The sequence below is a fragment of the Pteronotus mesoamericanus genome, unplaced genomic scaffold (genome assembly GCF_021234165.1).
Source record: "Pteronotus mesoamericanus isolate MK-2021 breed Mesoamerican mustached bat unplaced genomic scaffold, CSHL_Meso_final scaffold_550, whole genome shotgun sequence".
Taxonomy (NCBI): domain Eukaryota; kingdom Metazoa; phylum Chordata; class Mammalia; order Chiroptera; family Mormoopidae; genus Pteronotus; species Pteronotus mesoamericanus.
Window position 1 is genome coordinate 1,241,065 of NW_026555322.1, and position 60,948 is coordinate 1,302,012.

The 60,948-nt window shown below is 41.9% G+C and overlaps 2 protein-coding genes and 1 pseudogene across 2 annotated transcripts; 1 reads left to right on the top strand and 2 right to left on the bottom strand.

The window, feature by feature from the left end:
- The first annotated feature begins 11,226 nt into the window (after window positions 1–11,226).
- LOC129061218 (keratin, type I cytoskeletal 18-like) lies at window positions 11,227–12,445 on the top strand (annotated as a pseudogene).
- An 8,981-nt stretch (window positions 12,446–21,426) lies between these two features.
- ARMCX5 (armadillo repeat containing X-linked 5) lies at window positions 21,427–23,607 on the bottom strand. The gene has a single exon (XM_054561884.1). The coding sequence runs from the start codon at window positions 23,233–23,235 to the stop codon at window positions 21,751–21,753; it is 1,485 nt and encodes a 494-aa protein (XP_054417859.1). The 5' UTR covers window positions 23,236–23,607; the 3' UTR covers window positions 21,427–21,750.
- An 8,701-nt stretch (window positions 23,608–32,308) lies between these two features.
- LOC129061202 (nuclear RNA export factor 2-like) lies at window positions 32,309–59,917 on the bottom strand. The gene is made up of 21 exons (XM_054561854.1): window positions 59,818–59,917; window positions 44,350–44,410; window positions 41,740–41,833; window positions 41,046–41,129; window positions 40,830–40,934; window positions 40,636–40,716; window positions 40,452–40,521; window positions 40,233–40,321; window positions 40,007–40,114; window positions 39,738–39,847; window positions 37,810–37,846; window positions 37,231–37,299; window positions 37,092–37,147; window positions 36,836–36,943; window positions 36,657–36,715; window positions 36,450–36,565; window positions 36,319–36,361; window positions 35,599–35,671; window positions 34,932–35,105; window positions 32,488–32,548; window positions 32,309–32,353 (listed from the first exon to the last, which is right to left on the bottom strand). Exons 1-21 carry the CDS (start codon window positions 59,915–59,917, stop codon window positions 32,309–32,311), a joined length of 1,743 nt encoding a protein of 580 aa, XP_054417829.1.
- Between the last annotated feature and the right edge of the window lie 1,031 nt (window positions 59,918–60,948).

Genomic DNA, 60,948 nt, shown 5'->3' on the forward strand with positions numbered 1-60,948 from the left:
TCCCCGATCTTAGTGGGAAAGCTTTCAGTTTTTGCCCGTTGAGTATGATATTGGCTGTAGGTTTTTCATATATGGCCTTTATTACGTTGAGGAATGCCCCATTTATTCCTATTTTGCTGAGTGTTTTGATCATAAATGGGTGCTGTCCCTTATCGAATGCTTTTTCTGCATCTATCGAGATGATCATGTGGTTTTTGTCTTTTCTTTTATTTATGTGATGTATCACGTTTACTGATTTGCATATATTGAACCATCCCTGCATCACTGGGATGAATCCCACTTGATCGTGGTGGATAATCTTTTTAATGTATTGCTGGATGCGGTTTGCCAATATTTTGTTGAGGATTTTAGCATCTATGTTCATCAGCGAAATTGGCCTGTAGTTTTCTTTCTTTGTAGGGTCTTTATCTGGTTTTGGGATCAGGGTGATGCTGGCCTCATAGAAGGACTCTGGGAGTCTTCCGTCCTCTTGGATTTTTTGGAATAGTCTGAGAAGGACAGGGGTTAGCTCTTCCTTAAATGTTTTGTAAAATTCTCCTGGGAAACCGTCTGGCCCTGGGCTTTTGTGTGCTGGGAGTTTCTTGATGACTGCTTCAATTTCCCCAGCTGTTATCGGTCTGTTCAAGCTTTCTGTTTCTTCCTCCTTCAGTGTTGGAAGATTATACTTTTCTAAAAATTTGTCCATTTCATCAAGATTTTCAAATTTCTTGGCATATAATTGTCCATAATAGTTTCTGACGATCATTTGTATTTATGTGGTATCAGTTGTTATTTCTCCTCTTTCATTTCTGATATTATTAATTTGGGTCCTCTCCCTTTTTGTCTTGATGAGTCTGCTTAATGGCTGGTCAATTTTATTAATCTTTTCAAAGAACCAGCTTCTGGATTGGTTGATCCTCTGAATTGTTCCTTTTGTCTCTATGTCATTCAGTTCTGCTCTAATCTGGACTATTTCCTTCTTTCTACTTGCTCTGGGATTTATTTGTTGTTGTTTCTCCAGTTCTTGAAGTTGTAGTGTTAGGTCTTTTATTTGCAATGTTTCTATCTTTTTAAGGTAAGCCTGTATTGCTATGAACTTCCCTCTCAGGACCGCCTTGGGTGTGTCCCATAGGTTTTGGACAGTTGTCTGTTCATTTTCATCTGTTTCCAGAAATTTTTTGATTTCTTCTCTTATCTCATTATTGACCGATTCATTGTTTAATAGTGTACTGTTCAGTGTCCATGAGTTTGCAAGTTTTTGAAGTTTCTCTTTGAGGTTGATTTCGAGTTTCAAGGCCTTGTGGTCCGAGAAAAAGTTTGGTATTATTTCAATTTTCCTGAATTTGCTGAGGCTTGCTTTGTGTCCTATCATGTGGTCTATCTTTGAAAAACTGCCATGAGCATTTGAAAAGAATGTGTATTTTTCTTCTTTGGGATGTAAGTTTCTATATATGTCAGTTAAGTCTCTTTGATTCAGTGTTTCATTCAGCGCCACGATATGTTTATTAATGTTTTGTTTGGAAGATCTGTCCATTTTTGACAGTGGGGTGTTGAAATCCCCTACTATCAGTGTGTTGCTGTCTATATCATTTTTGAAGTCATCCAACAATTTCCTTATAAACTTGGGGGCTCCTATATTGGGAGCATATAAGTTTACAATGTTTATGTCTTCTTGATAGATTCTTCCTTTAAGTATGATAAAGTGCCCCTCTGGGTCTCTCTTTATGGCCTTTGCTTTGAAATCTACTTTTGTCTGATACAAGTATGGCAACCCCAGCCTTTTTCTCATGTCCATTTGCTTGGAATATTATTTTCCATCCCTTTACTTTCAATCTGTGTAGGTCTTTTGCTCTGAGGTGGGTCTCTTGTAGGCAGCATATGTGTGGGTCATGTTTTCTTATCCATTCAGCTACCCTGTGTCTTTTGATTGGGGCATTTAGTGCATTCACATTGAGAGATATTACTGATAGAAACTTACTCATCTTTTCTCTTTGTACTTGTGTTCCTCTCTGTCTCATTCTTTTCTTTCATCTGCTTAAACCAGTCCCCTTAGCATATCTTGGAGTGCTGGTTTGGTAGAGATGTATTCTTTTAGCTTTCTTTTGTCTGGGAAACTCCGTATTTCCCCTTCCATTTTAATGGAGAGCCTAGCTGGGTAGAGCAGCCTTGGCTGTAGGCCCTTGCTTTTCATGGCTTGGAATATTTGTTGCCATTCCCTTTTGGCTTGTAGTGTTTCTGTTGAGAAGTCAGCTCCTAGGCGTATCGGGGCCCCCTTGTATGTTACTTTCTCCTTCTCCCTTGCTGCCTTGAGAATTCTCTCTTTGTGTTTGACATTTGCCATTTTAATGATGATGTGTCTTGGAGTGGACCTCCTTGGGTCCCTCTTGAGTGCGGTCCTCTGTGCCTCCTGGATCCATGAGAGCCTTTCTCTCCTCACTTTAGGGAAATTTTCCATCAAGATCGTGGTGCATAATCTTTTTAATGTATTGCTGCATGCGGTTTGCCAATATTTTGTTGAGGATTTTACCGTCTATGTTCATCAGCAAAATTGGCCTGTAGTTTTCTTTCTTTGTAGGGTCTTTATCTGGTTTTGGGACCAGGGTGATGCTGGCCTCATAGAGTCTGGGAGTCTTCCCTCCTCTCGGATTTTTTGGAATAGTCTGAGAAGGACAGGGGTTAGATCTTCCTTAAATGTTTTGTAAAATTCTCCTGCGAAACAATTCGTCCCAGGGCTTTGGTGTGCCGGGAATTTCTTGATTACTGCTTCATTTTCCTCAGCTGTTATCGTCTGCTCAAGCTTTCTGTTTCTTCCTTCTTCATTGTTGGATTATTATACTTTTCTACAAATTTGTCCATTTCATCAAGGTTTTCAAATTTCTTGGCATATAATTGTTCATAGTAGTTTCTTACAATCCTTTGTACTTCGGTGGAATCAGTTGTTATTTCTCCTCATTCATTTGTGATATTATTTATTTTTGTCCTCTCCCTTTGTTTCTTGATGAGGCTGCTTAAGGGCTTGTTTATTTATCTTTTCAAAGAACCAGTTCCTGGATTGGTTGATCATTTGAATTGTTCTTTTCATCTCTATGTTATAAAGTTCTGCTCTTATCTTGATTATTTCCTTCCTTCTACTTGCTCTGGGGTTTATTTCTTGTTTCTGCAGTTCTTAGTAGTGTTAGGTCTTTTATTTGAAATGTTTCTATCTTTTTTAGGTAAGCCTGTATTGCTATGAAGTTCCCTCTCAGGACTGCCTTTGCTGTGTCCCATAGGTTTTGGACTGTTGTATGTTCATTTTCATTTGTTTCCAGACATTTTTTGATTTCTTCTCTGATCTTATTTTTGACATTCATTGTTTAACAGTCTACTGTTCAGTCTCCATGAGTTTGCAAGTTTTTGAAGTTTCTCTTTGAGGTTGATTTCCAGCTTCAAGCCCTTCTGGTCTGAGACAAACCTTGGTATTATTTAAATTTTCCTGAATTTGCTGAGGCCTGCTTTGTGTTCTATCATGTGGTTTATCTGTGAGAAGGTTCCATGTGCATTTGAAAAGTATGTGTTTTGCCTCTTTGGGATGTAAGGTTCTATACATGTCAGTTAAGTCCATTTGATTCAGTGCATGATTCAGCTCCACAATATTCTTGTTGATGTTTTGTTTGGAAGATCTGTCCAATTTTTACAATGGGGTGTTAAAATCTCCTACTATCAGTGTGTTGCTGTCTATATCTTTTTTGAAGTCGTCCAAGATTTTCCTTATATGTTTGGGTGCTCCCATGTTGGGTGCCTATAAGTTTACAACTTTATGTCTTATTGATAGATTCTTCCCTTAAGTATTATAAAGTGTCCCTCTGGGTCTCTTTTTATGGCCTTTGTTTTGAAATCTATTTTTGTCTTATATAAGTATTGGTACCCCTCCTTTCTTCTCTTGCCCACTTGCTTGGAATTTTTTTTTCCATCCCTTTGCTTTCAATCTGTGTATGTCTTTTGCTCTGAGGTGGGTCTCTTGTAGGCAGCATATGTGTGGGTCATGTTTTCTTATCTATTCAGGTATCCTGTGTCTTTTGATTGGGGCATTAATCTATGTACATTGAGAATTCATACTGATAGAAAGCTATTCTTTTCTTCTCTTTGTACCTGTGTTTTTCTTCTTCTCACTCTTTTTCTTGTTAAGCCAGTCCCTTTAGCATATCTTGTAGTGGTGGTTTGGTGGAGACGTATTCTTTTAGCCTTTCTTTGTCTGGGAAACTCCTTATTTCACCTTCCTTTTTCATTGAGAGCCTTGCTGGGTAGAGCAGCCTTGGTTGTAGGCCCTCGTTTTTCATTACTTGGAATATTTGTTGCCATTGCTTTCTGGCTTGTAGTGTTTCTGTTGAGAAGTCAGCACCGAGCCGTATCGGGGCTCCCTTGTATGTTACCCCGTTTCTCCCTTGATGCCTTTAGGATTCTCTCTTTGTCTTTGATAGCTGCCATTTTAATGATGATGTGTCTTGGAGTGGATCTCCTTGGATCCCTCTTGAATGTGGCCCTCTGTGCTTCCTGAATCCATGAGACCTTTTCTCTCCTCAAATTCAGGAAATTTGCCATCATTAACTTTTCAAAGAGGTTCTCTATCACTTGCTCCTCTTCTTCTCCTTCTGGTATCCCTATTACGCGGATATTATTGCGTTTCATGTTGTCCTGCATTTCCCTCAATGCCTCTTCATTCTTTTGAGTCTTTTTTCCATTTCTTGTTCTTTCTGGGAGCTTTTTTCTACCTTATCCTTCATCTCACTGATTCGATCCTTTACTTTATCTAGGCTGCTTTGTATTCCTTCTACTGTTATCTTCAATTCAGAAATGGTATTGTTCATATTCTCTTGTGTCTTCTTGATAGTTTCTACGTCTTTTCCAGGTTGATATAGTTTGCTGTAAGATCCTGGTAGTTTCTCTGCAGTTTCTCATAGTTATCTTTGAGCTGGGTGAGCTCTTTGAGCTTCCTTAAAGCCACTGTTTTGAATTCAATATCTGATAGTTCCCTTGCCTCTATTGCATTAGCTCTCTCTGTGGGGAGTCCCCCTTTGTCCTAATTTGGGGGGAACTTCTTTTTCTTCCCATTTTTGTAAGAGCCTATTATTTTGTATTTGTTTATTTATTTATTTTTTGCTTCTGCTTCAATTGATCCATCTAGATTTCCTGACTTTGTGGATTAAACTTCTATGGTAGTAGGTAGGTCTTTTATTTATTTATTTATTTATTTATTTATTTATTTATTTATCTTTACTTTTCTTTCTGGGTCTGCTTCTGATGATGTCAGTTGTTGACCCCGTGTGACCTTGGGTCATTTTTTTGAGCCTTCCAGGAGTCTACTGTCTGTGTGTGACTCCTGTGATTGTCAATCTGGTCACTCTGTCCTCATCTGTCAGACTTAGGTACCACAGGGTAGCGCAGTGCCTCCTGATGGTGGGACTATAGTATCCTTATAGGCTGTTGTCATTCAGGGGAGTAGTCCACCTGAGACAGTTGGTGATTGTGGACTGGGGAAGAGTCAGAACTGGGAATTTGCTGAGGGTCCCCAATGCCTCTGTCTCCAGTCTCTCCTCAAGGGTTTTTGGTCAGCTCTGTGACCCTTTCGGCCAGGGATCCACTATTTCTGCAGACCGTGTTGTAATCGCACACCTTCTGGCTCCTGGCTGGCTTCTGCCTCTTTGGGGGCGTGGCCTGCCTGTATAAATGGGGACTATGGAATCAGGACTATGGAATGGGGAGGGACTCTGCTCCGGGGATCTCAGATAATCCTCCAGTTCTTTACCCAACCCACCATCTCCAGTCTCTCCTCAAGAGTCTCTATGCAGCTGTGTATACCCTTTGGCCAGGGGTTCTCTATTTCTTCCAGCCAGTCTGCACTCAGCTCCTAGCCCACACATGCACAAGCTGTGTGTGGAGCGTGCAAAAGGCAGGTTAATTGATTCTCTTATTCCTGGGCGAGGTGGTAGCTGCAGAATGGGAGGTGAGTCATGACCAGGGCTCCGCTGGCCACCATCTCTGTTCTCTTCACAAAGTTTTCCTCGCCAATTTTTCCTCAGGCACCAGCCCACTCTCCGCCGCTTCTATACAGAGATCAAGGCGGCTGCCACTGCAAGTTTTTGCGTTGGCCCTTTAAATGTCTCTTTGCATCTCCAGCCACTTGCCTCTGGTAGAGAGCTCCCCTAAGCTTTTCGGGGTTGTGTTTTGTCTATGCGTTTTCCTGGTTTCAGCTGCTATAGTCTAGGGGTCCCTGTTTATGGTTCAGACCCTGTTCTTCTCAGGGGATCCAACTGGCCCTTTCAATGTCCCTCTGGTGCTGGTGCCCATGGGTGCCCATCCCACCCTCTCCAGCCTCTACCGCACTTCTCACCCATTAGGATGTGTGAAAGTTGACTCCACTGTCTGTCCACAGCTCCAAGGCTCCTTTCCCTCTATCGTTCCATTGTTTTCCAGGTGATTTCTCCACTATTTAGTCGCAATTCCAGTTTGGTGTTGAGAGGAGGTCTTCATGACTCCCATTTACTCCTCCACCATCTTTTTCTCCCCGCCAAATTTTTCGAGTTCTTTATACATATTTGAGATCAAACCCTCTTCTGAGGTATCATTGGCAAATATATTTCCCCCTAGGGTTGGTTCCTTTTTCATTTTGCTGATGTTTTCTTTAGCCGTACAGAAGCTTTTTATTTTCATGAGGCTTCATTTATTTATTCTTTCCTTTATGTCCCTTGCACTATAGGACATATTGGTGGAAATATTGCTATGTGGAATATCTGAGATTTTTCTGCTTATGTTCTTCTCTAAGTGTTTTATGGTGTCACAACTTACATTGAAGTCTTTTATCCATCTTGAGTTTATTTTTGTGTGTGGTGTAAGTTGGTGGGCGAGTTTCATTTTCTATCCTCTAGAATTTGAGAAATAAATATTTATTGTTTAAGCCAACTCCCATCCCCCGGGAAAACTAAAATATGTGTAGCAAAAACTGATAGAACTGTGTAAAAAATAGATGAATCCACTGTGATAATTAAACTTCCACATCATTCTAACACTAACTGACAGATGCAGCCGGCAGAAAATCAGTAAGGACATATTTGAACAGAACAGCACAATCATTCACATAGATCTAATTGACATCTATAGACTATGTCATCCAAAAACAGTGGAATATAAATTCTCAAACTCATATGGAACACATCAAGATGAACCATATTGTGTGCAGTAAAACCTTAACAAATTAAACAGAATAGAAATCATGCAATGTATGCTCTTGAGCTGCAATGGAATAAAACTAGAAATTAATAAGAGAAAAATACCTGAAAGCTCTTAAAATATTTGGAAATTAAACAACACATTTCTACATTAGACATGGATTAAATAACTCAAGTTAAATTTAGAGTGATATTTTAAAATCAATCAAAATAAAAACACAACTATCAAATTTTTGAAGATACAAGAAAAGCTATGATTAGTGGGATATTTATACATTTGAATATATTAGTAAAAATCAAAGTGCTAACTTTTATAAGCTAAGCTTTCACCTTAGAAAAGTAGAAAATCCAAATTGAGTAGATAAAAGAAATAATAAAAATGAGTAGAATTCATCAAAATTAAACATAGAAAAATCAATAGAGAAGTCAACTAAAATAAAATTTGGTTCTTTGGAAAGATTAGTAAAATTGATAAGCTTCTACCCTGGCTAACCAAGAAAAAAGAGAGAAGACATATTATGAATATCAGAAATGATCCAGTCAAGATGGAGGTGTAGGTAAACATGCCTCCTCTTATCAAATAACTACAACAAAAATTACAACTGTACTACAAAACAAATATCACTGAGAATTGTCAGAAAATTGAACTGTATGGAAGTTCGACAACCAAAGATTTAAAGAAGGATATGAGGGGTGGAGATGTAGAAATGCGTGGAGAGGCAGGAAGAGGTGGGGAGGCACAGAGAAGCACAGAGATGCAGAGTGGCACAGAGAGGTATGGAGGTGCAGATGAAGCAGTCCCAAATTCATGTGTGGTGGATAAATATCAGGAGGGATACTTTGGGAATGAGGGACCCCAACCCCACACCAGACTACCCAGCCCAAGGTTCTAGCACCAGGAAGATAAGTCCCTATAACTTCTGGCTGTAAAAACCAGTGGGGCTTGGGGCAGTGGAAGAAACTGTGGAATTCTTAAGAGACTCCTCTTAAGGGGCCTGCAATGGACTTATGACTTATGCAGACCGAACCCCTCTGGGATTCAGTACCAGGGCAACAGCTTAAAGGGCACCAGTGGTATATGGGAAGAAACTGAAGTGACTGGCAACAGGGCAATTGCCGGGAGACAGATTCTTCCCTGGCAAAACTCCAGAGGCCAGGCCATTGCACTGTCCCCTGTCCAAGCACTCCCACACACAGAACCACAGAGCAGTGACATGGGTTGCCCTGCCCTAGTGATCACCTAAGGCTTGGTCCCAATACAACTTACAGGTGCACTTTTCTACAATAGGCCATGCTACTAAGACAAGTAGTCAAAGCAACTCTACCTAATACACAGAGACAAACACGGGGAGGCTGCCAAAATCAATAGACAAAGAAATATGGCCCAAATGAAAGAACAAGACAAAGCTCCAGAAAAAGAACTAAACAAAATGGAGATAAGCAACCTATCAGATGCAGAGTTCAAAACACTGGTTACCAGGATGTTCAAGGAACTTGTTGGGTACTTCAGTAGCATAAAAAAGACCCAGGAAGAAATCAAGGTTACATTAAGTGAAATAAAGAAAAATCTACAAAGAACCAACAGTGGATGGGATGAAGCCAAGAATCAAATAAATAATTTGGAATATAAGAAAAAAGCATTCAATCAGAACAGCAAGGCAAAAAAAAAAAATAATAAGGAACTAAAAAAACTGAAGATAGGCTAAGGAGCTTCTGGACATCTTCAAACATACCAACATCCAAACCATAGGGGTGCCAGAGGAGAAGAGGAAGAAATTCAAAAATTTATTTGAAAAAACAATGAAAGAAAACTTTCCTAATGTGGTGAAGGAAATAGACATATAAGTACAGGAAGCGCAGAGAATCCCAAACAAGATGGACCCAAAGAAGACCACACCAAGACACATCATAATTAAAATGCCAAAGGTTAAAAATAAAAGGAATCTTAAAAGCAGCAAAAGAAAAGCAGATAGTTACCTACAGAGGAATCTACATAAGACTGTCAGCTGATTTCTCAAAAGAAACTTTATAAGTTAGAAGGGACTGGCAAGAAGTATTCCAAGCGATGAAAAGCAAGGACCTACAAGCTAGATTACTCTATCCAGCAAAGCTATCATTTAGAATCACAGGTCAGATAAAGTGCTTCCCAGACAAGGTAAAGTTAAAGGAGTTCATCATCACCAAGCCATTATTACATGAAATATTAAAGGGACTTATTTAAGAAAAAGAAGATCAAAACTCCCCCAATTGGCAATAAATTCACAATTATCAACAATTCAATCTAAAAAACAAACTAAGCAAACAAGCAGAACAGGAAAAGAATCATAGGTATGGAGATCATTTGGAGGGTTATCAGTTTGGAGGTGGAAGGAGGAGAATGGGGGAAAAGGTACTGAGATTAAAAAGTGCTATAAATTGGTAGCTACAAATTGGTAGCTACAAAATAGACGAAGGGATGTTAAGAACATTACAGGAAATAGAATAGCCAAAGAAATTATATGCATGACCCACGGACATGAACTAAGGGAGGGACTGCTGGAGGGAATGGGGGTATCAGGCAGAGAGGGGCAAAGGGGGAAAAATTGGAAAAACTGTAATAGTATGATCAATAAAATATATTTTAAAAAGAAGAAATGAAAAAAGGTACTGGCATGATTGAACACATGGACATTAAACAAATATCATTAGCAACTCTATGCACATAAATTTGACAACCAAGTTCAATGTATTAAAATTCACACGAAGCAAATAGATAATTTAGACAGACTTATATTTATTAAATAAATTGAATCAATAATTGATAAATTTCCAAAATAGAGAGTGCAAGACTCACATATTTTCACTGATGGATTATATAAAATATTTCAGTAAGAAATTATACCAATTCTCCACAAATAAAAGCAGAGAGAATGCTTCCTAACTCATTCTATGATGTAAGCATTATTCTAACACCAAAATCGGATAAAGACATTGAGGTAAAAGTACTGGTAAATATATAACATGAGGTAAGATGTAAAAATCTTCAACAAAATATTAGCAGATTAACTTTAACAATATATAGAATATTTATCATAACCAAGTAGCACTTATCCCAGGTATACAAGGCTCATTCAGCATTTGGAAATCTATTAATGTAATAAATCACATCAACAACGTGAAGAAAAAAATGAAATGATCACATTAACACATGCAGTAAAAGCATTTGACAAAATCTAACACCGATTCATGTTAAAATTAAAAAAAAAAACCTCTCAGCAAATTAGAGTGAGGGTAACTTCCTCAACTTAATAAATAAACTGTAAAAAAAAATTTCAGCCTTCAGTATACTTCATGGTAAAAAAATAGACACTTTCACCCTAATATCAAAGGAAGAATAGCCCCTCTCAACTCTACTAATCTACATCATATTCGAAGTCCCAACTAATGGAATAAGACAGGAAAATAAAAGGTACACAGGTTAGAAAAGGAGAAATAAAGCTATTTTTGTTCTCAGATGATTGTCTATGTAAAAGTCTCAAAAAAATCAACCAAAAAACTCATGAAAATAAGCAATTATAACAAAGTTTAGTACATTTTCGATATTAACCCCTTTTCAGTTAAATGGTGAGCAAATATTTTCTCCCATTCTGTAAAATGCCTTTTCATTTGGTTGACTGATTTTTTTTGCTGTGAAGCTTTTTACCTTGATGTAGTCTTCCTAGTTTACTTTTACTTTTGTTCCTTCTGATTTTGGTGTCATATCCAAAAAAAATGTTGCCAAGACCACTGTTAAGAAGCTTTTTAGTATACAGATTGTTCACATCGTAGGTTAAATTTATTATTTCTTTCTTGTTTTTTCTGCTAGAATGAAATTAAAGATCAATAACAGAAGGAAGATTGGAAACTTCACAAATATGTGAAAATTAAATAGTACACTCTTCAACCAACAGGTCAAAGAAGTAATCACAAAGGAAGTTATAAAATAACTTGAGACAAATGAAAGTTAAAACAAAGTAACTGCTGCTTAAACCTGAGTCTCAGCTTCTTGCCTTCCTTCCTGAACAACATGAGCTTCAGCATCCATTCCAGCTTTTCCACAAACTATCATGCCTTGGGATCCATGCAGTTGCCCAGCCACCTGGTCCTACTCCACCAACATGTGGGTGGCTCAGGGTCTGGGGGCCTGGCTGTGGTGATAGCCAGGGGTCTGGTGGGCAGAGGGGGCATCCAGAGTGAGAAGGAGACTCTGAAATGCCTGAATGACTGTCTGGCTCTCTACCTGAAGAAGATGAGAAGCATGGAGGCTGATAATCAGAAACTGAAGAGCAAAATTCGGGAACACTTGGAGAAGAAAGGACTCCAGGTAAGAGACTGGGGACATTATTTCAAGACCATTGAGGACCTGAGGGCTCAGATCTTTGCAAGTTCTGTGGACAATGCCCACATTGTCCTGAAGATTGGCAATGCCTGTCTTGCTGCTGATGACTACAGAGTATGAGATGGAGCTCACCATGCGCCAGTCTGCGAAGAGTGACATCAATGAGCTCTGAAAGGTCATTGATGACACAAATATCTCTTGGCTGCAGCTGGAGACAGAGATCGAGGCTCTCAAGAAGGACCTGCTCTTCATAAAGAAGAACAACAAGGACGAAATAAATGGTCTACAAAACCAGACTGTTAACTATGGGTTGACCATGGAGGTGGATGCTCCCAAATCTCAGGACCCCAGCAAGATCATGGCAGACATCCGGGCTCCATATGACAAGCTGACTTGGAAGAAACAAGAGGAGCTTGATAAGTAATTGTCCCAGCAGGTTTAGGAGAGCACCACAGTGGTCACCTCGCAGACCTCTGAGATAGGAACTGCTGAGATGACACTCACAGAGCTGAGACAAGCAGTCCAATCCTAGGCGATAGACCTGGGCTTGATGAGAGATCTGAAGGCTAGCTTGCAGAATAGCCTGAGGGAGGTGGAGATGCACTATGCCATGCAGATGAAACAGCTTAAGGGGGTCCTCCTGCAGTTGGAGTCTCAGATGGTCCAGACCTGGGCAGAGGGGCAGCACCAGGATGAAGAGTAGGAAACCCTGCTGAACATCAAGGCCAAGGTGGAGGCTGACATAGCCGCCTACTGCCACCTGCTGATAAAAGGGGAGGACTTCAATCTTGGTGACACCCTGGACAACAGTCACTCCGAACAATCCATCCAAAAGACCACCACCTGCAGCATAGTGGACAGAAATGTGGTGTCTGAGGTCAATGACACTAAAGTTCTGAGGCATTAGATGTAGTAGAAGTGGGGCACCCTTTGCCGGGGCAGGAGGCCAATAAAAACTACAGAGATCATTGAACATTAAAAAAATCAAAACAAAATGTACCAATACATATAAGATGCAGCAAAAGCAGTGCTATAGTTCTAATCGTGTACATAAAAAAATAAATAAATAAATAAAGACCTCAAACCAACAACTAAACTATGAACCTCAAGGAATTAGAAAGAAAATAGCAAACTAACCCAGAGCCAGTAGATGGAAGAAAATAATAAATATTAGAGTGGAGATACATAAAGAATAGAAGAACAAGAGAGCAACAAAACCAAAACTTAGTTTTTCAAAAGATCAACAAATTTGACAAAACTGTAGCTAAATTAACTCAAAAATACTCAAATTACTAAAATCATAAACAAAAATGGAAACCTTACCAATTTCACAGAAATAAAAAAGCATCATAATGGAATACTATGGACAACTGTACACTAACAAATTAGATAACCTAAGCAGTGATTTTCAACCTTTAAAAAAATCTTATGGCACACAAAAACTAATTACTAAAATTCTGCAGTACACCAAAATTATATTATATTTTTTGCCAATCTGACTAAAAATACGTATAATTTTGATTCATTCACAATGATGGCTATTGTGTTGGCTGCTGTCATTTTTTTTTTGACAGTCTAAGGGAAAAGAAGTCAGTGCCTCTGACTAAATAGTCAGCCATCACGTTTTAAAAATTCTTGCAGCACACATGATATGGCACACTGGTTAAAAATAGCTGACTTAGAGGAAATGTACACACTCATACAAATACAAAACCAACGATCATTGAATCGTGAAGAAATAGAAAATATGAATAGACCTATATTTGGTAAAGAGAAAAAGCTTGGACAACTTGACTTCATAACTGAATTATACCAAACAAGAAAAGAAGAATTACAGCAAGGATTCTCAAAATCTTCCTCAAAAATGGAGGAGAGGGAACACTTTCTCAAATTCCAATAAGCCAGCATTACCCTGGTACCAAAGTCAAAGACACCACAAGAAAATAAAATTACAATCAAGTATCTTTTATGAGCATTAATGCAAAGTTCACAAAACACATTTCTAAGAAGACAAATACAGCATCACATTTAAGGAATTATGCACCATAATCAATTGGCACTTACTTCAGAAATTAAAGAATGGTTCAACATACAAAAATCAATCACCATAACACATCACAGTAAGAAGCACAAGATGGTAGAGGAGTGAAGAGAAGCCACACTAACCTCCTCCCAGGACCAATATGGAATTACAACTGAATTGTGGAGAAATCACACAGAACAAACAACTGAACAATAATGGGAAAGAAGACTTATAACCTCAGACAGACAGAAGAATCAGCATCAGCACAACCTGACTGGTAAGGAGTCAGAATTAAATGACACAGAGACTAAAAGAACAATTCAAAGGATTGAAAATCCAGGAGCTGGTTCTTTGAAAAGATAAAGAAAATCGAAAAGCCTCTAACCAGACTCATCAAGAAAAAAAGACAGAGGACCCAAATAAACAAAATCAGGAATGAAAGGGAGAGATTACAACTGATACCAGAGAAATACAAAAGATTGTAAGAAATTGCTACGAACAACTATATGCCAAGAAATTCGAAAACCTGGGTGAAATGCACAAATTTCTAGAAAAATAAAACCTTGCAACACTGAATGAAGAAGAAGCAGAAACCCTGAAAAGCCTGATAACAGAGGGTGAAATTGAAGCAGTAATCAAAAAACTCCAGGCACACAAAAGCCCCAGACCAGATGGTTTCATAGAAGAAATTTACAAAACATTGAAGGAAGAGCTAAACACTACCCTTCTCAGACTATTCCAAAAAATCCAAGAAGAGAGGGCTCCCAAAATCTTTTTATGAAGCCAGCATCATCCTTATCCCAAAGCCAGATAAAAACACAAGAAAGAAAAGTATAGTCCAATATTGCTAATGAACCATAAACACTAAAATCCTCAATAAAATATTGGCAAACAGCACTCAGCAATACCTTAAAAAGATAATACACCATAATCAAGTGGGATTCATCCCAGGAATGCAAGGATGGTACAATATGCGCAAATCAATAAATGTAATAAATCACATAAACAAAAGGTAAGACAAAAAACACATGATCACATTAATAGATGCAGAAAAGCACTTGATAAGGTACAGCATCAATTTTTATCATCAATTTATGATAAAAACACTCAGTAAAGTCAGAGTAGAGGGAGTGTATCTCAACATAATAAAGGCCATATATGAGAAACCTACAGCCAACATCATACTCAATGGGTAAATCTAAAAGCTTTCCCACTAAGATCAGGAAGAAGACAAGGATGCCCACTTTCACCATTTCTATTCAACATAGTATTGGAACTCCTAGCCACAGAGATCAGACAAGAAAAAGAAATAAAAGGCATCCAAATTGGAAAGGAGGAAGTAAAAACTGTCACTGTTTGCAGATGATATCATAGTGTGCATGGAAAATGCCGTAGACACCACCAAAAAAACTACTTGACCTAATAAGTGAATTTGGCAAAATGGTGGGATACAAAGTAATAATTCAGAAATTGAAGGCATTTTTATATACCAACAATGAAATATCAGAATCAGAAATCAGGAAAAAAAATCCCATTTGATATAGCAAAAAGAAAAATAAAGTACCTAAGAATAAACCTATCCAAGATGGTGAAAGACCTGTACTCAGAAAACTGATGAAAAAAATTAAGGAAGACACAAATAAATGGAAGCATATACCGTGTTTATGGATTGGAAGAATTAACGTCATCAAAATGTCCATACTACCCAAGGCAATTTATAGATTCAACACAATCCCTACTAAAATACCAATAATGTGTTTCATAGATATAGGACAAACATTTTCAAAATTTATATGGAACCACAAATGACCCGAATAGCTGCAGCAATCTTGAGAAAGAACAAAGTCGGAGGGATCACAATACCCAATATCAAACTATACTACAAGGCTACTGTAATGAAAACAGCCTGGAACTGGTGTAAGAGCAGACACATAGATCAATGGAACAGAATAGAAAGCCCAGAAATAAACCCATGTCTCTATGGCCAATTAATATTTGACAAAGGGTGCAGAAGCATAAAATGGAGTAAAAATAGCCTCTTTAACAAATGCTGTTGGGAGATCTGGATAGCTACATGCAAAAATAATGAAAGTCGACCACCACCTTACACCATAGACAAAAATAAATTCAAGATGCATAAAATACTTAAATATAATTCATGACACTGTAAAAATCCTAGAGGAGAGCATAGGCATGAAAATATCAGATATTCCATGCCGGAATATTTTCACCAATATGTCCCCTAGAGCAAGGGACATAAAGGAACGGATAAAGAAATAAGATTTCATCAAACTAAAAAACTTCTGCATGGTTAAAGAAAACATCAGCAAAATGAAAATGGAATGAACTGTATGGGAAAATACATTTGCCAATGATATCTCTGTTAAAGGTTTGATCTCCAAAATATATAAAGACCTCACACAACTCCACTCCAGGAAGACAAACAACCCAATTAAAAAATGGACAAAGGACCTGAACAGACACTTCTCTAAGGAGGACCCATACACAGGGCCCAGAGACATATGAAAGGATGCTCATCATCACTAGCCATCAGAGAGATGCAAACTAAAACCACAAAGAGGTACCACTTCATACCGGTCAGAATGGTCATCGTAAACAAATCAGCAAACAAGTGCTGGGTAGGTTGTAGAGAAAAGGGAACCCTAGTACACTGTTGGTGAGAATGCAGACTGGTGCAGCCACTGCGGAAAACAGTATGGAATTTCCTCAGAAAACTAAAAATAAAACTCCCTTTTGACCTAGAAATTCCACTGCTGGGATTATACCCTAAGGATCCTGAAACACCAATTCAAAAGAACCTGTGCACCCCAATGTTCATAGCAGTGTTATTTACAATAGCCAAGTGTTGGAAGCAACCTCAGAGCCCATCAGTAAATGAGTGGATTAAAAGACTGTGGTACATATACGCAATGGAATACTACTCAGCAGAAAGAAAGAGTGAGCTCATATCCTTCCCAACAGCATGGATGGATCTGGAGAGCATTATGCTAAGTCAAACAAGCCATGTGGTGAAAAACAAATACCACATGATTTCAACTATTAGTAGAACTTAATCAACAGAACAAATAAGCAAGCAAAATATAACCATAGACATTGAAATAAAGAAGAGACTGACCGTGACCAGAGGAGGCGGGGAAGGGATTAAGGGGGGTGGGGTGGGGAGAGAAAGGGTAATCAAGAAACATGTATAAAGAAAACATAGGCAAAGCCAAAAAGGGGTACGATTCATGGTGGGAGGTAGAGGTGGGAGGAACGGGGGGAGTCATGGGGGAAAAATGGAGAAAGCTGTATGTGAACATCAATAAAAAAAATTGGCAAATAACTTGAACATTACTCCAGAGAAGATATGCAAATAGCCAAAGTAGCATTTGAGAAAATGCTCAGTACCACAGTCATTGGGAAATAAAATCAAACCACAATGAGATACTGCTTCACACCTACTAGGATAGCTTTTTTTTTTTTTAGGACAGTTATTAAAAATGGAAAATAAGTGTTGGCAAGGATGTGGATTAATTGGAACCCTTGTACTTGTATGTTGCTGGTGTGAATCTAAAATGGTGCAGTTGCTATGGAAAGCAATTTGGCAATTTTTCTAAAAGATAAACATAGAATTACCATATGGCTCAGCAGTTCTACTTCTAGGTATATTCAAAAGAACTGAAATCAGGGACTCGAACAGATACTTGTACATCAATGTTCACTGCAGCGTTATTCATAGTAGCAAAATAGTGGGAACAACTCAAGTGTCCATTAACAAATGAATGGGTAAACAAAATGTGGTGAACATACAGGAATATTATTACTAAGCCATAAAAAAGGAATAACATTCTGATACATGTTACAATATGAATAAGCTTTGAAAATATGCTGAGTGATAGAAACCAGACACAAAAAGACAAATATTGTTTGATTCTATTAAAAGTAGAGTGGTGATTACCAGGGGGTGGAGAGAGGGGGAAATGTGGTTACTGCCTAATGGTTACATAGCTTCTCTTTCAGGTGATTTAAAGTTTTAGAAATATATTGTAGTGATGGTGTCAATAAATTGTACACTTAAAATCATTAAAATAAAACTTTCCACGTTATATATTTTACCACAATAAAAAAATTTAAAAACATGTTGAAAGTGATGGACAATGAATGCCTAGTTGGATAAAGAAAGAGGTGAGGCAAAAGGTGGCTAACACAAAGGGGAAAGTAAGGGATAGGTATATTTAACAACACACAAATTCAAGTTTGGAATGGACAATATACTTTCCTAGGAGCTGTGTAGGGGTACTGAGTTACAAAGTGGTCACATATGCTAGCTCCAGATTCAGAATGTAAAGGTTTGAATCTCAGCTTTACTATTAACCAACTCAATGAGCTTGGTCAAGTTATTTAACCAGTCAGCATCTCAGCTTTCTCACATATAAAATGTGGGTAACAGTACCTACTCCACAAGAATGATTTAAGAATTAAATTAATTAATGCAAGTAAAGCCCATAGAACAGTATTTGGAACATAGTAAGCACTTCAATAAATGTATAAATGTTAGTAATGATTATTACTGTACATAATAAAAAATTTAGGCTTTGGCATCACTTTCAAACCCAAGCTTCCTCCTCTATGCTGTCCCTAAACACAATTTTTAACCCAAGAGGTGAGGTGGGGGCTGGATGGGGAGCAAATGGAGGACATCTGTAATAGTGTCAACAATAAAAAGACTTCAGGCATGGTATAAAGACACAAAAGCTAAAATAGAGGAAAAAAACAAAAGAAACAAAGGAACAAAAACCCCCCAAAACTCTGGAAATGCAGAAGGAGCTATTAATTACAACATAGGGCCAGGAAGATAAGGGTGTCAGAGAAGATTTCAAAAAGGACCTGACTTTTTAGCTGAGCTTAAAATAATGAATTAGTTTTCCCATTGGCAAGAAAAGGGTTGTTAAGGCATTGCAGCATGAGTAAACAGCATGAGAAAATGCACAAAAGTCAGAAAAGTTTAGCGTGTCTGGAATATATGAGGTCTGTCTGGAAAAAGTCTAACCATTGTTACTATAGCAAGAATGGTTTGCGCAACACTGATGCAACCTGGCAGCAAAGGACAGTGCACTGGAATGTACATGGGTGAACAATGATGACTTCACTGTACTAGTCAGTGGGGGCTGTAGATGCTGTTGAGTGAGCATGTGTACTGTGTGGTCATCACATTCAAAATGACTGAGTGAGTAGAGCAATGAATCTGCATCAAATTTTGCATTAAGCTTGAACATTTCTCCATGGAAATTTTTCAGATGATTCAGAAGCTGCAGCTATGGGCAAGTGGTGATTGGCAGCTTCATCACCACAAAGCACCTGCTCATGCATCACATCTCATGCAGTTTTTTGGCAAAACATCAAATCACCCAAGTGACTCAGGCCCCCTACAGCCCAGATTTGGTGCCCTGTGACTTCTGGCTTTTCCCAAAACTAAAATCACTTTTGAAAGGGAAGTGATTTCAGACCATCAATGAGATTCAGGAAAATATGACAGGGCAACTGACGGTGATTGGGAGAACTGTGTGAGGTTCCAAGGTGCCTGCTTTGAAGGGGACTGAGGCATCATTGTCCTGTGTACAACGGTTCTTGTATCTTGTATCTTCTTCAATAAATGTCTCTATTTTTCATATTGCATGGCTGGATACCTTCTGGACAGAACTTGTAGGTCACTTAGTGAGATATAATGGGGAAAAATGGAAAGCTGCTGAAGGATAGAGTTTTGAAAGTCTTGTTAGGGAATTTGGTGATATTTTATAGATGAATTTCCACTGAAAGTCTCTCTTTTAATATTGAGTGCATAGGAAAAGGTGAGTGGGTGCTTATAGCCCAGTTGTGCTGGAGGATTACTTGCAAGATGAGAAATCCACACTGATTTTTACACCCAAGTAGCAACATTTTAAGACACGTAATGTCTTGATTAGCCCTGATACTACATGGGCTTTCCTGAATTATTTTACCAGGAAAGGAGATGAAACAGAGATAAAGTTTTGACTTCAAGCACACTCCAGGAATAATTTGGTAAATAGCTGTGTCTCTCACAATTCCCACCCAAAAAGAGACCATCAGTTTTTTGCTTTGATACAAGTATCATCATACCCCACACTCACCCTTCTCTTTAGCTGATGAAAAATTCTATAGCCATGAACTGATTAAGTGTGTGCTCCACAGGGTATTTGAGACACAGAATATTCCAAAGGGTATAGTCTAGTTGTATTGTGAAGATTACCAACGCTGAAAGCAGTACCTATAGCAAATTTCAGGTTATGGGAGTTCTTTGTATTAAAAAGCAAGTTGTAAAGAACTTCGAAAATCATCTAAGTTGGAACTGCACATTGCAAAAAGCCTATTTGCCTTTTTTTTCACCCTTAATGCCTAAGTGTGGCTGGTTGGCCTTCATTTTAACTCCTAGATATATAAAATATAAGTACAGATTTGACCTTAGTAGAAATTAAACTTGGGATAACCCTGACTGGTGTGACTCAGTGGACTGGGCATTGTCCTGCAAACTGAAAAGCTGTCAGTTCTATTCCTGGGTCAGGACACAAGCTTGGGTTATACACCGGGTCCCCGTTGGGGGCATGTGAGAGAGAGGCAACAGATTGATGTTATTCTAACACATAAATGTTTCTCTCCATCTCTTTCTCCTTCCCTTCCCCTCTCTCTAAAAGTAAATAAATAAAATCTTTGAAAGAAATTAAACCAGGGATAGCTACTAAAACTAGGGGTGCATGATACCTTGTTGAGATTTTTTAGTTTATGCCTTCCCTCCAAAACATAGACCAAGTTAACAGAGAGAGGAAGTTCAATAGAAAGACCAATATCTGTACAGTGATCCTAATATCTGTATCTCCCAAATTCTGGGCAGGACAGAAAAGAAGATAAGAGCAAGGGACGCAAAGGTTAAGAAGAGGCAAAGGTGACCCCAGATCCCAATCCATACTCTGGCATTCTATGCCACAATCCTCAAACCAGAACCTAACTTTAGTTAACTCTGAACAGGAGGAGCTGAGTTAGTAAAGACAACATGGCTTCAGCTCTGTAAACTGTACAAATAAACAGGATAGTGGGATTAGGGGAATTAATTTCTTCCTAACCACGCATTCCTAAAGGACTTTGGTGTCCCAGGACTATCTCCCAGAGCTGAGCTCTGACCAAAAGGGATCAATAAAAACAGGGGCTACCACCAAGTGTAAGTGCAAATCACCAAGTCCAAAGGATAGGCTAGCAAACAACAGCAAGAGTAAGAGTAAACAGTCACCAAGGCAGGACAAATGAGAAATCCATGAAGCAGTTTTTGTAGTTGGTGCCCAGAAATACCCTCCTCTGAGGCCCAGGACTATAGGGGTGGGGAGTCTCAGACGAAGCAGTAAACCTGGTATCTCTAGATGTATTACATGGAATTTGAGGGCAGAGTGGAGCTGTTTTTTCACAACCACACTTCCATGGTTTTGCTGAATGGAGGTGAGAAGGAAGAATCCTTCTGGGGGTTAAAAAGTTTAAGACATCCTGATGAGACATCCTATATGGAAGGCTGAGCACAAGTTATGGGACTCAGATAGAAATAAAACCATTTGTGTTCTCTTTCTCCTAAGCCTGTGTCTTCACTCCTTTCTCCAGGTCTGTCTAGATGTCAGCCAGTAGCACAGTCATATCTTCTTGTGTAACAGAGTGATTCTATTCTTTGAAATGAAACTAAAGAGTCTGTCAGTGTGAACTTGTTTTGTTTGTATCCCCCTACACACATAGAGAGTGTTGTTTATTATCTTTGTACTGGTTGTGCTTTATCCCTCTGACTAGACTTCTACTGAAGAGCTAGAACAATGTTTTCACCAGTTTCAGCATGCAACTTTATTATGAAAAAGAAGTCTCAAGTGAATACACTTATGTCAATATAAAAAGCACAGAAGTATAACTTACTCAGGATGAACAGTTTCATTATCAGGTCATGTTACAAAAGTATTGAAAATATCTCAATTTATATAGCACAACAAAAATTAATAAATATTCAAACTCTCAAGACCATTTGGTATCCATAAAATTGCCTCCTTCAGTCAACACAGATAACATAAATATTGAACTTATAATATACATCAGTTTCATACTATGACACCAAAAACTTGTTCAAGGCTTTGAGAATATTTGGCTGTTCAGAGTTTGAGTATTAATCGTATAACTTTATCTCTCACCTCAGGATCATTGTGCTCTGCTAAGTCTTGGAGTTTCTGACCAAACTCTTTTGCTTCCTGGAATATGGAAATAAGTTCAGATTTAGTGAACTCTTCCTTGGTAAATAGCTTCACCTTCTTTTTGAATTGGAAATTTATATTCTCAAAAATTTCAATGATATTAAGAATATTGGCCTTTGACTCATTTTTGTTAAAGGGTGCAACTAATGATGACAGTACTTTGGCACTTATCAGTTCTCTTGTATTAGCTTGATTTTTAGACAAGCGCAAAAACACTTTTAAAACATAAAACTTGGTTTTGACACTTCCTTTGTTTAACAAGGTGAGGAAATCTGGAATATAACTGGCAATCATATGGTGATTCTCAAATTTCACACTCAAATGCTCCAATAATTTTAGTCCAGCAAGTTGCACATGGGAGTTCAAAGGGTAAGAAATTATGTCTTTACAAACTTGATTTATGTATGACTCTTCTGTTTTTAGCTCTTCAGAAGACTCAGAGTTGTCATCTACCTTAGCTCTAGGGTGGTCTTTAATATTGGGATTACTTACCAAGTTTTCAATCATAACAGTAATACCTACATCATGAACTATATCTTGGGTAAATGGGTAAGCAGGACTGATGCCCATTATCATCTTTGCTATTTCATGAATGAAAGGATCCTTAGTTAACTTAAGTAGGGCAACAAGTTTATCAAACTCTTTAGGCTCTAAACTGAAGACACGTGATTTGCAGCGACAGGCTTTTGGATTGGGACCATACTTTTCCCTATACCTAACCTGTTCTTTGATCTCGGCTAAGGTCTGGAAGTAAGGCCCATTATAAGGTGGAATCTTGGTCAGAGGCCGAATCCCCAGAGGAGTTTCAATCAAGGTCTCAACCAGAGTCCAATTCCCTTCTGGAGGTAAGGATCGCTCCTTTCCTTCTATTGGGACTAGGACACTATACCTGGCCCTGGACCATGCTGCCACTTTTTGCTTTATAGTAAGTTCTGGTTTGGGTGTGGGCTTGGACTTTTCCTGGATCTTAGGTGGAGGCTTATAAACTTGATAAGGGGTCTCCTCTTCAGGCCAGAACCAGGATCCTAAACTAGGCTCTTCTCCAGTCCAGAACCAGGAGCAGATACTGTCTTCATCCTCATCATTGGACTCTATTATAATACCAGCTCTGTCCCCAGCTCTGAACTTGATGCTGGCTTCTATCCTCCTCTCGGGCCTGGATTCAATATTGGCCTTATCGTCATCTTTAGAAAAGGACCTGATATTGGCTTCCCTTCTGGCATCAGCCTTGACTTCATACTTGGTCACAACACTGGCCTTAGACGTAGGCATGGCCTTTGAGTTGTTTTGCGGCAGTATACCAGATTCTGCCAGGGGTTTTGCCTTAGTTTCAGCCATGACTCTAGCCTTAGTCTTGGTTTCCATCTTGCTCACTTCCCTTGCCATAACTATAACCTCATTGTAGGTCACCGTTTGTGTCCTGGCCACTGCTCCATCCCGTCTTGGTCTGGGTCACTGGTCCTGTTTTTGGTTCTGCTTCAGCCACTGTCTTAGTGTGGACCTTAGCCTTGCTATGGTTTTGGCAGGGCCACTGATTCCAGTTTTTAAACCAGCTCCAGCCTCTCTTCTTCCCTTGACTTGGCCTCAAAGCCAGTCATAATCCAAAATAAAGTCAAGGCCAGTTTATATACCCTCACCCCCCTCACAGCCTTGACCAAAGGTCTGTCCCAGGTTGGTGTTTTCATACAAAGTCCAGTAGTCACTCAGCCCCCTTTCAAACTACGGGCTCTGACAATGATATAAACAACGTGCAGAGAAAGCTCACTCAGGGAAGCGAAGAATGGCTGTGTGTCTGAGCTCTGCCCTGTGGAGGGTGGTGGTTTTCAGCCACTCCAAGGCCACAGATCGGCCACTGAAGTTGGACCTAGGGGTGGAGAAAGCAAATGGGGCTTTGAGTCTTTTACAATGTTTTTCTCATTTCTATTAGCATAGAGAGACAGGAGAGTATAGAAACTCAGTGCTAAATGTGAGAGGCAGATAATTAGCAATCTCCCCCATAAATTCACAGGCCCTTCAACTACAGGTGCTGCTAATCTTCTTTCCAGACACAAAATAGGGGTGTGCAGATTGGGAAAGCTGGATGAAAGTATGAGAGCCCAAGGTTGGCTCTTTACCTCTACTGGGCTCAAGCAGATCTCTACTACCTCATCCTATAGGACTACTGAGGAAGTCTCCATCCACACCCATACCAACCTGTACTGATCTGGAGTATTATCTTCTCCTTTCCTTGCTTTCAATGATGGTAAGTTCTACAGAAGGTCTAAGGACAAATAAACAAATAGGTTATGGAAACTGCTCTCTTGGTAGACAGAACGTGGTCCCTGTTTCCTATATTTCTAGTTTTTCTAGTGTTTTCTTCCTTTCTGTTCTTTCCCACCATTGCCCTGCTTCAGGGCTTCTCATCATATTCCCTGCTGCCCACCATTTTACTCTTCAGTGACTGCACAGGCACTTCTCTAGTTTGTAACTGGGCTAGGGTGCAGCACGTGGATAGGAAAATCAAGTGGGAAGTTAGAAAAGCAGGTATTACTCTTCTCTACCTCCAGTGTTGATGAAGACCCCCAATTAAATCAGCAGTGGACCCAACAGGGGTTCGGAAACTGGCAAAACAGAAAAGATATAATTCTCTAGTCTCAATCATCCTCTGTCCCACTATCATCACACCAGACTTAACAGACACAGGACACTTTTCTCTTCACTTTTCCCTAGTTTCAAGTTGGGTTGCCATTTATAAACCTTCACAACAACCGACAGTTGCACAGACCTAGAGAACACACAAAGATTGACAAACACACAGATAAATAAATAGAAACACAGGAGACAATTGAGACCAAGTCTTTGGTATAGAGAGCAGCACCTAGGACACGGATCCCTTCTGGGTACAGGCACTTGTTTGCCAAAATCTTCTACCTCCCTTTCTTCCCCCTCCCCCAAATCTCCAATCTTGTCTGCTGCATTCCCAAAATCTGACAATTCCCCTACAGAGACAACTCAAATATCCCTTCACAATACTGGTCGTGTCATTAGGGATGAAATGCTCAGCCATGGAACATGGCTGAGAAATCAATGAAAAGTATTATTTCCAAATTTCATCTAAGTTCTTATGTTTTCTTATTCTCCCAAAGTCTATCATTTTCTGTAACACAGTGGAAGTAAAAAGGGACTGTTTGGAAAGCTGACAGAAAGGACATCTGGAGTTTCCCTTAGACCCCTACCTGTTCTAGTCTTACCCATCTACCACCTTCGAGCACCCCCCAGTACACAAAAATTTGTTTATCCCGTCCCTTTGAGGTCCTCTGCTCCCTACAGATCCTTACAGAAGTGTGGAGTACCCCAAATTTAGGAACAGACCTACATATAGAAATGCATAACACACACACAAACACCAAAAGAAACGACAGTGGGAGAGACTTGATTATTACTGGTCAGACTAGTAACCAGGGCATGAAACTCTTTTCTAATCTAGGGCCTTGATTATAATACATTTACAGCCTGTTTTTACACTTTCTCCATTACAGGGCTCTTCAGGCACTGTTCTTACCGACAGCAGTAGGCCTTCCTCTTTTTATATAATCCGCCATTTCTCTGCTAGAAGCCGCTGTTATACACCTTTCCCTTCCCAAACATGGTCGGAGGTGGGCCGAGGGTCTGGAAATCACACTAGCAAGAGACATTTTAATTTTAGCGTTGTGTACTATTGAAATTACCTCCGTTCCTCTCTGTCCTCTTTCTTCTCTCCTCTCCTCTCCTCTCTTCCTCCGCCCGCGCCTCATGATCAGGTAACATATCCCACATTCATCTCCGATACCCATATCCACACTCCCAAACCATTCCCGCATTCTCACTGACCTGTTCTGCCTGGATCAGGGGCAGTTTTCTCATTTCCTTGCCTCAAGGGGTGCCATGCCCTACAGAAAGAAGGAGAGTCAGATGGACACAAGGACACGACACAATGGCGGCGGCAACTGTGTTTAGGGATTGGTCCCGCATCCGGGACGAGATACCTGCTTTATCAGATAAAGGGCCGTAATTGCCAAACAACAGTAACTTTTGGGTATTCCCTTGCCCTTCCCATCCCGAGTTCCTCAGGGACCCGCTCTCTGTGACTAAATTAACAACTACCTCTTCCTCTGCAGATTCTGCCTTACCACTTCCCCAATACCAAAATCGACTGAGGGAGGAGCTAGTGTAGTTAAGTGGGCCCTGCCTGACGGAAGCCGACTGATACCAACCTTTGCAGAATCCCCGCTTCTTTGTCGCTGAGTTCTGTCCTGCCTACCCGGCTCTTTCCCGTACTGGAATGGGCAGGGGCGGGATCAGGATATGAAGAAAGCAGCGCTGACGGAGAGACGCAGGCTTATATCAAAGGGTCTAGGTATTAGCTTCTTTTAGGAGCTCACCCGCCTCCCGAACTGAAACGCTCCTGGATTTCGGGCGGTGACGTCAGTGAATCAGCTCTCGCTGTACGAGCGGAGGGATACCAAAGTGTCTTATTTACACTTTCACGTCACCAAAACCCCGTATTTACACGTTAACATCACCAAAGCCTTAGGCCCATCGAAGTGGGCGGGTTGGAGGAGGGGACTGATATGAGAAGGTTGGGAGAGAAGCTGGAGACTGAGACGGTAGATTCTAACCTATTTTAAAAACTGTGTGTTCCTTCTGTGAGAGAAACCTCTCCGAGTACTCAATTTTATACACGAAACGGGACGGGGCGTTTGGAAAGCTGTTGTGAATTGATGTGTTGATCAATATAAAACACCTTAGTCTTTTCTTGTTTCTTCCCCTTTCTTGTTCCTATCGCCCACCCAATTTCCTGCACCGAAACAGTCTAGGTAAAGGAGGGATAAGGATATAGGAAAAGCAGAAGTGAAAGAGAGAAGCTTATGAATACCAAACTACCCTTGTGAGCACTTGTCCCATTATTACGACTTCCCTCCCCTCCTGATGGCCGTGATATTTTCCGCACCTAAATTTGTAGGGGCCTGAGCGTGGGCATGAGGAAAGCAATTCTCTACTCAAGGAAGAGAATTAATTGTCAAATATATTTGTGCCTGTAAACCACCCCCACACTCCATATTGCATAGTTTGCTTATTTGTCACCTGCAATGAAGCATGAAGTAGAACAGAAGTAAGCAGCTTCTAAAGTAAGAATGGATTAAGTGTCAAACTCTCCCATTATCCCATTGTGAGCCCCTTCTAGGCCTGACCAACTATATCTCCTGTACAAAAAGTCAGGTTGGTAAAGGAAGTGTCAGGAAAACATGCTGAGGGAAGAAAGGCAATTTAAGGCCAGATCACCCTGGAAGTTCCGGGGCGGTCCTCCCAAGTTTTTCTTGTACTGTTCAGGGAGCTACAGAGGGGAGGAAGGCAAGAGGGGGCTACCATGGAGGTCTCACCATTTTCTCCTCTTCTACTGGAGGACAGACCTAGACCTCCAACCCTAGGAAACAATCCAATACTCTGTGCCCAGAGTCATTCTCTCTGCCACACTGCTTTTTCCCTCTCATTTGAAATGGTTACACACTTTGCCATTTCACAGTTTCCACAATTGCCCAAGAAAGAGGACCCACACCAGGTCATACTATCCTCCCCGTATGTGGCTCTACATCTAAGTGTCATATACCAGGTGGGTAGTGTTCTGGATCTTACACTGACTTCCCTAACAAAAAGGGACACTACCCATGTATACACTTCTCAAGGCAGATCCTAGCTGCTCTCCTGACTCCTTTTCTTTCACAAACCACATCTTGCCTAAGGAATGCACATACTCTTTCTCCCTGAATATGTAAAAATTTTTTTGACTTTCCATTCCAAGCAGTGGCAGGAAAGTATGATATGAATGAGACTCTGTTTCATGTAGGAAGGGCCCTTTTCTAGGCATTGTTCACCACTGTTTTCTCAATGCTACACATAGAAGACAAAGTAGTCAGTCAATCAATCAGTCGTTGAAGGAAGGGAGGGACCATCGAGTCATGAGAATTCCATGGCAACTTCTATTGGCTGCAGATCGATGCTTATCTACAAATGTGTCTTTGTCTTTGATGTCTGTGACCCCCAGGCCTTAGCCTAGAATCTGTCATGTAAGAGATGTCCTCTATATAATTTTTCAATGGAGGAAGGATGCAAGAATTTAAGAAATATTTTGAATAGAAACCTGAGGTATCTTAATATCTCATACTATAATGAATATTTGGGGGGATATATGTAATTTGTATTTTATATTAGTGATTCATTAGCTTTTCTGTTTCTGCATTTTATTCATACCTAAATATATGCTTTACTAAGTTCCCTAATATAAAGAAAAAGACCAATGACTAACAATCCAATAGAGAAATAGGCAAATATATGAACATTGTTCATTAAAAAAATCAGTGTTTCCTAAATGTATGAGAAAATGTTTCATCTCACTGATAATAACAGAAGTGCAAATTATAAAGTGATATATTTTCTCATCTATCAATTGGCAAAGAGCAAAAAATTTGAAAGCAAATTTTATTGCAGAAGAGGTGGGAAAACTGGCATCCTTATACATTGCCAGTAGGAGCATAAATTGTCACTCTCTCTGTGAAGGTAATTTGGCAATATTTATCAAAATAAAAATGCACAAAGCCATTAACTAGCAATTGTATTTTAAGAACGTATCTTAAAGTAATAGTTGTACATTGCAAAATACTGTGTGTACAAGAATATTCACAACAGAATTTTTTAATAGTGAAAGATTGGAAAGATTCTAAATAATTATCAATGGGGCAGGTTAAATAAATTATGGTGTATCTCCAAACCTCCATGCAATATGCAGCTGTTAAAAAGATACACACACACACACACACACACACACACACACACACACACACACATTTGCTCCAAAAGACATTTTTAAGTGAAGAAGACAAGGTGCAGAACAATGTTAGTGTGCTCTCATTGACCTCATAATACTTTGTTACATTCATCTATATAGTGAATATCTCTGTCTATATCAACAAGTAGTAACTGGTAATAGGTCTTGGCTATTTTGGAGAGTAACCTATGGGCAGTCAAAGGTGGGAAGGAGACCTGCAGCATAAAATATGCTTTTATTTCTCCCATTTTAAAAACATACTCTCTTGCCCCCTCTTTCTGCAAAAGCTTCTACCTCTTCCATACCTTGTTTCAACTATTTTTCTGTTTGTTTACTTGTAGTATTTTATAATTTGTTTTAAAAATATCTTGGGGCAAGTTCCAGCCAAGATGGAGGTGTAGGTAGATATGCTTCGCTTCCTCGCACAACCAAAAGAAGAAAATAACCAATTAAAAAACAAAAAACAATCAGAACTGCCAGAAAATTGAACTGTATGGAATTCTGACAACCAAGGAGTTAAAGGAGAAACATTCATCCAGACTGGTAGGAGAGGCAGAGATGGGCAGCCGGGTGGAGAGGACAAGTAGCAAGGGAGCGGCTGGTGGACTGGGTGAGCTAGGTGGTGGCTGCAGCGGCTGGTGGACCAGGCAGTCCACATTTGCTTGTGGATAAACTGGGAGGAACTACTAGGGGATAAGACAGACCACACAATCCCAGTGTTCCAGGGGGGTAAAACAAGGCCTCATAATCTCTGGCTGTAAAAACCTGGGTGGTTGTGGTGACAGGAGAAACTGCCAGTCTCTTGAAAGCCGGGTGAGGGCTGAGCAACCAGCATTGTTCCCTCTCTGACCCGTCCGCCACACACAGCACCACAATGCAGTGAAGTGGGTTGCTCTGCCCTGGCGATTACCTAAGGCTCCACCCCATACAAAAAAAATAGGTGTGCTGAGACAAAGAAAGATGGCCCAAATGAAAGAACAGATCAAAACTCCAGAAAAAGAACTAAGTGATGAAAAGATAGCCAACCTATCAGATGCAGAATTCAAAAGACTGGTAATCAGGATGCCCACAGAAATGATTGAGTATGGCTGCAAAATAAAAGAAGAAGTGAAGCCTATACAAAGTGAAATAAAGAAAAATATACAGGAAGCCACCAGTTAAGGGAAGAAAACTGGGACTCAAATCAATGATTAAGAAAAAAAGGAAGCAATAAACATTCAACCAGAACAATATGAAGAAACAAGAATTCAAAGAAATGAGGAGAGGCTTAGGAATCTCTGGGGCAACTTTAAATGTTCCAACATCCGAATCATAGGGGTGCCAGAAGGAGAAGAGGAAGAACAAGAAATTGAAAACTTAATTGAAAAAATAATGAAAGAAAGCCTCCCCAATTTGGTGAAGGAAATAGACACACAAGTCCAGGAAGCTCAGAGAGTCCCAGAAAAGTTGGACCCAAAAAGGAACATGCCAAGACACATCATAATTAAATTACCCAAGATTAAAGATAAGGAGAGAATCTTAAAAGCAGCAAAAGGTGACAGTTACCTACAAAGGAGTTCCCATAAGACTATCAGCTGATTTCTCAAAGGAAGCTTTACAGGCAAGAAGGGGTTGGAAAGAAGTATTTGATGTCATGAAAGGCAAGGACCTACATCCAAGACTACTCTGTACAGCAAAGCTATCCTTTAGAATGGAAGGACAGATAAAGTGCTCCCCAGATAAGGTAAAGTTAAAGAAATTCATCATCCCCAAGCCCTTATTATATGAAATGTTAAAAGGGCTTATCTAAGAAAAGATCAAAACTATGAACAGTAAAATGACAACAAACTCACAACTGTCAACAACTGAATCAAAAAACAAAAACAGAAGAACAAACTAAGCAAACAACCAGAGCAGGAACAGAATCACAGAAATGGAGATCACATGGAGGATTATAAGTGGGGGAGGGGAGGAGGAGAATGGGGGAAAGGGTACAGGGAATAAGAAGCATAATTGGTAGGTACAAAATATACAGGGGGAGGTTAAGAATATACAGGGGGAAATATACAGGGTGAAATGGAAAAGGCAAAGAACTTATATGTACAACCCATGAACATAACAAAGGGGGGAGGGATGCTGGAGGAAATGGCGGAGGGGGGTAAAGGGGAGAAAAAAGAATGGGACAACTGTAATAGTGTAATCAGTAAAATATACTTAAAAAATAAAAATATCTTAGGAGGTTTTAGTGATATAGGAAGAATTCCAAAGAAATGAAGTCAAGGGAAAAAACATATCCTCTAAGACAACGTTATCCAGATGATAAATTATATAAGGAAAGAGTATTGCAACAAAAACAAAAATCAGCAGTGGTGATGGTGCTCACGATTTGGAGGGTGAGGGTTTTCTTCCCCCCTGTGGTGTTTTAGTCTTCAGCATTCTCCACATTTCCACAGAAAGTATATTAGGGTCATGAAAAATTCAGTATCATCTTTTAAGGACTCCACCATAGATTTTTAGATTATTGTACAGACAACATAAGATTTACCATTGTAACTATTTTAAAGTGTAAAATACAGTCCCACTAAGTATGTTCACAATGTCGTATAACCATCAAACCTCATACTCTTAAGAACTCAATTTCATTTTCTCTCCACCCAGCCCCTGGCAACTACAAATCTGCTTTCTGCCATTGTGGTTTACCTATTCTGGTTATTTCATATATATGGCTTTGTTCACTTAGCAAAGTATTTTCAGGGTTCATCCACACTTTAGTGGTTTTTTTTCATTGTTGAAAAAGTCATGTAACATAAACTTACCTTGTTAACCATTTTTAAGTGAACAATTCAGTGGCATTTAGTACAGTCAAATTTTGTACAACTATCATCACTGTCTAGTTCAGGAACACTTTCAAAACCCTAAGAGCAGACCTTATATCCATTGAGCAGTCATGTCCTCTCTCCCCTTTGCTCCTTCCCCTGGAAAACACTAAACTACTTTCTGTATCTATGGATTTTCATATTCTGAATGTTTCATGTAAATGGAATGATACATTTGGACCATGAAATGGTCTTTTGTGAATTACTTCCTCCAGTTAGCATAATGCTTTAAGGTTCATACATGTTGTATTAGGCATCCCCTGCAAAGCTCTTTGTGCCAGAATCCATGTCTGCTTCTGCAGGCTTCTAGGTAGAGCATCTGACTGAGTCACACTTTTCAAAGGCTATCCCTGGAAACAGCATGTGTCCCTTGTTATCAGAATTTATTGGCAAACCACCTATAGAGTCAAGCCTGACATAACTGCTAGGGAATGCCAAGGTGAATGGCAGAGCTGGGGGTGGAGAAGGAAGGACCTTCGAGTCCTGGACCCATTGGCTCATGGTAGGGCGGGGGAAGAGTAATCCAACACATGCAACATACAATGTGTAACATCACTTTTTATTATGGGAAACAAAACAGCAATCGTGAATGGGAAATAGTCAGAACAAATGACCCTTCAGGTGGTTATGTTACTCTAGAAGGTAATTTCAGCTTCCTGGTCAGCCGGGCCTCCAGCCCCAATCATGGGTATGGCCTTAGGCTGGAGAAAAGAGAAAACAGAGCGATGGGGATGAAGACAAAGATGACATCCAAGGGCTCTTTTTAAGGGATTTGTTTGAAGGCCTCCTCCGGGATCGTGCCCTTCATCTGCAGGGGAGGAATCGGGATGTCAGAAGAACCAGTTCCCTGAGTTTCATTCGAGGGCACCAGGCTCCACTTTCTTGGCCTTCCCAAAGGCCCGGAAACATCCATCTTTAACCCACTTGGTACCCAGACCTCACCTTGAGCATAGTGAAGACCTGAGCAGCTCTGGTGTAGTTCCACTCGTTGTCCTGAAGGCACCTGGAGCGGGAGAAGAACAGGTGATCTCCCGTAGTACCACAGTGCAGACACGCTGAGCATGCAATGCCACCACTAAGTCTATGTGGCTAAATCGATGCTGGGGCAGATGTACAGAAAGAGCACTATGTGTAATGAGGAAGAAAGACCGGGTGAAAACCAAAACCTCTGTCACTAGCATTCAAAACAGAAAAATAGAGCTCTTCAGAGGACCACGGGAGCTTAATAATGTTGACAAAGAAAGATATTCAAGAAAACAACAAATGGAAACCTAAAAATGCAAGTTTCCAATTATACGTTATTGATCTATAGTGCACTTACCATAGCACTTGCCATTTTAAAGTGTACAATTCAGTGCTTTTTAGTATATTACAAGAATGTGCAACCATTGCCAAGTATCTAATTCCAAAATATTTTCCTCACCTCAGGAAGAAACTTCTTAAGTATAAGAGATCACTCCCTCTTCCTTCCCTTTCCCTAGACCCTGGCAATTACAAATTTGTGTTCAGTACCTGTGGATTTGCCTATGCTGGACATTTCGTGTAGATGAAGTCATACAATATGTGAGCTTTTGACTCTGGCTTCTTTTACTTAGTGTAATGGTTTCAAGGTTCATCTATGTCATGACGTAGGTAAGAACTGTGTTCTATTTGTGAATTTAAAATATTCTGCTATATGAATGTACCATATTTTTTTTTATCCACTCATCAGCTAAAAGGCATTTGGGTTGTTTCCGAGTAGAATAATACTGCTATGAGTCTTCCTGTATAAGCGCTTGCTTGAACATATGTTTTCGTATCCCTTGTTACATACTTAGGAGTGGGATTACTGACTCATATAGTAACTACATGTTTAACATTTTGTGAAACTTCCAAAAATATTTCCACAGCGAATGCTCCATTTTGCATTTGTACCAGTAATATATGAAAGTTCTAATATCCCCACATCCTCATTTACACTTACTTTCTATTTCACTCAAAAACCATCTTAGTGTGTATGACATGGTATCTCTTTGTTTTGATTTGCATTTCCCCAATGAGTAATGATGTTGAGTATAGTTTCATGTGCTTCTTGGTCTTCTGCATATCAGCTTTCGAGAAATGTCTATTCATATCATTTTCTCATTTTCAAATTGGGTTGTTTGTCTGTATTGTTGAGTTGAAAGTGTCCTTCAGACATTCTGGAAAGCATACCTTGTCAGATATGAGATTTGTAAACATTTTCTCGCATTCTGCGGGTTGTCTTTTCACTTTGTTGTTAGTGTCCTTTGATGCAAAAAATTTTAAATTTTGATGAAGTCTAACTGATTTATTTTTTCTTTGTGCTTTTGGCATATGTCAGAAACTGTTGCTCAATTCAAGGTCACAAGTAATTTACTCCAATATTTTCTTCTAAGATTTTTATAGTGTTAGTTATAACTTGATTTATGTTTTTATATGGTGTGAGATAGAGGTACAAATTAATTCTTTTGTGAGCGGGTATCCAGTTGTCCCTGAATCAGTTGTTGAAAAGACTGATCTTTACTCTTTGGATACTTTCAGTACCCTGGTTGAATAGCAATTGTCCATAAAGGTGAGGTGAGTGTGTGTGCACACAAGTGTGTAGTCTCTAATTCTATTTAATTGATCTATATGTCTAACCTCAAGCCAGTACCATATAGGATTGATTATTGTGTCTTTGTACTGAGTTTTGAAATGGGGAAGTGTGAGTTCTCTAACTTTGTTCTTTTTGAAGATTATTTTGTCTGTTCTTGGTCCACTGCATTTTCCTATAAATTTTAGGGTTAACTTGTGAGTTTGTACAAAGAAACCAGCTGGAATTTTGATATAATGACATTGAATCTATATATAAATTTGGGGTGTATTGCTATATTAACAATATTAATTCTTCTGATCCAGAAACATGGGATATCTTCCTCCTTATTTAGGTCCTTTAAAATTTACTCCAACAATGTTTGGAGGTTTCAGAGTATACATTTTGCATTTTTTGTTAAATTTATTCCTCAGCACGTTATTTTTGATGTTATTATAAATGAAATTGTTTTTGTAATTTCATTTTCTGATTGTTCATATTAGTAGTGTATAGAAATACAATTGATTTTTGTATATTGATCTTGTATCCTGCAATCGTGCTGAACTAATTCATTAATTCTAACATTTTTAGTGGTTTCCTTAGGGTTTTATACATGCAAGCCCATATCATCTGAACAATATATTGTTTAAAATTATTTACATATATCAGAATAAAATTAATATACGTATTTCATGAGCTCACTTTTTTGGAAGCACATCCAAATGGTTATTTTTGCGAATTAAATGCAAATTCCCCTGATCCACTCCCTTGCCCTCCCAGCTCCTTCCTATCCCCACAGATCCCCAGCACTCACTTCTGAGACCACTGGAGGCTTGTCCCGGACTGGGTGGAGAAAACCTGCACCATTTCCTGCTGCTCTGCAGAGAGGGTGGGCAGGGAGCTGAAGGTGGGTGTAGGCACTGGAATGGAGAACTCACTCTGGGTTTCTTTTGCCACCACGGTCAATATATCATTCACGATGCACAGACTGGAAGAAAGATGAGCCCTCAGTTTCCCCAAAACAATCCTGCTCCCACTGTCACTCAGAAACCAGTTTCTTTCCATACCCCAACTGTGCCTGGCCTCCCCCTCCCCGGATTCCTTGGCTGGTACCTCTGTCCCTCGCTCTGAGCTCACCTTTCAAGAAGTTGTCTACCAGCTTCACTCAATTTTTGGATTTAATCTTAATGCATTTACCCTTTACAGCAGCTAAATTATCAGAAGGGGATAATGAGTCACTAAGGTCTTCTAAGTTCACCAAAGTCAATTAGCTATCTAGTGAGTGTTGATGTCAGGAAAAGAATCTGGTATTCTGACTCCAGAGCCCACAGTGTTAACCACTAACTTGGACCTCTCCTTGGGTCTATGTGTTGGCTTTCCACAGTATTGAGAAAACCTCCAGGCTGCACCACCACACTCTTACACCAGTGGAATTAGGCTGGGATGGGTGTTCATTCTCACGTTATGCCCACAGCACTTACCTGGAATTGCTTCCAGAAGACAAGATGAAGGTCCTGGTGAAGGCATGGACAGACCCTTGAGACTTTCCTTCCACTTCAAAGACAACAAGGAGCAACCCCGCCTTAGAGTTGTACATACATTTCACTCAAGCAGCATTCCCTAGTCAGGGTTTTAACCTGATACTCTTGCAACACCATGATGGCAGCCAGACAAGGACAATTTTTCACTGGGACTCGGGAAAGGATTTCAAGGACTGAGAGTGCAGCAGTAGGTATAATCAACTCTCAGTAACAGGACCCCTAACATGTGTCGGCTCCTCTAATACATATTCACTTGATTCATTTTTTTTAAAGCAGCCCCAGAAGAAGGTATTACCAGCCTATTTTGCAAATAAAGAAATGGAAAGGTTAGATGGGCCCAAGGTCACAGAGTAAGGAACTAAGGTGAAAACTTCACAGGCTGTGTCTCTAACACATGAGCTGTGTTAGGGTGTATGGATGAGGGTGTAAAGGCATGGATGTATGTCAGAACACAGTATTTTGGGGGCAAAGCAGCACTAGGAGAAAGGGAAGGGAAGAGAAGGGAAGGGGAGAGGGAAAGGGAAGGGGAGGGGAGGGGAGGGGAGAGGAGATGAAAAAAGAAAAGAAAGCAATCTGGGAAGCTGGGAAAGTTTGGGAGGAAGTCAAGTTAGGGAAAGGAAGTAGTTGGGGATATGGAGGGGGAACTCTACACACACTCACCTTCCTTGAAAACTCCACTGACAGAAAAACAGAGCATCACTTCCTGAAAGGGAACGGTTATTAAAGCTTTCAGCATCCTTCTAAACATCATACCTCTTTCTTTCTGATGGAGAGAGGATACAGATGCTTACTGTCTGGACGCAGAGGTCTACCACATAGGAGATGACGTCATGCTGAGTTTTGGGCAACAAACAGAGGGAGCACACAATATCATGCTTTGTATGTTTCAGCAGCTGAACCCGCAGGTCTGTGGGGGAAGGAAAAGGTAAGGTTGGGCTCTTGGCCACTATGATTGACCAGATCTCTTTTCCCATGCTGATCTCACATCACACGATTACCAGGATCCTTGACTTTCTTCATATTCCTGTTATTCTTGAAGTACTCAAACAAACTGCTTCTAAGAGAAAAAGAGGAGCAGGAGGTGGTGGTCTGGCCAGTGTGGGTGTTCCCATGAGCTGGCCTGTGCCTGCTGGGGAGCCACACAACCCAGGAGGAGAGTCTGAGCTGTGATACTCACGGAGCTGGGTCTTTGGAGTTGAAGTGAACGGTCAGGGAGAAGCAGGCCTCATCATGATAAGCACTGAGGAGACTCTGTCGGTTTCCAGAATCATACATCAAGTAATATCTGTGGGAAAAAAATGGTGAACTGGTTATCTCTCTGATTTGGGCCCCCAAGGGCCTTGAAAGCTTCCTTCAACCCATGAGCAGACCTGAGCTTGTATAGCCTCTCCTGTCCCAGTCCCCCTCTACTACCTGATCCGAAGGGTACTTACTGAAGCAAGAATTGAAAGACTATATTCTTCAGTGTCTCAGATCCTTTATAGCTTTCCTGGAATCAAAAGACACCTTCAAACTATGTAGTAGACAAAGCATCCCTTGCAACACTCCAAATATTTCTCGGTCTATACTCACCTTACAGGGTTTTATCATGTCCACGTGTACAATGTCAACCATAGTTGGTGGGGGTAAATCCTGGCCATCCTGGGGAAGGGAAGAGGAAGTCAGGAGTGGAGACAAGGGAGGTGGTCCTGGATGATTACAGGGAAGGATGGGTCCAGGAGACAGTGAGGGGCAGGTGTTAGGTATGAAAGGGCCCTGGAAATTTCAATGGGCAAGATTACAGTGGGAGACTGCATCATGAGGTCCTGGAAGTCTCTGCAGTTACTGGAAACACGTGTGTGTGTGTCTGTGTGTGTGTGTGTGTGTGTGTGTGTGTGTGTGTGTGTGCGCGTGCATGCGCGCGCCTACCTGCCTGCCTCTCTCTGTTCCTCCCCACCTCCTTCCCTCCCTGCCTCTCTCCCTGTCTCGCTCTCTCTGTGTGTACATTTCCACAGAGATCATATTCATGTCTTTTTCAGAAGTCCATGTCCCCCAAAATGGATAAGGGTCTGAAGCAAACGCGTAGTTTAAGCAAGACTCAAACAAAGTGCTTGAGGGCAGGTGTGGAGGTCGTCAGCGTGAGTAGAGGCGATGGTGAACGAAGGCACTTACCAAGCGTAACAACTTGGGGAAACATTTCCTGATGGCACTGTCCAAATTGAAAAACAGAAAGACGTGGTTGATAGTTTGGGTTGCAGTGCTTCCATTTAGTTAAAACACTGATGGCATTGATGGCATGAACAGAGACAGGTGTTCTGCCCACCCAGCAGCCCCTCCCCTCCTCAGCCTCTGATTTCTAGGGCTCTGGGCCCACTTCCCTGCTGAGCACTGACCCTCTGCCATACGGAGTCTCAGAAACACACAGTCTCCTCATCTCGCTCCACACCTTCACATTCACATCGCTTCCCTTCCTCCCTCCCTCCGTCACCTTTTCCCTCCTGCCCTCCCTCTCCCTCAATCCCTCTCCATCCTGCTCGTTAGCTCCCATCCAGAGGGCCCTCACTCCCTTCTCCAGGGCCACAAGACACAGCACTTGGGTCTCAGACTCCAGGGCTTCTTCCCTTCCCCTGCCTCCCTTTCTTCCTCCTGGTCCCCAGTGAAGGCTCCAGAGAAGTGGGAAGGGGGTGGAGCCTAGGGCTCTGCTACCTCACTGGGGGTCCAGCATCCTGCCAGGACCAGGGCCCACCCCATGCATGGCTCAGGATGCTGGAGCAGGGAGGGGAGTGAGGGAGGGATCCGGAGGCAGGGAGGGAAAGGGAGGGGGAAGAAGAAAGAAGGGGGCTGAAGATAGGAGAGGAGGCTGGGAAGACATAGGGGAGTGGAGACGAGCGAAAAGGGGAAAAAGAGCGAAGGGAAAGATGCTCTGCTCTGGTGGTGGGGGATGGCGTCAGATAAGGAGAAAGAAGGAAGGGAACACGGTTCCCCTACAGCAGCCCTTTCCTTCAACTGTCCCTGGATGGCCCTGGGTCTCCAGCGAGGGATGGAAATCATGCACTTGTTGGCCGAAGGGCCCCTGGATGCTGACTGAGCCTTTGTCAACTGCGGGGGCTCAGTCTGAACTCAGAGTCGGAGACGCAGCAGCCACGGGCCCAGGAGACCTTTCGCAGGAGGGGTAAAGGTCGGGCCCCAGCTCAGCATGGGGTTGGGGGTCTGTGGCCCCCTCTTATGATCACCGCCTTCTCTCCTCATGGCTCCTGTGCACCTGTGCCGGTCTTAGTTGGTTCCTTGCCTGAGGAATCCTTCCCATGGCTGACGTCCCAGGGCTCCTCTGAAGGACCAGGCAGGTGATGGGATGTGTGGAGGGGCAGTGCCCCTAATAGGACTGCCCCTCCCTCTCCTCAACCCCCTCTGCACTCTGCCTTCCACTGCTACCTCGGGAGGCCCTCTGCTCACTGGCGCTGGCTCACTTCTGGCCTCTTGACTCAGGGAACTCTGGATTCTCCCAAGGGTGCCCCATCCCCTGGCATTGCACTAAAAGAACGGATGTCGTGATTATAGCCATGTAGGGCCTATATTCTTGGCATAGGGTATGAAAGTCCTCATGTCAGTGTGGAATTTCAGAGGAGGACTTTCGAAGGAGGGGAAAGTTCCTCCCAGAATAGGGTAGGGATATTTTGTGTCATCTCAGAGCTGGAATCCTTGTCTCAGCATGAGTGTTTGGTGGGGCGTCCTTCTCAGTGGAGGGTCCTTCTCATTGCAGGGCAAGAGCATCTGGCTAAAGGCTGGACCCTCTTGGTTCTTGTGAGGAGGGCGAGCCGTGGTCCCTGGAACACACTCTTGTTTGGGCATGCTAGTGAAGGTTAGGTGCAGAGATGTGGGAGACCAACTCTAAACCAGGTGAGCCATTTAGAGGAAGAAAAGGAGACCTCTAAGCTCAAATCAGAGACACATATACTGAGAAAGGGGAGGGCAAGGCCTGTGGTCCTTCCAGAGGACTAGAGATTCCACATCTTGCTGAGGGTCACTGTCAGGGGTAATTTGTCTCTCAGAGGGCTAATGAAGGATCTCTCCATGAAAGGATGAGAGTGGTTATCACCAACCTTATGTAGGTGGGCTTGTCTGGGAAGGTACCACATAAAGGGTTCCCTTCCAGCCACAGCTCTTCGAGCTTCAGGCCTCTGATTTTGTCCAAATCCCAGGCTGACTTCAGCTGTGAAGTATGGGAAAAATTGGAAAAGGGAAAGAGGGACATCTGGGCTCCTGCACACAGTCCCTTCCCTTCCCCACAGGTGCATTTGCTTGCCCGCCGTCATCATTCTGATGACCACTATGCCTAACTCTCAACCCAACTTTGATCTGTCCTTCTCACCTCATTTTTTGAAAGGTTCAGGTTCTTTACTGTGGGGACCATCTGTGTAATTTCAGACAGGTCATCCAGCTGGTACAGTTTGTTCTTGCGCAAGTTCAAGGACAACAGCTTTGGTAAAGAAGTGTTAGATAGACGGTTACTATCTGGGACCTGGGAGACAAATCTGCCTTCTGTCTCACCTCTTCCACTCCCAACCATAACACCAGAACTGAACCTGAGACCTTACCTCAGGGAAATTCTTTTCGATGATCTGCAAGATGGCAGTCATGTAGTTTCTTTGATTCAGGATTATAATAATATCATGGTCCAGTAAGTCTTCAGGGAGTCAAGAAAAGGTAATCAAAAGACTGAGAGGGGTCCAGGACTGCATTACCATTTCTAGATCTCCCTTTCAGGTACACACTTGTGCCCTCACCTTCCCTAGAATTATTACTATTAGCTATACCTGGGTCAAAGCGGAGCTTATGAAGGTCAAGAGCTTTCTGGGAGACATCATATCGTTTGCTCATGGTCAGCTGCAGAGGGAGATGGAGACTGAGCTCTGAGGTTGTGGTGGTGACAGGGAAATCGGGGGCTGGAGGTAGAACAGGTGGGCCTGGGGCAAACATGAACCCTTGAGACTGCATTACCTTTAGCTGTTCCACTTCTTTTGGCTCCAACTTATTGCACACAGAGTAAGGTACAGCAGAAGTATTGACAAAGATGAGTATCTGCAGGGAGGCAAAGAGGGTTATGCACCAGGAACTCTAATCCTAAATGTTATTAGCTTCTGGGGTGTCCTCCTGCTTTGGAACTAGATACAGGTAATATCTTTAACACATACCTTTTGGTTCTCCTCATCACAAATCTTGTGGTTTATATCCTTCAATGCAGAGGCAGCACTAGCATCCTGGACAAAGAACAGGGCCCGGTGTTGAACATAGTGGAACTACAGGGATTGAAGGGAACAGCAATAGCATCAGAGGCTCATGGCCCCAGCTGAGCCAGGTCTCTCCCAATTCCCTGTGCCCCTTCATCTGGCTTAACCATTCTCTCTTACGTCCACTGGAGTGAAGGGGACACTGCAATGGCTCTGGAGTGAATTCAGTAGCCAGGTTTTGTCATACTTTATCCCATAAGGGATCTAAGGATGAGAAGAAGGGAAGGGATGGGAGATAGGAAAGACATCATGGAAACAAAGCTGCTAAACAGCCCAGCACACTCTTTTATTCTGACCTCCTACTGAACTTTAAAAGACTTTAAAGTTGCAACCATTGACAGGATTTCACCTCCCCCCCATATATGTATTTTCTAATTGTCCCTTTTCTCTATTGCAACATTCCCCCCCCCCAAATAATCAAGTGTAGATGGTTAAAATCATCTTCCTTTAATAAGGTTCCATGGGACATCCTACTTATTGAAGACCCTACCTGTCCCTCTGATTTCATTAAAAAAAAAACACTCTAGAGAATCTACACCCCACACTCAGCTTGAGCCAGACTGAAAACATCTAGGGAAAAGTTGCTCTATCTCCTGGGCATTAGTTTCTACATTTGCCTTTAGACAACCTCCTATGATCTTCCTTTAGTCAACCTTTTTCTTTTTTATGCTTCTCTGAACATTCCCTTTTGATAATCAATGATATTAATTCCTCCTGTCCTTACTAAAGTTCCTAGCATCTCTATATGGAATCAACACAACTCCCCTTGATCTGCCTCTCCTGCACATTCCCTACTTTTTGTCAGGATACTCACCGTGATCTTGAACCAGTTCCCCAGGGTTCCTTCCTGTGTGTTCTCCATTTGTCTCTCTGGAGTTCTTTCTTGGTGTTCTTTAAGCCATTTCACACTGATATTGTTGGGGTGGAAGTCAGAGAGAGTTCCATGAGGAAGTACATAGAAGTGAGTGCCCATAAATATATAGAAATGCTAAAAAGTCTTCTATGTATGCTTACCTCAATTATACCAGGTCTACACCTAGGATTGTTCAATCATTATTCCAGTTCTATATTCTTCATTTTTATAGCAAGAAAAGAAAAAGACCATGGAAAGTGAAACAGTTGCATAGTTCTAGGTGCTGCTACATGCAGACTTAGGTTGCATGTACACTTATTTGAGGGTCCTTCTGGGAATCCCTCAGTAGGGTAAATAGAGGCAATCTGGCTTCCTCACCTAGGTGTCTGGGGAATTAAGATAAGCAGTGTTTTCATAGTCTTGAAACTGGGCCCAATAAGTATTCCCATAGCCTTGAGTCTGGGTCCAATAAAAGGTTCCCATAATATCGAGTAGGCCCGCATGCACAGAATCTCACTGTTACACAACTTGTTGGCTCCCTGCTGGCTTTGTCTGTTTCCAGTAATAAGGGGGTAGGGGGCTCCCCACTAACAGACATGCAGCTTGCAGCATGCTTGGATCACCCACCCTTGAATAATGGCATGTCAAACATCCCCATAGCTCTGCAACTTTTCTTCTGTCTGCCTGAGTCGTGAGTGAATCTGCCTGGCCTTGACAGACTGCAACACAATTGGCATAGTTCGTGGGACTCACATGGTATGGAAATGGAGGAACCCCTTGGGTCTTCTGAGGGCAGCCTGGATGGGTGACCTGATACCTGGATGTGGCACCCAGGTGGCAAGCCTCCTGGCATTTTGGGCCCCACGCAGGAGGTGACCCAATATCAGTGGTGCAACCGGCACAGTGGAAAAAGCCCTGTGAGTGGTTAGGGAGACCCTGGAGCAGCCCAGTGCCCCTCCAGCTGCAGGGGCCAAGGGGGCTGTGGCCTGGGTGTTACTTTCAGCTTTGTGAGCTGAGACGGAAATTGCACTTTGCAACGCTGAAAAACTACATGAGGTCCAAGGACAAAAGGAGGCCCTGGAAGCCAAAACTGGTGCCCTAGAAGAAGAGCTGTCAGCGGTGGAGCAGTGACAATCCCCTTCCCCAGCCATGCAAACAAGTCAGAAGCAGAAGAGAAGGAAGATGGATAGGCAGAACCATGTTACCTGAAGGCCCGCCCCGTAGTGTTACAGAAAATGAAATCCCAACAATCTTTGGCACCCTGGGGAGATCTGGCAGGTCCTGTCCAGATGGTGGGATATACCACATATTGACCCTATAGGCAGGCCAAACTGGTTGATCTTGCGAATGTTTCACCAGCGACTTGGGGAGCCTTTAGCAATGTGGCTTTTACTCCTGTGGGATTTAGGGGTGGACAGCATTATGTGCACTAATAATGAAATGGAAAAGTTAGCTTCCATCACGACCCACCCCCCTCTATGCTAACAGCTGCAGAACAGCTGGCAGCATGGCAGGGGACATGTCTTGCAGTCACTATTGGAGTGGGTTATGGCAGCTGTCTGCATGGTCTGGATGAATGTGGGAGAGGTGCCAGATACAGTGAGCAGATGGCAGTCCTTCAGGGACTTAGTGCAAATCCTGTGGGAGTTGGTCATGTGTCAGGCCATGTTCAATCCCAATACACAGGGCCCTAAGGATGTATGCTTTACAGCTGGAATGCAGGATCTTGTGCTCCAGCATGCTCCCTCTGCCTCCTTCGGGTCGCTAAAGGCCATTTTGATACTTTATGTTGGCTGTTGCATAAATGATGTCACAACAATGGTGGCCAGTCTGGGAGAGGCAGAGGCTTGCCACCAACAAAAAATGGTTAGGGCAACAACTCAAAGCTCCTCTGTTTTCCAGTTGAACAGTACCCCCCTGCAGGTGACCAGAACATAGATGTGGTCAGATCTTGTAGGGGCTGGAGTCGACCACACTAAGATTGACAGGGAGCTGAACGCTTGCCTGTTAGAGCTCTGGAAGCAGCTGTGAGCTGACCAATGCTCCCTGTGGCCCCAGAAGATGGCAGGAAGAAGCCAGGGGATGTGAACCGAGAGGCCTGTCCAGGCTGGCTGGAAGACAACCTGGCTGTGCCAACCTCTCGAGGGGAGGGAGGGGAATTCCTTTGGACACTTGAATAGGAAGCAGGCTGAGGAACCCGCCTACAGGGGATAGGTGGGGACCAGATGCTGCATGTCAAATTGGTTCTTCATTGGCCCTCTGAAAATGTCCAGCGAGGTTTGGCTCTCAGATACAGGAGCTAAGTGTATCCTCTTACATGGAAACCCTGAGAAGTTTCTGGGGCCTGAGGTCTCTATTGATGGTTATGGGGGGACAGAGTGTAAGGGTAAAGGCTGTACACTCTCTTTGGGTAGGGGGTGCTTGCCCCCTGTGAATACAGTGTCTATGTATCCCTCATTCCTAAGTACATCTTGGGCATTGGTGTGCTCCAGGGATTGTGGCTACACACGACCACAGGAGAGTTTTGCCTGCAGGTGTGTGGTAAAAGCCATTCAGCAGGGACATGCTAACCATCCCCCTGTGCAGTTGCCACCTCCATGATGGGTAATGACGGTGAAGCAGTACTGGTTGCCTGGAGGACATGAGGAGATTATGGCAACTATAGGAAGGTTGGAAAAGGTGGGAATAATTAGGGCCGCTCACAGTCCTTTTAACTCTCCTGTGTGGCCAGATGACACATGGAGAGTGACAGCTGATTAACGAGAACTCAATAAAGTCATTCCTCCAATACATGCAATGGTCCCTTCTGTGACGGACTTGATGGACCCATTAACTAATGAGCTGAGAACTTACCATTTTGTGGCTGATCTAGCAAATGCCTTTTTCTCCACTGACCTTGCTCCAGAGAGTCAAGATCAGTTTGCCTTCACCTGGGAAGGCCAAGAGTGGACCTTTACAGTGCTCTCTCAAGAGTACTTGAACAGCTTATCTGTCACAGGCTTGTGGAAGAAGACCTGGCTAAGTGGCCAAAGCCTGCAGAAGTGCACCTGTTCTACTACATTGATGACATTTTGCTAACCAGTGATTCTCTTGCAGAATTAGAGAAAGCAGTGCTGCAAGTGCTGTTCCACCTGAAGTCAAGTGGCTGCGCAGTCAACGAAACCAAGCTGCAAGGGCCTGGATTATCTGTCAAATTCTTGGGGGTTGTCTGGTCAGGTAAGACAAAAGTCATCCCTGATCCGATGATAGGTAAAATTCAGGCATATTCGACCCCTACCACTGTGAAACAGCTCCAGACATTTTTGGGCCTGTTGGGTACTGGAGAGCATTTGTGCCCCATCTTGCACAGGTCGTTCGCCCCTTGTGTTCTTTGGTAAAAATGGGAGTGAATACGGACTGGACCTCGAACTTGGAACAAGCGTTCCAAGGAGTGAAGCACATCACTAAGCACGCTCAGGCCTTGCATGCTCTAGATCCGGCTAGACCCTGTGAGCTAGATAATAATGTGACACAAGAAGGCTTTGGGTAGAGTCTGGGGCAGTGATTGGAAGGGCTACATCAACCCTCGGGTTTCTGGTCCCAACTATGGGAAGGAGCAGAGGTACGGTACTCCTTGACTGAAAAGCAACTGGCTGCAGTATATGCTGCCCTGTTGGCCACGGAGGCTATAGCATAAACAGTCCCTGTGACAGTAAAGACCATGTATCCCATTTCAGGAAGTGTCTGGGACTGGATAGTCAAGCCTCACAGTGGGATGGCTCAGATGCCCATGTTGGCTAAGTGGGGGGCTTATCTGCAACAAAGGAGTAGTGCATCAACTAGCCCCTTATGGGCTGAGCTGCAAGAAGTGCTAGGCCCTGTTACCTATGTAGATGAAAAATCTACTGCTCCTGTCCCTATAGAATAAATGGAAGCTAACCCCTTCCAGGAAGGGCAGGCACCTATTCCCTCAGATGCATGGTACACTGATGCATTCAGCAGGGGCCAGCCTGCCTTGGCACTTCAGCCAGAGACAGACACAATCTGGTTTGACACTGGTGTGGTTCAGAGTAGCCAGTGGGCCGAATCACAGGCTGTTGGCTTGTGGCTACTAATGAGGCAGTGCTCCTGACTATTTGCACAGATAGCTGGGGCAGTGTACAGGGGGCTAACACTGTGGATCTCTACATGGTATACAAATAAATGGATGGTTATACATAGGCCATTGTGGGGACAAGCTTAGTGTCAAGACCTATGGGAGTTAGGCCACCAGAAACAAATCACTGTATATCATGTGACTGGGCATGCCCCTCTTGTTTCCCCTGGGAATGATGAGGCTGACACTCTAGCCAAGGTGCGGTGGCTAGAAACGGTACCTAACAGTCCCTCAGGGAGGGAAGTAGCTCAGTGGCTATACCATCACCTTTTACATGCTGGACAAAAGATCATGTGGTCCACCATAGAGACTAGGGGTTACCTGTCACCTTAGCAGAGGTACAGGAAGCTTGTGAGACATGTGTTGTCTGGTCATGAGAGCATTTCCAGAGGCCGGTGGGGACTACTGGACAGGTGGTGCGGGGATGAGTGCCACTGACCCAGTGGCAGGTGGATGTAATCAGGACCCTACCTAGTTCAAGAGGATATAAGTATGCTATTACCTGTGTAGGCATGGCTATGGGACTTTTAGCTGCTTATCTTGCACAACACCCAGATCAGAAAGCAGTGATTACTGCATTGAAGAGGTTATATGCTGCTTACAGGCGACCCTTAATCAATGAAAGTGATCAGGGGATGCATTTTACTGGGACCTTGGTGCAACAATGGGCCTGAGACCTACAGATTGACTGGAAATTCCATGTGGCCTTGCTCCACTGGACTGTGGCTGCAATTCAGCTGCAGGTACAGACGAAGGATGCTTTGCTGAAACCAGGAATCGGAAAACAGGGAAATATTCTCTTGCCTGCTCCTGAGGGCTTGGACCAAGGGCAAACAGACATTTGGACATGGCCTTGGGAAATAAAAGCCCCCTACTTGGGTTGGGTAGCTCTTGTTGCCCCTTGGGGAGAAGGGATAGAGAGAAACTTGAAAATAGTGTCCTGGGCAATTGGGATCTGGCCCCAGTCTTAAAGGTGACATACCCAGAGCCAGCAGACCACAAAATGCTTCTTCGTGGCACCTTTGTGATTTTCCTACAGCCCATTATGAGTTCTCCACCATTGCTGCATGTAGATGCTGAGCGCCCCCCCCCACCCGCCAGCTGAAGCACGAAAGGTTTGGTATTCATGTCCAGGAAATCCCCCTCTGCCAGCCACTGTCTTATCAGCTGCCCAGAAGTTGCTTGTATGTTGTCTGAGGGTTATGACTTGCCCTTACTGGTACCTATAACTGTTTGTCTTTTCGCCCCTGGAGTGTAGTGGACTGTGTACATCCCTATGCCTCAGTGGTTAACCAATTAGTGTTCTGGATCTGCACTGAAATTCTCCTGAACATATCTGATAGCCTCCCATGGCACATCTCTCCAACTTCTGTCTACAGATAGAACAGTGCATATTCCTTGTGGAAAGCGACATGGACCAGCATGTGCACTTGAATGAAGCAGCGGTGTGACTGGTCCCAGCCATTGGTTGGCTGCTCCATGTAGGGCAGCGCAAGCGTGGCTCACAGCTGGGACTGTAGGATTGGCTGGGCCAGCCCCTCCCTGTATTGAAAGCCTCAAGGACAAGCCTAAGTGGACTGAATTTCTGTGGGTCTATGTCAGACCCATATTCTTAGACATTGTTGGGAGGCGCGGAACAGTGTGTGGGCTGCAGTTCCCACTGGGACCCTCTGGGTGTGTGGCTTACATGGGTGGTTTTACTTGTATGGGAATTTGACTGACTGCTGTATCTAGCGTTGGCTTTATTGGTTGCTTATTGCTGTCGTTTCTATTGCTGTTGTGGTTTATGGATGCAGGGCTCTGCCCTCCTCACTAAGAGACCTTTGCGGAGGATATCCTCGCATAGATTGTACAATGAGGAACCCAGAAAAGGCAGATTGTAGGGTAAATGGAGGCAATCTACCTTCCTCACCTAGGTGTCTGGGGAACTAAGATAAGAAGTGTTCTCATAGCCTTGAAACTGGGCCCTATAAGTATTTCCATAGCCTAGAGTCTGGGTCTGATAAACTGTTTCCATAATAGTGAGTAGGCTTGCATACGCAAAATCTCACTATGTTACACAACTTGTTGGCTTCCTGCCAGCTTTGTCTGTTTCCGGTACATTAGGAGGCAGGGGGCTCCCTGCTAACAAACATGCAGTTTCCAACATTCATAGATTCGCCCACCCTTGAATAAAGGCATGTGAAGCATCCTCAGGGCTCTGCGACTTTTCTTCTGTCTGCCCAAGTCTTTTATTTTATTTTATTTTATTTTATTTTTATTTTTTTAATTTATTTACTTTTTAAATACATTTGTCTCTGCCTCCCCCCCACCTCTTTCCCTTGCCCCCTCCCACCTTCCCTCCCTCAGCTCTTCCCCTTTGGTTTTGTCCATGAGTCCTTGCTATATGTTCCTTCACTTTCCCCTTCCCTTCCCTTTCCCTGCCCCCCCCTTCCCTCTTGTCCCTGTTGATTTCTTTTCCTTTCAGTGTTGCTGGTCATATTTTCCTCGCATCTTTGCATTGTTGGTTAGGTTCCGCTTATAGGTGAGATCATATGGTATTTCTCTTCGCGCCCTGGCTTATTTCGCTTAGCATGATGCTCTCCAGTTCCATCCATGCTGTCGCAAAGTTTAGTAGTTCTTTTTTTCTTTCTGCTGCGTAGTATTCCATTGTGTATATGTACCATCATTTTTTGATCCAATCATCTACTGATGGGCATTTAGGTTGCTTCCAACACTTGGCTATTGTAAATTGTGCTGCTATGAACATTGGGGTGCATAAGTTCTTTTGTATTGGCGTTTTGGTGTTCTCAGGGTATACTCCCAGCAGGGGAATCGCTGGATCAAAAGGCAGTTCCATTTTCAGCTTTCTGAGGAAATTCCACACTGCTTTCCATAGTGGCTGCACCAGTCTGCTTTCCCACCAACAGTGTACTAGGGTTCCCTTTTCTCCACAGCCTCGCCAGCACCTGTTGTTTGTGGACCTGTTTATGAGGGCCATTCTGACTGGTGTGAGGTGGTACCTCATGGTGGTTTTGATCTGCATTTCTCTGATGGCTAGTGATGCTGAGCATCCTTTCAAATGCCTCTGGGCCCTCTGTATCTCCTCCTTAGAAAAGCATCTGCCCAGGTCCTTTGCCCATTTTTTGATTGGATCGTTTGTCTTCTTGGAGTAGAGTCGACTGAGTTCTTTATATATCTTGGAGATCAAACCTCTATCTGATGTATCATTAGCAAATATATTTTCCCATACGGTTGGCTCCCTTTTCATTTTGCTGATGTTTTCTTTTGCCGTGCAGAAGCTTCTTATTTTTATGAGGTCCCACTTGTTTATTCTTTCCTTTATGTCCCTTGTTTTAGGAGACATATCAGTGAAAACATTGCTGCGTGGGATGTCTGAGAGTTTCCTGCCAATGTTCTCCTCTAGGACTTTGATGGTGTTGTGACTTATATTTAAGTCTTTTATCCATCTTGAGTTTATTTTTGTGTATGGTGTCAGCTGATGATCCAATTTCAATTTTTTGCATGTAGCCGTCCAGCTCTCCCAACACCATTTGTTGAAGAGGCTGTTATTGCTCCATTTTATGCTTCTGCCCCCTTTGTCTAATATTAGATGTCCATAGAGACCTGAGCTTATTTCTGGGCTTTCTATTCTGTTCCACTGATCTATGGGTCTGTTCTTGTGCCAGTACCAGATTGTTTTGAGTATGGTGGCTTTGTAGTAGAGTTTGATGTCCGGTATTGTGATCCCTCCTACTTTGTGTTTCTTTCTCAAAATTTCTGCGGCTATTCGGGGTCGTTTATGGTTCCATATAAATTTTTGAAATGTCTGTTCTATTTCTGTGAAATACGTCATTGGTATCTTAATAGGGATTGCGTTGAATCTATAAATTGCTTTGGGTAGTATGGACATTTTGAGGATATAAATTCTTCCAATCCATGAGCACGGTATATGCTTCCATTTATTTGTGTCTTCCTTAATTTCTTTTTTCAATGTTGTATAGTTTTCTGCATACAGGTCTTTTGTGTCTTTGGTTAAATTTATCCCTAGGTACTTTATCTTTTTTTGTGCTATATCGAATGGTATATTTTTTCTGATTTCTTCTTCTTCTATTGCATTGCTGGTGTACAAAAATGCCTTTGATTTCTGAATGTTGACTTTGTATGCTGCTGGTTTGCCAAATTCACTTAATAGGTTGAAGAGTTTTTTGGTAGAGTCTACAGGGTTCTCTATGTACACTATCATGTCATCTGCAAACAATGATAGTTTTACTTCCTCCTTTCCTATTTGGATGCCTTTTATCTCTTTCTCTTGTCTGACCGCTGTCGCTAGGACTTCCAATAGGATGTTGAAAAGAAGCGGTGAGAGCGGACATCCTTGTCGTGTTCCCGATCTTAGTGGGAAAGCTTTCAGTGTTTGCCCGTTGAGTATGATATTGGCTCTAGGTTTTTCATATATGGCCTTTATTACGTTGAGGAATGCCCCATTTATTCCCATTTTGCTGAGTGTTTTGATCATAAATGGGTGCTGTACCTTGTCAAATGCTTTTTCTGCATCTATCGAGATGATCATGTGGTTTTTGTCTTTTCTTTTATTTATGTGATGTATCACGTTTACTGATTTGCATATATTGAACCATCCCTGCATCCGTGGGATGAATCCCACTTAATCGTGGTGGATAATCTTTTTAATGTATTGCTGGATGCGGTTTGCCAATATTTTGTTGAGGATTTTAGCATCTATGTTCATCAGCGGAATTGTCCTGTAGTTTTCTTTCTTTGTAGGGTCTTTATCTGGTTTTGGGATCAGGGTGATGCTGGCCTCATAGAAGGAGTCTGGGAGTCTTCCCTCCTCTTGGATTTTTTGGAATAGTCTGAGAAGGACAGGGGTTAGCTCTTCCTTAAATGTTTTGTAAAATTCTCCTGGGAAACCGTCTGGCCCTGGGCTTTTGTGTGCTGGGAGTTTCTTGATGACTGCTTCAATTTCCCCAGCTGTTATCGATCTGTTCAAGCTTTCTGTTTCTTCCTCCTTCAGTGTTGGAAGATTATACTTTTCTAAAAATTTGTCCATTTCATCAAGATTTTCAAATTTCTTGGCATATAATTGTCCATAATAGTTTCTGACGATCATTTGTATTTATGTGGTATCAGTTGTTATTTCTCCTCTTTCATTTCTGATATTATTAATTTGGGTCTTCTCCCTTTTTGTCTTGATGAGTCTGCTTAAAGGCTTGTTAATTTTATTAATCTTTTCAAAGAACCAGCTTCTGGATTGGTTGATCCTCTGAATTGTTCCTTTTGTCTCTATGTCATTCAGTTCTGCTCTAATCTGGACTATTTCCTTCTTTCTACTTGCTCTGGGATTTATTTGTTGTTGTTTCTCCAGTTCTTGAAGTTGTAGTGTTAGGTCTTTTATTTGCAATGTTTCTATCTTTTTAAGGTAAGCCTGTATTGCTATGAACTTCCCTCTCAGGACCGCCTTGGGTGTGTCCCATAGGTTTTGGACAGTTGTCTGTTCATTTTCATCTGTTTCCAGAAATTTTTTGATTTCTTCTCTTATCTCATTATTGACCGATTCATTGTTTAATAGTGTACTGTTCAGTCTCCATGAGTTTGCAAGTTTTTGAAGTTTCTCTTTGAGGTTGATTTCGAGTTTCAAGGCCTTGTGGTCCGAGAAAAAGTTTGGTATTATTTCAATTTTCCTGAATTTGCTGAGGCTTGCTTTGTGTCCTATCATGTGGTCTATCTTTGAAAAACTGCCATGAGCATTTGAAAAGAATGTGTATTTTTCTTCTTTGGGATGTAAGTTTCTATATATGTCAGTTAAGTCTCTTTGATTCAGTGTTTCATTCAGTGCCACAATATGTTTATTAATGTTTTGTTTGAAAGATCTGTCCATTTTTGACAGTGGGGTGTTGAAATCCCCTACTATCAGTGTGTTGCTGTCTATATCGTTTTTGAAGTCATCCAACAATTTCCTTATAAACTTGGGGGCTCCTATATTGGGAGCATATAAGTTTACAATGTTTATATCTTCTTGATAGATTCTTCCTTTAAGTATGATAAAGTGCCCCTCTGGGTCTCTCTTTATGGCCTTTGCTTTGAATCTACTTTGTCTGATACAAGTATGGCAACGCCAGCCTTTTTCTCATGCCCATTTGCTTCGAATAGTATTTTCCATCCCTTTACTTTCAATCTGTGTAGGTCTTTTGCTCTGAGGTGGGTCTCTTGTAGGCAGCATATGTGTGGGTCATGTTTTCTTATCCATTCAGCTACCCTGTGTCTTTTGATTGGGGCATTTAGTCCATTCACATTGAGAGATATTACTGATAGAAAGTTACTCAGCTTTTCTCTTTGTACTTGTGTTCCTCTCTGTCTCATTCTTTTCCTTCATCTGCTTAAACCAGTCCCCTTAGCATATCTTGGAGTGCTGGTTTGGTAGAGATGTATTCTTTTAGCTTTCTTTTGTCTGGGAAACTCCATATTTCTCCTTCTATTTTAATGGAGAGCCTAGCTGTGTAGACCAGCCTTGGCTGTAGGCCCTTGCTTTTCATGGCTTGGAATATTTGTTGCCATTCCCTTCTGGCTTGCAGTGTTTCTGTTGAGAAGTCAGCTCCTAGGCATATCGGGGCCCCCTTGTATGTTACTTTCTTCTTCTCCCTTGCTGCCTTGAGGATTCTCTCTTTGTCTTTGACATTTGCCATTTAAATGATGATGTGTCTTGGAGTGGACCTCCTTGGGTCCCTCTTGAGTGGGGTCCTCTGTGTCTCCTGGATCCATGAGAGCATTTCTCTCCTCAAATTAGGGAAATTTTCCATCATTACTTTTTCGACGAGGTTCTCTCCCCCTTGCTCCTCTTCTTCTCCTTCTGGTATCCCTATTATATGGATATTATTGCGTTTCAGGTTGTCCTGCATTTCCCTCAATGCCTCTTCATTCTTTTTGAGCCGTTTTTCCATTTCTTGTTCTTTCTGGGAGCTTTTTTCTACCTTGTCCTCCATCTCACTGATTCGATCCTCAGCTTCATCCAGCCTGCTCTGGATTCCTTCTACTGTGTCCTTCAATTCAGAAATGGTATTCTTCATATCCTCTTGTGTCTTCTTGATAGTTTCTATGTCCTTTTCCAGGCTGATATAGTTTGCTGTAAGATCCTGATAGTTTCTCTGCAGTTTCTCATAGTTCTCTTTGAGCTGGCTGAGCTCATTGAGCTTCCTTAGAGCCATTGTTTTGAATTCTATATCTGATAGTTCTGTCTGCCCAAGTCTTTAGTGAATCTGCCTAGCCTTGACAGACTGCAACACACCCTCATTGCCATATTTCCCTCATCTTTCTGAGGGTGGAAAGGCTGAGGCTCATACCCACCATTTTCGTAATGAAGTTTCTCCTTACCAAAATTCTGGAAAGGATCCCAAACTTTATTTTTCTTGAGGAGAGCTACCCCATCATTGTATTTTGAAATTGAGAACAAATAATAAAATTAGCACACTATGTACCAACCACATCTTGGCTTAACATTATGGTAGGGCAAGCCAAGTATCAAGTTGCTTGAATGGAATAAACACACAAACCCCAGAGAGCAAACTCCTCTACCTCTCTAGATATGAGTCTTACTTGACAGATGGCATAATTAGGGAAGAAATCTTAAAGAAAGGGTAACTGTGAATCCATTTAGAAATGGAGACATTATTTATGAACAAAAGTATAAATATTTATGGGTTATACACTAGGAAGGCATGTGAATCTTGCCTTCTTTAAGGCTTCTGTTATCTAACAACCCTGCCACAACCTGGTAGGCAAACTCTCTCATACCTTCCAAACACAATTAGCTACGAAATTGACTTCATTACTAATTAGCAATCTATACTTTCTTTTTCAGTATAGGCCAGGCTTTAATGTCAGGTGGGACTGATATAACAGCCTCATAAACTGTCCCCCTCCCTCCAGCCTTGCTCTCAACAATACTGTTTGAAATATCCTGAGTAAGCTTTCTCTTTGTTCAGCCAGAAATGTATTTCGGCTCAGGGGGAAAGTCTAACCTCTGCTTTTCTATAACAAGGATTTCAACAGTGAACTGGAATGATAGTGTCAGCTACAAGTGTTTAGATTTTTTTATTTGTTTCTGTTATAGATATATTTGATTGCATTATGGTCAGAGAACATACTCTGTATGATTTCAATTCTTTTAAATTTGTTGAGGTTTGTTTTATGGCCCAGGAGATAATCTTTTCAGGTGAATATTGCATGGGAAATTGAAAGAAATGTATATTCTGCTGTCGTTGGGTAGAGTATTCTGTATATGTCATGTAGATTCCATTATTATGTTGATTGTATTATTCAAATCTCCTATATCATTGATGATTTTCTCTCTAGTAATTCTGTTACTTGCTGAAAAGGGGTTTTGAGGCCTCAACAATAACTGTTGACTTGGCCATTTCTCCTTTCAGTTACATCAGTTTTTGCTTCCTGTATTTGAGGCTCTGTTATTTGAATGTGTACACATCTAAGATCATTATGTCTTCCTGGTGGACTGATCCTTTTTCCATTATATAATATCCTCTTTGTCTACTAATTTTATTTGCCTTAAAGTGTACTTTATCAGATATTATGGCCTCAGGTATACTTCTAAAAGTGTCTTGGTTATATTTCACACTGAATTCACTCTTAGCAATTTCCTTTTTCAATCTCTGCAACTGCTACCAACACATCTAATTCACCATGTGGCAAGATTTAGGATTTTATTGGGGGGAACATCTACAGAAATAGGATAGTCTCAATTATCTCTCCCATGAAACTAAGGGTATTCTATTTTTAGAACACTCAACTGAAACAATGTACCAGCTGATGGTAATACTAGTGGTTTTGAGGGAGGAAGGATTAAGGCAATTAGACTGATAGAAAGCAGATTTTCTTTGGGCCTTATAACAATTAAGGTTCTCTAGGTGTGTGCTGTACATCTATAGGTTAATTATTCCATGCTTTCTCAGAGCTCAGTTATGATTAAAAATGTATTTACTCCTGGCCACTCCAGTATGTACTGATTATTACCAGGTTACAGATTAGCTCTTCTGGGAAGTGATTACTTTTACTGTGTGACCTGCTATCAGGAAAGATCTACCATTCATAATCTTTTGTATCTTCCTTGTGTGGCACTTGGGAATGAAATGAAAGCATTGGACCTAGAAATTCTCCATGCTCAATCCCCCAAACTTGGTATAAAATTGGTGTATTCTCTTTTTCTCAAACTCCACACCTAATTTGTAAGAAAATTCTCTTGGCTCTGCCTTCAAAATATAGTCAGAATCTAGCCACTTCTTACTACCTCTATTGCTACCACCAAAATCAGTCTCCTGTATTACATTGCCTTCCAACTGGTCCCTCTGCTTTCATCTATGATCCTTCACCATATACTTCTAACTTACTAGACAGAGTGGTATTTAAAAGCATAAATGAAATTTTTCACTCCTTTGCTCAGAACCTTATTTTTAATTTTTTAAAATTATATTTTATTGATTATGCTATTACACTTGTCCTGATTTTGTCCCATTTGTCCCCCTTCACCCAGCACCCTCCACTCCCTCAGGCAATCCCTTCACCATTGTTCATGTCCATGGGTCATGTGTTTAAGTTCTTTGGCTACTCCATTTCCTATACTGTACTTTACATCCCTATAGCTATTCTGTAACTACCTATTTGTACTTCTTAATCCCATCACCTCTTCACCCATTCTCCCAAAACCTCCTTCCCATCTGGCAACCATCAAAAAGCTCCCTATATCCATGATTCTGTCTCTGTTCTTCCTGTGTGCTTAGTTTGTTTTATAGATTCAATTGTTGATAGATATGTATTTTTGCCATTTTATTGTTCATAGTTTTGATGTTCTTTTTCTTAAATAAGTCTCTTTAACATTTCATATAATAATGGTATGGTGATGATGAACTCCTTTGTTTTTTTCTTGTCTGGGAAGCTCTTTGTTCTTTGATTCTAAAGGATAGGTGTTCTGGGTAGAGCAATTTCAGTAGTAGGTCCCTGCTTTTCATGACTTTGAATATTTCTTGTCAATCCCTTCTAGCCTGCAAACTTTCTTTTGAGAAATCAGCTGATATTCTTATGGGAACTCCCCTGTAGGCAACTAACTCCTTTTGCTGCTTTTAAGATTCTCTCTTTATCTTTAATCTTTGGTATTTTAATTATGATGTGTCTTGGAGTCGACTTGTTTGCACCCATCTTGTTTGGGACTCTCTCTGCTTCTTGGACTTGCATATCTATTTCCTTCACCAAATTATGGAAATTTTCTTTCATTATTTTTTCAAATAGGTTTCCAATTTCTTGCTCTTTCTCTCCTTCTGGCACCCTTATGATGTGAATGTTGGACCTCCTGAGGTTGTCCCAGAGGCTGCTTATCCTATCCTCATTTTTTGTATTGTTTTTTCTTCTTGTTGCCCTGAGTGGTGGTTTTTTATGTTTCCTTATGGTCCAAATCATTTATTTAATTCTTGGCTTCATCCACCTGACTGTTGTTTCCCTGCAAATTGTTCTTTATTTCAATTAGCACATCTTTCCTTTCTGACTGGATCTTTTTCATGCAGCTGAGGTCCCCACTAAGTTCCTAGAGCATTCTTATAAACAGTGTTTTGACTTCTACATCTGATAGATTTCTTATCTCCATTTCACTTAGCTCTTTTTCTGGAGATTTGATCTGTTCCTTCATTCAGGCCATGTTTCTTTGTTTGCTCATTTTGGCAGCCTCCCTGTGTTTATTTCTATGTAGTAGGTAGAGCTGGTATAACTCTGTGTCTTGGTAGTGTGGCCTAATGTAGGTGTTTTGTAGGGTTCAGTGGCACAACCTCTCCTATCACACAAGCTGGGTACTTGTGGTGCACTCTTCATGTGGGCTGAGTATACCCTACTATTGTAGTTGAGCTTTGGTTGCAGTTGATAGATCAATGGGAGAGATTTACCCAGGCCAGCCAGATGCAAGGATTGGCTGTGACCACTTACCACCCAACTGCACACTCTGTGGAGGATCAACTGTACAGGGGCAGGATAGGGGTGCTCTGATGTGGTCTGTAGCTATCTTCTGGGTGCATTGGCCCTGGGGTTTTGGGTGGTGCAGGCCAAGGTCAGTCCCCACCTGTTTTCCCTGGGCCACTCTGCCTGAGCTATAAAGCAATCTGAGATGGCTGCTACTTGTTCTAGGAGCAAAGATTCCCAGGTGAAGCCAAGCTGTGAATTTAGGCAGGTTGCTGATAGTGCTGGGTCTAGGGCTCACTGAGGCAAGCTGTTGCTCGTTTGATAGGATTTAAGAAGTTGTGAAGCATGAACCAAAACAAATCATTCATATGGAAAAGGAGCTGGGGTGGGCCTATAAGTTGGGTGGGGTGGAGTGAGTCAAATAGTGTTAGCCTGGTTGATGGAGTCTCAGATATGGCCCCACCTTGCCTGCTCTGTGGCTCTGTGGCTCTGTAGCATGAAGGTTTAGAAAAGGGACAGTGGCCACTGCTCATCTTGATGCTAGACACTTCAGTTTCTCCCAGTATGCCATTAGTCCCTTTCAAGCTGCTACCCTGGTGCTGAAGCTCAGAGGGAATGAGTCTGAGTAGGTGAGTCCATGTGTGGGTTCTTTAAGAGGAGCTGCTTGGGGCTCCAGAATTTTCCTCCATCAACTCAATCCTCACTTGTTTTGCAGCCAAAAGTTGTGGGGACTTATCTTCCTGGCACTGGAACCCTGGGCTGCAGGGCCTGGTGTGGAGCTGGGACTCCTGGCTCCCAAGATATCCCTCCCACATTTTTATCCAGTACATGTGGGTGTGGGACCAGCCCATTCTGCCTCTGCATCCTTCCTACCAGTCTAGATGGATGTGGTTTCTTTAATTCCGTAGTTGTCAGACTTCCATTCAACTCGATTTCTGATGGTTCCAAGTGCTGGTTGTTCTATATTTTTGTTGTAATTTCAATGTGGTCGTGCAACAAGGTGAGCCATGTCTGCCTACTCTGCCATGTCAACCAGAAGATTGCTCAAAATCTTATAACAAGCATTTGAAGCCCATCATTATGTTAAGAGGTATGAGTTTCTACTGGCACTCAACAACAACAAAAAAAGGAGACTTATTGGTGACATTTGGAAAATGCCAATAACCTAACTTATTTTTATGAACATTTCTAAAGAGAAAGAATCGAATATTATTTTTTTCATGTACAAGCTGTACATAAAGTTAGCCAATTTATTGACAAGAGAATTTCTGTTTATATTTTGGTTAATATATAAAGAGAGCATGGTAGAATTTAAATATCACCATTTAAAAACTCATAATTAAATAACAGACCTATATAATTGGCATCAATGACTGATAAATACCACAAAAAGAGAAACAACTAGACATCATGAGTTATGTTATAGATACCATATTTGAAGTATTCTTGCCCAAACTATAAAGCCTGAATGTGATCAAGTCTTAGCAACAATCTGGGTCTAGTATCAACATTGGGATGCAATGAACCATTTGAGAGAGAGAGAGAGAGAGTTGAAAGAGGAGATATGTGAATATATTTGGCACTGTACATTAGTACACTATGGGGCATATTAGCATTTACGCAGATATATTTTCAAAATTTAATCATGTGCTAAAAATATATCCCTAATTTGCTGTTTTCATTTAAAAATTTTTTGATGTCACTGTATGTTTAGAAATATTTAATTGATTTTTGTCATTTACAAAATTAACACGATTTTCCTTTAAAGACACTGTAGAAATTAAAGTTAAGGTCACCTGTTTACTGAGCAAGAACTGAGGGTTGAATTTCACTGAGCTAGAAGCTCAGGAAAGAATAAAACTGAGAAAAAAAATATGGTGGAGGAGTGAATGGGAGTCACGCAGACCTCCTCTCAACACCAAACTGGAATTGTGACTAAATACTCGAGAAATCACCCGGAAAACAATGGAATGATAGAGGGAGAGGAGCCTTGGAGCTGCGGACAGACAGTGGAATCAACTTTCACACATCCTACTGGGTGAGAAGTGCGGTGGAGGCTCAAGAGGGTGGGCTGGGCACCCATGGGCACCAGCACCAGAGGGACATTGAAAGGGCCAGTTGGATCCCCCGAGAAGAACAGGGTCTGAACCATAAACAGGGACCCCTAGACTATAGCAGCTGAAACCAGGAAAACTCACAGACAAAACGCAACCCCGAAAAGCTTCGGGCGCTCTCTGCCAGAGACAGGTGGCTACAGATGAAAAGAAACATTTAAACACAAAAATTTGCAGTGGCAGCTGCCTTGATCTCTAGGTAGAGGCGGCAGGAGAGTGGGCTGGTGCCTGAGGAAAGATTGGTGAGGAAAACTTTGTGAAGAGGACAGAGATGGTGGCCAGCAGGGCCCTGGTCATGACTCATCTCCCACTCTGCAGCTACCACCTCACTCAGGAATAAGATAATCAATTAACCTGCCTTTTGCACGCTCTGCACACAGCATGTGCATGTGTGGGCTAGGGCCTGCGTGCAGAATGGCTGGAAGAAATAGAGGACCCCTGGCCAAAGGGGACAGACAGCTGCATAGAGACCATTGAGGAGAAACTGGAGATGGAGGGGTTGGGGAATGAACTGGAGGATTATCTGAGATCCCCAGGGCAGAGTCTCTCCCCATTTTGTAGTCCCCATTTGTGCAGGCAGGCCACGCCCCCAAAGAGGCAGAAGCACTGCGGGAGCCAGAAGGTGCGCGATTACAACCTGGTCTGCAGAAATAGTGGATCCCTAGACGAAGGGGTCATAGAGCTGCCCAGAGACCCTTTGGGAGAGACTGGAGACAGGATTAACTGGAGAGTCCTGGAGCTGACTTTTTCCCCTTCCATAGTCTCCATTTTGCATGGGCAGGCCATGCCTCCAAAGAGCCAAAAGTGGGGAAAGCACACATTAGAAGACCCTAAACTGACCAGTGCTGGGGGCACGCGTCTGGGCGGCAGGCAAGCGTGTGAGGTCCAGAGAGTACGCCAGCCTGGGCCGGGGCAAGGGCGGCTGCCCAGTCCGAAGCATGGGCGCATCCGGGTAGGCTGGGGGATCCTGCACACGCTGCGACCGCGCTCATGTGAGCCGGCATGAGAATGCAGAGAGATCTGCAGAAATAGTGGATCTGTGGCTGAAGGGGTCACAGAGCTGCCCAAAGACCCTTGAGGAGAGACTGGAGACAGAGGTGTTGGGGAGTCCTGGTGCTGACACATCCCCTGTCCACGATCTCTTCTGGCTCAGGCGACCTACTCCCCTGAGTGACAGCAGCCTATAAGGGCACTATAGTCTCACCATCAGGAGGCACTGCTCTGCCCTGTGGTGCCTAAGCCTGACAGATGAGGACAGAGTGACCAGATTGACAATCACAGGAGTCACACACAGACAGTAGATTCCTGGAAGGCTTAAACAAATGACCCAAGGTCAGATAGGGTCAACAACTGACATCATCAGAGGCAGACCCAGAAAGAAAAGTAAAGACAAATAAATAAATAAATAAAAGACCCACCTACTACCATAGAAGTTTAATCCACAAAGTCAGGAAATCTAGATGGATCAATTGAAGCAGAAGCAAAAACAAACAAACAAACAAACAAACAAACAAACAAATACAAAATAATAGGCTCTTACAAAAATGGGAAGAAAAAGAAGTTCCCCCCAAATTAGGAGAAAGGGGGACTCCCCACAGAGAGAGCTAAATGCAATAGAGGCAAGGGAACTATCAGATATTGAATTCAAAACAGTGGCTTTAAGGAAGCTCAAAGAGCTCACCCAGCTCAAAGATAACTATGAGAAACTGCAGAGAAACTACCAGGATCTTACAGCAAACTATATCAACCTGGAAAAGACGTAGAAACTATCAAGAAGACACAAGAGAATATGAACAATACCATTTCTGAATTGAAGATAACAGTAGAAGGAATACAAAGCAGCCTAGATAAAGTAAAGGATCGAATCAGTGAGATGAAGGATAAGGTAGAAAAAAGCTCCCAGAAAGAACAAGAAATGGAAAAAAGACTCAAAAGAATGAAGAGGCATTGAGGGAAATGCAGGACAACATG

Excerpts from the sequence above, each read along its gene's own strand:
- ARMCX5 (XM_054561884.1), bottom strand. The coding sequence starts at position 23,235 with ATGGCAAGGGAAGTGAGCAAGATGGAAACCAAGACTAAGGCTAGAGTC.
- LOC129061202 (XM_054561854.1), bottom strand. The coding sequence starts at position 59,917 with ATGCTTCGGACTGGGCAGCCGCCCTTGCCCCGGCCCAGGCTGGCGTAC. Across the intron at positions 41,834-44,349 it reads GGCAACTGCACAGGGGGATG|TGTGAAATGGCTTAAAGAAC; the intron begins GTTAGCATGTCC and ends CAACAATATCAG. Across the intron at positions 37,148-37,230 it reads ACATGATAAAACCCTGTAAG|GAAAGCTATAAAGGATCTGA; the intron begins GTGAGTATAGAC and ends TTTTGATTCCAG.